Source organism: Trachurus trachurus, assembly GCF_905171665.1.
Source record: "Trachurus trachurus genome assembly, chromosome: 12".
Classification (NCBI taxonomy): domain Eukaryota; kingdom Metazoa; phylum Chordata; class Actinopteri; order Carangiformes; family Carangidae; genus Trachurus; species Trachurus trachurus.
This window is the reverse complement of record NC_139908.1, coordinates 15,700,443-15,759,626: the sequence shown is the minus strand read 5'-3', so window position 1 is coordinate 15,759,626 and position 59,184 is coordinate 15,700,443. Positions and strand designations below refer to the sequence as shown.

Here is a 59,184-nt window from a genome sequence, read left to right as displayed (position 1 = left end):
ATAGGCCTTTCCCACATTTCACAGCGAATCTGAATGACAGCTCCATTATCATCTCCAAAGGTACGAGCCATGGACTCATGAGCAACATCACAAAGCATCGTTTTTCCATTCAGAATCAACAGAGACACACAGCTGCAGCGGCTCCTGAAAACATCTGTCTTACCTTTCGTGCGATTTCTTGTTTCTATTTCCAAGGTGAACCGCAAAGGTTATCTCACACATGCACAGAGGGGGGAAGCATCAGTCTCCTTTATGTCTCCAACATCAGCCGACAACGCGACAGCACGATTACACACAGACGAGAGCGGGATCGATTCGTGGTCCCGGACCCGGAGACAGACCAGACCGACCCGGGCAGCAGGCTGCAAGACGCGCTGCGATCCGTCGGTACCGTGGCACGAGCGGACGTCTCGCGCCGCCGGGGCTGTCAGGACAGGAGACGGTCGGACTCTTGCATGTTGATGTTTGTACTACGGGCTACCTCATCCTACTTAATTATCGCTGGATATAGCGCGGCACAGTTGGACGGAGCAGCTGCGCACCGCTCGGTCAGCGAACCGCCTGCACCTCCTGCACACCGGCCGTACACGGACCCATCACGCGCGTCCACGGTGCCTCTCTCTCTGTGCACTCTGGGTAAAACATGTGAGCACCTGGGAGGAGGAGGATGAGGAGGAGGAGGAGGGGCGGGCAGAGCAGAGCAGAGCAGGAGAGGCTAAACAAAACCCTGCTGCCAGAGAGCAGCCGGCCAGAAATCTGTCCCATCAGTGACGCATTAATCTGGCATTAGTGCGTCACTGATGAGGAGCATTGATCAGCATGCCAATAATTAAATTTCACTTTGGCGAGGCTACCTTATGTGTGCTCTCTGTGCAGTCTTTTACAGCAGCTGGACTGTTATTAAGTCAAGCTACATTTTAGTAGTGACTGTGCCAGAAATATGTTGATTTTTATCCAAAGCCTCTCGTATAAAACGCACAGCAAGTTTGAAAGACTTCCTGTTATTATTTAAAGTAACTGTAGTTCATGAACTACCTATTAAGAACATAAATTATTCAGTGTATTGAGTTACAATGTCTATACATCTATTAGAGAATCTGCTGAGTTATTTCATTAAGTCAAAGTAGATTTTTGTAACCCGTGGTATAATGAATTTGCCTATTGTTAATGTGTATATATGTATTAGTGCCCCTTGAATTGTCTATATCTCTAATATATTCAATATAAATACATACAATAACAAAGTCTGGGTAAAAATGCTTTAACTTGAACAGGAGAAGCTTCTGAATGTAATGAGTCTGTAATCTCCACTCTCTCTTCATGATTTATCCATTAAAATAAAATGTGTTTTAATATTTACTATAACATTAAATCAAAGCATTAGATATAGGCAGAGCATAAGAAATGAATTCGTATTTATTTGATGTGTCTTTAATTCTCACACAGTCGGGCCTTCAACAGCAACGTCATAAATTTAGTTCCCAGATTCTCCATGGCTCTGACTGGGATTAATGCAGATGTGTAATCTCAGTGGAAGGCACTGATCCTAAGCGCCAGCTGTCCACCGAGAGCACATAGACACCCATAAGTCTCAGCTCAACATGTAAACCAGTACAAATACTACACATTAGTGTGCATTCACATTCACATAATGGATCAGATGGACGGATCAGATTCCCAACCTTTTCTCTAATAGCAAACCTAGGATAACAGCCAACATGTAAATATTTAGATGAAAAAAAGTGCATGATTTGGTCTCCTCTTGTGAGTGTGTTATGATTGTACAAATTAAAATCACACGTCAGTTACTAAATGTAGAGTCTAAACTCGCTTCTTGGTTTTGACCAGGCCTTTCTCCACCAGGCAGCGGTAGAACTCCTGGATGTATGTGTACACACACTTCCAGTCTGGCTCTTTCATCCGGACTAAATCATCAGCGTCCAGCAGAGGGGGGCAGCCTGCCAGCCTCCTGCACACAAAGAGTGAGTGTCACTGGAAAAAACGACCCGAGACAAACAAATGTCACAGAAAAGTATGCTGTCAAAACTGTAAAGGCAATTTACTACCCAGACAAGATACATCTGTATCGTCATATATGGAAAGAGAGCTCACTCTGCAGTGCTGAAAGCCAGCTGGAAGTTTTCCTTGTGCGCGTTGGGGTTGAGGATGGAGTACTCGAACGCATCAGGGAAGAACCGGTGCACCAGGGCGCAGAAGGCTATGCCGTCTTTCCAGCTGGAGGAGAAGTTCTGGATGTCCACCCCCTGTTTCATACCAGAGGAGAGGCGGTGTGGACGGAATAACGGCAAAGAATGAGACATAAGAGTCCGAGCTATGTATAGCTCCACAGGGGCAATAATTCACAGAGAAGGAGAGTCAGGGTGTGTTTACCTCATATGGCTCTGTTTTGGCCCGGCACCAGTCCAGAAGCATTTGTTTGACATTTTTAGCATTGGGTACTGCAGCAGGACTTTTCTGGGCTGAGGCTGCAGCAGGACTGGCCTGGCTGAGGAGAGGAAACAAAAGATACACTGGATATTCACAAAGTATGGCTGACATCATCTTTTCACTTGGCAAATATTATACATGCCAGAAGTTTGTTTTTTTTCCTTTCTTTTTTCATTCGGGTGGATGAGATTAGTAGATGAGCCACACGAGAAGACTTTGCTTTGCAGAAGTTGGGCAAATGCTGACATGCATCAGTAGAGATGCAGCAGGAAGATAAAAAGCTTTTCTCCAGTAAATGACTTTTTTTTTAACCATGTAGTTAAGAAACAGTGGGTGAGTTTTGCTAGCTGTGGCTATAAAGGACAAAAATTATCATAAGTGTGAATTGAATTAATCAATAAAATACTTAGTAAGAACAAACAGCTTAATTTTACAAAGTTTATTTTAAAAGAAAGGTCTTTATGTCACCAAAAGAAGCCTGTTTTTTTGGGAATGTCTGTTATTAAAAGTGACTCACCTGCCTGCTGGAGTGGAGGCTGATGGAGAGGACTGGCCTGTTGTTTCTGGATGCATGCAGAGGATCAGACTTGTATCAGTACAGTTTTCATTGTTCTTTTAAAACAGTAAACCAAGTAGGATATATTGACTGGCTCCACACTGTAAATCAGACTCACTGTTTGACGATGGCTGGTTCATGGATGCTCTGCCTACGCTAACAGTTACACTTGTGCCTCCTTTGCTCTGAACCTGCTGTTTCAGCTCCTGCTGCCTCGTGCCTCGGTCCTGCTCCCGTTTATCTGATGACAAGACCGTGGAGAGTTTAAGATCATCACTTATGGCTAACTCTTGGATCAGAGCACATAGTTTCTTAAGTGTTTACCTCTCTTCTTCTTGAGCAGGTCCCTCAGTGCAGCACGAATCTTTCGTCTCTCCTCAAAATCTGTTGCATCGTCCAGCTAAAAAAAAAAAAAAAAACCCAGGTTACAAAACATGGTTAAACAGACAAACAGCTCTGTATTTCAGTTTCCATTATTTTAGAAAAACGAATAATTCTTCCCATCCCATTCGCATGGAAAACGTCTCTTTTTGTCAACTGATGATGTAATTTCCCTCACATGATGGTGAGAGATGAGTCACTGACTCACCATCTTGTTGAGAACTTCTTCATCCTCAATAGCAGCCAGTTCTTCGCTGGTCACCGAAGCTGCTCCGCCGTCAGTCTTTGACTCCATGTCTGAGGAGTGATTCTGGTCGGATCGTGTGAGAACCCGGCCTTGGAAGACAGTCAGTAAACATGCATAAACAACATGAGAGTGGGGGACACATACAAAGATGATGGAAAAAGTGACCTTCACCTTTCTGATACGTCAACGGAACAACTTGGATTAAATAATCGAACGTTTATCACCAGTGGAAATGTTTGAATTGTGTAAACAGACCAGATAGTGCCTTGTTGTTTACACTAAATAATATGCAAACCTCACAAACACAGCATAAAGACCGCATCTGTTCTACTTGCAGTCTGCTGCTCACTAATTCAAATATAAACATTTGTTTGAGTCTTAACAGACACAAATCGAGCGGCCATGCAACGCCATGTGTTTGACTTACTGGAGTACCCCTCAGAGTATCTCAGCAACTGGCTGAGTGCTGCACAGAAGGGGCAAAAACACGTACAAATATAGTAATGTAGTGGAACGAGACCATTTCTAAAGGAATCTGATAACAGTGTGAAACTATGTGCTCAGACACAGGGATACAGGAAGCCGAGGTAAAGCTTCGTGACAGAAGGTCTGAAAAATAAGGTAATAAAATCTGAGAAATCTGAAATTGACATCAATGTTGGGTGGCTGTTGAGGTGTAGTGTCACTCACCTGTTTGTATTGATGTTGTCTTGTGACTGGTCTTTGGAGCTTCTCAGAAGTTTTCAGCGCTCTCCTCTGATCTCCTCAACTCCTCCTGTGGACTGGGCTCAGGCCTGACATCACACCTCTCTCCGCTGAGCTTCTTAAGCATTCATGTTTGGAGAGCAAGTGGAGGTTGCTTACAAGAACCACCCAAGATGGGAAAAGGAGGAGGAGGGAGAGGAGGAGGAGGAGGAAGAGGGAGAAAGGCTTCAGGTCTTTGTCCATCAGTCTCTGTCCCCCTTCAGTCCAGTCTCGCCTCCTCTTGTCGCTGCATCCTAAATATATGATGTCATGTGAAACTTTATTAGGTCTTACCTCAGCTAAACTCACTCACACTTTTTTTTTTTTGCTTGACCACTGTTAATTTGGAGAGGGCTGCAGACAAGTGGGAAGTGAAGGGGTTAACAAGGACAAATAAGTAGCACTGCCTTATTCAGGCAAAATACTGACCACTGAACCCTGTTTACAGAGGCAGAGGAATCTCTAAAATGGAGCACAGGGCACACACACACACAAACTAACACACACATCCATGCCATAACACAGGCAAAGAACTATGAACTTCAGTGGGAATTAGTTTGTATTTAACTCAGAACCTGAATCTAATGAATGAGAAAACAGACAAATTACTCCACCAAGTGGTGAAGGCTCCTAACTGCATTAAAATAAACGTGGTGTGGTTCGGTTCGGTTCAGTAAATCCTTTTTAACAGCAGATACACACTGCCTGTCCAAAAAAAAAAAAAGGTCAGCACCTGGATTTCACTAAGCTAATAGGTAAGAGCCTCTCATTGGATAATTACTGCATGGATGATTATGTTTCAGCTGGCAACAACTTATTTAACCCTAACTGAAGCAGTCTCATTTCTTAAAGACACATCCTGTGCTCGTGGAAAAGATGTTGATCTGTTTCAGAAGGGTCAAATTATTGACATGCATCAAGCAAATAAACATCTAAGCGGATAACTGAGACTACTAAACTGAGTTAAGAACTGTCCAACGCATTATTAAAAACTCGAAGAATAGTGGGGAACCATCATCTTCAAGGAAGAAATGTGGTCCAATGTACCGCCACAGAGTCCAGACCTTCACCCCATCACAGAATCTTTGAAAAATTAATGCAACTCTAGACGGAAATAAATGTTGTTACATTGCAGGGGCTTATCGAAACGATGCCACAGCAAATGCATGTCATACACAAAGCTAAAGGTGGTCTAACGAAATGTCAGTGTGACTTTATTTTTTGAACGGGCAGTGTATTTGACTTGTCATAGTGAGGAAAGGACCCTGAAACTGACACAAGTGATGGATGATGAATAATTATTTCATTTCACCATCACAGTGTATAGTACATTTCCTTATGTTAGTGACGGATTTCATGTGTGAACAGAACAGAACAGCTTTACAATGTAATTCCTGTACAGGACACTAACTTCTGTGTAGAGCTGACTTCAAACATGCAGGAGGTGTCACAGAGTGGAGTTACATAATCCGATGTAGGCAACAACTCTGACTCAGTGTGTGGTGGTTGGTTTTGTTATTTTATTTTTTTTATTGTACCAGTCAGTTTATTTTTATTCAAGCAATTGCAGAATATGTATATGAATCACCCATACATTTGCCTCTAAACAGAAGCACCTATATGGCTGCTGTTGGAAGTTATTACCAAACAATCTGACAAGAAATGACAAATCAAATCTCTTCTACAGTGTGTCCCAATAAGGCATGAGGCAATCGTTTTCATTCTTAAACCAGGAGAGTTTAAACCAGCCGCATATGACTAGAAAATACATAAATATAATAAAATAACTATTTACATCCAACTAGCTTTGCAAACAATCAAAACCAGTATGTACACAGGAACTATAGGCTTTGAAGGCAGCGTCTTCATACCCTGTCAGTGCAACTGTTGCTTTGCCCCGCACCCATAACATACTCAACATGATGTCCATGAGAACAAGCAGCTCAACCTGCCGAACTGACACAAGACTGCGAGGGGTTAACTGAGTACAAAAAAAAAAAAAAAAACTAATTAAAAAAAAAAAGGCCACTGGGGCCATTCTGACCATAAAATCTGTATTTTAAAATATGACAGGTGTTACAGATGACTTTACGGAAACGATAAAATTAGTCTTTCACACGCAGCAGTTTTAGTGTGGTCGTTGAAAAGCTGCTTGATCTCAGTCTATAAATGACTACGGTAACGACCGAACACAGGGGCATTATAGGTTGTGTTTAACAGTTGAGGTATACCGTAATGAAAAAGCAGTGAAACCATCTGCTGTACATAATATTTAAAACAGAGGTGACTATATTAAACCAACACCGCCAATTATCAAACTGAAAAATAAAATCATTTCATATCTTATTTCACTAATTTAAACTAACTCCAGCATCATTAAAAGTAGTTTAGATTATTATATTAATTTTCAATATGAAATGACACTCAGGAGAATATAATTTTATATAATGGCACTGATCTGTGATATATCAAAACATCTTTGTATAGTCCTGCTTGCAGTTATTCTTATGGCAACAAATGCAGAAGGTGACAGGTATCACAAATAAACCTTGTTGTATGGCTTTGTTGATGTGTCATAGTGTGGGAGGTCAAACTGCACGTGAGCATTGATCATATCTGATAGTACCAGTATTGTAATGTGACACAACTAAAAAGAACTTAGTAAACATTTGTCATAGCACACACGTAGGAGGAAGTGAAACAAAGAGACACCCACGTTGTTTTAACGCTTTCAGAGGGAGCAGCGGTTCGCACCTCTCTGCTTAATGCACCCGACTCTTCTCTACAGGGAGAGGTACAAGAGACACCACTGTTCAATATTACACATATGAATGTGCAAGACACTTGAGAACCAAAGTCTACAGCATCACAAAGCCAATGATTGCTATGCCCTTTCAAAAATAAATATTCTCTTCCACATAAATATTACAATGGGGATAAAATATGTTTTGTCACAAAGTAAAAGCATACTGACAAATACTGAGAGAAAACACAACACTGTCCAGCAGAGGTCAGCTTTTCTTTTCTTTTTTCTCTTTTTGTTTTTAAAGATGTGCTGCTAAACCAACTTTATAAAAACCTCACCCATAAAAAGGGAAAAATGAAACCCACATTGGTTGGGATTTAAGACACAACCTTAAAGGACAGCTCAGTCTCCTTTTTCATCTTCCTCCATAGGGAAAAGACAGCTAAAGCTGAGTGACACTCCTTAGAGAGCTCCTGAACCTAATTATCGAGGTACGCCGCGGTGAGTGTACTGTTGTAGAAGAAGATGGAAATAATTGGACTAATTCTACAGAGAGATCTTCCTCTCAAGCTGGTATGAGAACAAAATCTAGGCCTGAAGTGGGAAGCCACATCAAGGTTCATAGGGGGAGGGGGGGAGGACGAAACACAGAGCTCAGGCCTCTTATTAAAAATGTGCTTCAGTATAGGAAAAGAGGCGTCTCATTGCACAGAAATGTTGGCTTTGTTCGTCATTGTAACGTTGCCTCTGAATAAAGGCTTTAGCCCCACAACAACAGCAACAACTGCAGTGTCCTTAACAAGCTTCCTGCTTTACATACCAACAAAGAAAAATAAAAAAGCTGCCAAAATCCAGTCCCTTACCATGACTGGGCCAGGTAAATGTCAGGTAACAGTACCGTTAATGTATACTTTTAATACAAATAGTGCTCATTCAAATTTGAGGCGGAGCGCCTCCCTCCGCAGTCGACAAAAATTCACAACCGCCACCCCGAAACCGTCGATTAGAGCCCTCTACGAATGAGAACATTTTTCACAGTGGAGTAGTACGAGTGACAGTGTGAATACCTCATGAGGTATCAAACAGTTTAGTGTGCTCATGCATGCATATAACCCTATAGGCTATGGATGAGTGATTTACAGATGAAGGAGAGAATTTAACCATCGTCGCAAAACATAAAGGCAACCTTTTCCTCTCTACAGACATCAGTTCTGTGTGACCAGAGGAGAAATATATTGGCACAGTGAGGAAGTTAAAAAAAATTGCTAACACTTTATAATAAGTACACACTATTAAGCATTAGTTACACACTATTAAGCATTAATTAAGCATTAAATACTGAATTATTCATTTATAATGCATGAATACTCACATAATACACAGTTAAAAATGTTTTACTCATCATTGATAAGCACTAACTGTATTTATAAACTACATACTAATGAGTATTTGTGTGTTATAAATGAAGAATTCAGTATTTGTTCATGCTTAACTAATGCTTAATAGTGTGTACTGTACTTATTATAAAGTGTTACCAAAAAATTAAATAAAATGTAAAAAAAAAACAAAAAAACATTTGTCACATTGTCAGTGACGATGGCCTTATAAGGTCACACTCCCTCTGCTGCTCTTGACCACTTAATGACACAAGGACAGAGAACCAGAGCCAGGATTTCTAGCATTTTTTCCCCCCATCTACATTTTATTCTCTCCTTCATCCTCACATTTCAGTCTATCTTGTCTTCCTGTTTGCCGTCTGTTCTCTGCTGATGATATGTTGGTTCGGATGCACAAGCTTCGTCCGAGTCCTCTGCGCATGCGGTGTGAAAATCCACCCGGTCCGACCCTTTGGCTTTGGCCTTGCGTGCGTCCAGGTAGCTGACGATGAACTCCGAGTTCTGATAGATGAGCATGCCGGACAACGTCAGCACGGCGCCGGCGCAGCTGAGGGCGGAGAGTTCGCTGCCGAAGAGCAGCTGCGACAGGAGCAGGTTTCCGACCACGCTCAGGTTGCCGAGGATATGCAGGGTGACGGCCGAGGTGAGCGTGATCACGCAGCAGCTGGCCAGGTTGTACATGACCGAGCCCAGGCAGCTGAGCAAGATGAAGACCCACAGGTGGCGGTCGTAATGCAGCGGCGACTCCAGCACGGCCCAGTTCTCTAAGGCCAGAGCCGCCACGGCCAAGATGCAGAAGCTGGGAATGGACATCAGGTAGAGCAGGAACACAGAGTTGATTTTCTCCTCCTGGAGTAAGATGCCTGATTGAACAAAGACATGGAGACGTCAGTTACAAACATGACAGTACTGGTGGAGTCCTAGAGGGAAGAAGACAAAAGCAAGATCTCAATGTCTGGACATGTAGGAAGTGAAACTCCTATTAAATCAACGGCTGTTTTAGTGAGAGCTAAAGCAGCTCTGACTGTTCGGTTCGCACACTGTAAACACTTAATTGGCATCAAGAACCAAACCTGTGAGGACTGAGGCTGTGACCTTTAAGCAAACAGACATGCACAGCCAAGATGTGTCAGAGAAAAGTAAACCTGTTAACGAGACTGTTACGGCAACAGCAAATGAGAGAGAGGATGAAAATAGCTTGTTGAAACTTGAGACAACATTGTCTGGCTTGTTTGGATCCTGACAATAGACCTAAAGTTTTTATTCAGGATAAACAGTCAAAGTAAAACTGCAGCAAACTCCTTCTGCTGGACCTAGTTTTCAAAATCTGCTTCAAATGCAAAAGCAGGACAAAGACTTTCGCACCTGTGTGTTTATTTAGTAAAGCAAACACACACCGTCTAAACCCATCTGCAGTCTTGAGCGCTGAGAGTTTACTAACATTAGAGCATTTGAGTATTTCAAATGACGACCTTCTGGTCACAAGCTCGGCCATGTAACCATGAGGTGACCCCTCTGTACCAAGAGGTACAAACTAAGTGTGTAGCATTACATTCCTCTGAGCAAACCTGAATAGCTGCCTTTGTGTTATGTAACAAATGTAAAGACAGGGTTTCAAAAAAAAAAAAAAGTATAAACACATGACTTTCCTTCTGACAGCTGCAATGTCATGGAGACTAATGATGTTAATCCACTGCACAGACACCGACTTTAAAGCTATTCCTGCTACAGAAACTCCCCTGAAAGCACAGGACATTGGATAAATGAGGACCATATGGGATAAATGTAATTGTAATGAAAGCACTACACTGCCTCATACCTTCAGAATAAACTACTCACTGCTCTCCAAGGACAACAAACAGTGAAACAATAATTCTTAAATGGCAAAATATGAGTCAAAGTTTTTCTGGGGACATCGTGTTTTGTTTTTTTTAACGTGCAGCATTAGAGGAAACAACCTCTGCAGCCGCTCTGACCAGTTACTCAACAGCACGTCTGGGCCTCTCAGTTTGTTTTGGAATTTCTCGAATGCAGTTCAAAGAAAAATGGGTGGCAATTCTGAGAAACTGCAAATGCACATTGAATTCATTGGCTTGTGAAACGGTGACTCCAAAACTCCTTTGTTAATTTGAAGAAAAAACAAACAAAAAAAGTTCTGTTTCTCTGAATGTTTTTATTGGCTTACAATGAAGTGAAAGTTTCAGACACAGCAGATCAGCGTGTCCTCAAAACTCCACCTGCTCTAACTCATTCACACACATTGATGTTTGTATTGTGTTTCCTAGGAAACCAGAAAATACGCCACTGTGACATACCACGCTAATGTGCGGGTGTGTTACTGGACTAAAGAGTGAGTCACCCAGTCACTAAAACGTTCCAGGACGGACCGCAGACTGCTGCGGTGTCCCGGGGGGAAAAACACTGAAATACCCTCTGATGTCCGTGGAGTGAGGAGATCTCCAGTTTAAAAATACATGCAATTAACTGAGGGGTTGCTCTCTATGGCTGAAAAAACACACACAACATAACTAACGAGTCATTTAAAAGGAGTAAAAGGAGTACTACTCACTCTGCTGAATGGACTTGACACCCCTCAACATGGTTGCTGCGAACACAAAGAAGCAGCCGGTCTGATCGAACTGGACCTCTCCCATGATGCTGAAGGAGGCTCCCAGGCAGATGGGCATCATGGCCGTGTATTTGAGGATGTGATGCTGTTTGCCCAGGATGAGTGTGGAGATGGCCAGAGTGAAGAGCGGAGTGGTGGTGTAGATCATTTGTGCAAATGACAGCTGGACATAGTTCAGACCCATGTTCCCGAAGGCGATGCTGGCACAAAACGTCAGACTCAACAGGAACACCTTATATTTGGCGCCGGGGGTCAGATCCTGCTCTCCGGCCCCTCTGTGGCGGATCACCCGCAGTTTGATCAACCCATAGTCCACCACTATGGCTGTGAGCATGTGCAGAGCTGACAGTAGCAGAGGGTACCTGAAGTTGTAAACGGCAAATATCCATTTGTTGAGGCTGGAGATGGTGGTGCCCGTCACGAGCCAGACAATGACAGCGGACAGCAGATGGAGCATCTCTGCGGGTGGCCTCCTCCTCCTCCCGCTGCTGCTGCTGCTGCTGCTGCTGCTGCTGCTGCTGCTGCTGCTTCTCTCCTGGAGAGTCGCCTCGCATTTTGAGAAGCCATCGGCGTTGATCATGTTCGTATCATTGTCCTCTCTGCAAGGCAAACACATGTTGAATCCGTAGGCCAACAATAACAACAACAACCTCTCATCTCCAAATCACATTCATGACGACAACAACAACAACAACAGATCGATCATTTAACTGCGCGACACAGCTGTGTTTCCTCCTTCACTGCGGTGTGTGTGATCGCCCGGTCTTTGTTGTGTCAGTACACCAGCAAAAAAAAAAATTTCAGCACCGCCTATAGACACGTGTTTCTGTTTTGCATGACTGGCTGGTTGTGTAACGTGCCTTGCGCGCAGGGAAACATGACATTATGCAGGAGGAGCAGGAGGAAGACCGACCTTCCGAGGAAAAAGAGAGCAGAGGAGAGCAGAGGAGAGCTGTTCAGGGCGGGATGGGAAACACTAGGCGTCTTTGCTTCCCCACGACGGGGACGGAGGGGATTGGTTATCCTCGATATGCAGCAATGGACTGACGGTGACGACTCAGTCAGTGTGATGCACCAAAAACCACAGCAGGGTAGTAAACACCACGGGGGGAAAACTGCGGTACTGCATGTGCCTGTAACTAAATATTATAAATCTAATACAGCCAGCGTCGCAAACAGTTCACATGAGTTATGTTTTTTTTCCCTCCTCCACTCTCTCTGCTGTCTTTAAATAGCAGCTTACCTAATTGCCAGTCAGAGGAGATCTTGTGATTCCAGTTCCCAGTACTGGGTCAGAAGGAAAATCCTGACCACTCGCTGTGTTGTTCAAATAAACAGCAACAACAACAACAAGTCCGCTTGTTGCACCAAACGAACACAGAGCAGGACAGCGGTTCATTCAGTCAAGGATGATGAGCGGCGTTTCAATCAATCAACGACACTTCCCACAAAACAAACCCACCACCGGGGTCGGCAACAGTTAACACAATAATAGCAGAACAGTGCTTTTGTTTGATAAATCAAAAATAAAGCATGAACGGTGGGTTAAGTTAGCCGACCTCTGCAGAGGACCGAGCTGTCACTTGACACCAGTCGGCTGTCTCTTCTCTCTCTGCTCTCCAGGCTTCATGCTAACGTTAGCTGGTAGCAGCACTCATGCTGCGTTCAAGGCGACTCGGAACTCGGGATCTGCCGAGTTGAAAACTCCGATTTCCGACTTCAGAGCGTTCTTGTTGTGACGCCAGACAACTGATTCTCGGAGAAGTCGGGGTAGACTTTTCTTTTCTCCGACTTTCCCGAGTGCGAGCTCCGACATGAGGTGGGCTTCGTTGCACTTTTCTTTTCTTTTTTCAAGTGAGAGGTAGGAAAAATGCCGACGTTCTGAGTTGTCTCGAACGCAGCATGAGACTGCGCGGAGGGAGGCAGCGCCTGTTAGCTAACGTTGGGCTGTTAGCTTCAAAACAAGGCAGCGGCAGCAGCCGTTACCGTCGGTTACGTCACGGTGTGTTGTGGCTTTCATTAGTTACATAAACGACACCGACAACACGACTGACACGGGTCGGGTCTGACACGGTTCAAGAGCCTCGTCGTTTCCGTTGCTTTGATTATTATTATTTACCTTGTTCGTCGACGAGTACCTTGACAGCACCGGTAGCAGCATCCCCCAAATCTCCGTCGGTCGGTCGCGGAGCTGTCAGCCAGGCCGGAGCAGGCGCACTTCAGCACCATTGGCTGCTCCATTTAAAGGGCAGTGCCACTCATTCATGGGCGGCTTATTCACAGTGAATGGTGCAAACCGAGTGCAACTTCAAAAGTGTGCAGGATCTGAGGCGTTGGAGTCTGCAGCTGAACATAAAAGCGTGAAATGTCACAGAAAAAAACAAACACTGTGTGCCTATTATAATTGGCGGTGTAGCGCCCGGCGGGTTTCATTTGCAAAAATGCAAACCATTTCCTATAAAACATGCATAGGCTCGTTGTTCCACTTAGAGTAACAGTGCAATAAACAAGACTCGTCTCAGTGCTCAACTTCCCATTTTTTATTTATAAAAAGAGGAGATGCAGTTTGTTGATCACGATATTTCAGGGTAAACTTTATGTACACAATTAAGATTTCAGTGTGTTTACAGTATGTGTGACTGGCGGTGAGGGGGGAAATACAGAGGTAATAACTTTCTTTAATTCTACATTGAGGGAAAGTGATCAGAAAAACAACTAATTGATCTTTCTTTGAAACATCAGGAGAAGCACTGTACATTATCAATGGAGTGTGGAAAACTATTAGCCTATCTAGACTGTAATTATACTGTGTAGCAGATGAGTTGGCATTTAAGGCTGGACGTGGTAGGTCTAAATAGAGTACAGTCATGATTTAGAGTTTACAGAAGGTCTAGCCTGAAAGTCTAGTGAGTTGGCAAGCCTGTAATTTATTGTCAAATGAGAAGTTACCGGTGTCTGGTTTGTTATTCTCCACTCATGACAGCAGTTGGCATCCACCTAGGTGAAGAAACATATTGGCCTCAAGGCATCATGGCGGCAGATCTGTTTGTAGGGATGTTTTCTGTGCCATCTGTGTCTTGTGAGTTGAAAGATTTGAACAACACCGACTTGACAGTAAACAACAGGACGGTGACAGCTTTATGTTTTTATTTGAGCTCAAAAATGTAAAATTTTCGAGGCCATTGGGCACAAAAGGTGAGTTCACATCATGTTTCAGCAAGAGTCCACAAACAATTAGCTAGGTGAAGAGGCTTCTCACTACAGAAGTGCTTAAGCACTCTAAAACCATGCATAGCTATACTTTGCCATGGAAATCTTTGACTGTATGTACAGTAGCATGTATCGTTACCTGCAGGTAAACATTAGCATTGTGCTTTATACACCTTATTTGCATCATATTATATGTCTTGTACTGAATACAACTTGTATTGATAATTTAAATTCCCCAACATCAGATTAACTGGTATACAATCTTGACTTCATTTAAGATTATGTATACACAAATAGAGTTTAACTAGTGACCAAAATATGAGTGCTCAAGTAATGTGAAACAATAGTTCATTACAGTGATTATAAATTAGGTGGTTCTATTTCTATTATATTCTTGCTATATACAGGCCAAAACCAATCAGGCAGTTATACATGTGCATCATGCCCTATTACAATACACAGGAAGCTAAAAACTATGAATAAGCAGTTTATTATTGTTTATTGGGAGAATGCATATCTACTACTAATGTACATCCGAGCTTATTTGCACACAAAAACCTTAGCAAGTGTATTACTAAGCCTTTCCTCAGTTATTTTCTCTAGCTCTGAACAGATGTGTATGCATTAGATTTCTTCATGACCATGACTCAGCTCAGGAGCTAGTAGGGGGTACTGTATTTTTTGTGCTGCATAAAACACGCAGTCGTGTTATTGCTGACATGCCCAAACAAAGTAACACAACTGTTAAGATAGAAACAAGCCAGTTCAACTTGTTTGGGTTGAACTGGGTGGGGGCAAGTTTTTTGCTACTTACCAAATGCTAAACCCTGATATTCTTTCTGAGTAAGATACAATAAAATTCACCCTGAAGTCTAAGTGCCCTCAAAAAGAAAAAAAAATAGCCAGCAACACTGCTTTAATCTGTACAGGATCTTAGAGTTGGGATGCAATGGTTACAAGGGACTTACTACTTCATTACACAATTAAGGCTAAAATTACCATCAAGCACCAATATAATCCCTTGCTGAAGAAAATCCCCCAAGCTTGGTAGATTTATACTTCAGTGGTTACGTCTCGAGCTGTTTGAAGTGGTAGATTTACAGTCACACTTCTATAAAGTTTAGAGACGCAAGAGAGACACATTTTAAGGGTTGGTTCAAACAGATGCACCAGAGGCAGAATCGTCCCGACTTTTGGTCAATAATATGCACCAAGCTCCAAAGATTCTGAATCCTACATTTCCCATAATGCAACTCCAATGGTATCTTTACTTTGACCCTCAAAGCCTTTTTAAATTTTGCACCTTCAATTTGTAACAAAGAGTGTATGTTACAAATTTATACAAATCCAAGATGAGATTACTCGTCTCATCTTTTGCACTGATATTGTTTTTTTCTTAGACTAAATAAAGCTGCTCTTGGTCCAGTAAAGACATATCACAACTGTCTCAACAGGCTGTGTTGTCTTCACTACAAGTAAATTGGCTTTAATGTGTAAAATCAGAGGAGTGTCCCTTTAATGCAACCAGAAACATAATTTTAAGATCATGTGCAGCAAATTACCAATAAAACGTGTGTGTTTTCAGGTAGTTGTCCATCCAAAGAGAAAGACATCTACTTTGGTTTCCATGGCTGAGTAGCTGCTCCTTATAGGCCTGACTGATCCTTCAGCAAACAGTTTGTGTGTTTTCAAGAAACAGAATAGTCAAAATCCCACAAAATCGGAGGGGAAATGAAGTTCAGCTGCAGCCTTGGTGCGGCGGAGTAGCTCCTCCTGCTCTGGGCCTTTCAAAGCCAGTTGTCTCTGTCAGAGCCCGCCAACGTGTTGTTCCAGCTTTGAGGAAAAAAAGACATGTAGTGCCTGGACCAAATCATTCCTGGCACTCCTCCTTGCCCCCAAATTATCCTCGCATACACCCGGTGAAAGAAGTGTTTTTGCTCCAGAAACAATTTCTCAGAAGAGCATACGTCAATAATTTAGCCTCACACACGCTCTGCATGTTCTCTGATAGATTAGAGTTTGTCTGCTGAAGCGCACACACAGACTGAGGCCATGCATACTGACAACACAAGCTATGACAGAACAGAAGTGAGTAGATAGGTAACTGGGAACAGGAGCTTGATTTGTGCTTGAAATTCTGGAAGTGAGGGCGACTTCCACTTGTTGGCTCACACACACGCACACACGCACACGCACACGCACACACACACACACACACACACACACACACACACACACACACACACACACACACACACACACACACACACACACACACACACACACACCTGTCCATAACTCACAGAGTATCCATATATCAGGAGGGACCGCTCAGCCTGCCTGATGACGTGGAATCAGGAGAGATTTTGTCCTAGAAGATCTCAGGGGATTGACTCCAGTCATGTCTGTCTTTGGCTTCCCAGTAGCCGCCCCTGTAGACGTAAGTGCTTTCTCCTGTTTCATCTGTCCTCTTCTCAAACCACATCGGCTGGTAACCCTCGATATCTTGACCTAATGACACAGGATATTTGTTTGAATAAATTCCTATTTCGCAGAATACGACAATATGGAAATTAGGAATAATACGGATAAAGGTGATTAAATACTGTCAATGTTTCATCCCCCAAAAAAAGTTTGTAATTACAACCTTCGGTTTATCGACAGTTTTTGATATTTACTTCAAGAATACAGGCTCTGATTTTGATTCAAAGTGTGTGATTAATTGGGCGTTGTTTAGCTCGGTTGGTAGAGCAGGCGCCCCGTATCGAATCCCGACTCGGACGGCCCTTTGCTGCATGTCATTCTCCCTCTCTCTGCCTCCCCATTTCCTGTCTCTCTCTACTACTACTACTACTACTACTAACCCTACACTATCGATTAAAGGCAAAAAGCCCCCAAAATATACTTAAAAAAAAGTATATATATATATATGTATACACAGTATATAGTGTGTGATTATTATAACATTCAGATCATTGTAGATTTTGCGCATGGACCTCAAACACAGAATCTAATTTTGATCAACCCATCTCTCATACTGTTAATGTGGATAATTTTAATGCTATATAAAAAGGTAAATCTCCACTTCTCTTTCTTGATTTTGTTAGTTTCCTGGTCCTCACCCTCCTCCAGAGCCTGATTGGCTTGCGCCTCCTTTCTTTTCCTCTCCAGCCTCTGACGTTCCTCCAGTCTTTGCTTCTGGCCGTTTGCGTCATCCCACAGACCCGCCTCCATAAGCCGCTGGTCTGGCCGAAAACGACTGTCGGTGGGCGCAACACCCTCTTCTGGTTCATTCAGAGTCAGAGCCAGGGAGGAGAAAAAGTGCATGTTCTCTGCATTTTCTCTGGGGAGTGAAAGAAAGACAATACACTGAGACAAACGGTCACATAGAAAAACATGGCAGGAGAGATCACGAAAGATGAGGTAGAAATGTTTTATGTTTTAAGTAAGACAAACATACGGGAGAGGATATTTCTTCCACAAGAGTTTGGGTTGAAGAGTCTGATAAACTGTCTTTTGTTTGCCTTCAGATCCTCCACATCCTTGGCTGCTGTCCACTATTTTGGCGCTCTCCATCCTGTCATCCCAGGTTCCTGACAGGATGTAATGGGCCGTGCCCTCTCTGTCCTCCACCACTGCTGTCACCTAAAGACACCAGAGAAGATGACACACAGGAAGGGATCAGTTATTATGTGCATGTTCTGACCACAAGGTACAGACATATTCTCGGCCAGGTACGACTTCGCTTTTTGAACTTTAATTTGAATTTATTTAACAAGTCTCAACTTGTACTATAAAAAAGAAAACAAAAGTTGAAAGGCTAATATACATATTTTAGGGTCTTTCCACTCATTATCTGATGAGCTCAGCAGACGCTATGTCATAGACATTTTTTTAGAAATAAGATGCCTCTTGAAAGTGATCAATAGTGACAGTCAGGCATACAAGAACATATTAGGCAAGACAGATGATTGATGTGCAGTGTTGTAGATTTTTGACTCAGGCTTGTGCAGTTTTAGACATCCGCCTTCAGGCAAGTGTAAAACTCTAAACGCTATGAAATCTAAAGGAGATTATCCAACAAAGAAGAAAGCTCTCTGTTAAATAATGAAAAGATCCAACAGACGTACTTTACGTGGGACTTCTCTGGAGAAATAGCTGTAGGGAGAGAATTTGAGATGGCAGGTGTCCTTGGTAGTGTTGTTAACAATGTCAATATCCCCAGACTGCCAACAGCAACACATAGAGAGACAGGGAGAAAAACAGCTGTGACTTAAAGTGTACTATGATCTAAATGTCTTTCTTCTGAAACACAAACCATACTGACATACACACACACATTAATGAAAAGCTAATTCAATTTCTGAACAGTAATTTCCGTTCTGCAACCAAACTAGGTGTCTTTTGGAGTGAACTGTTTCTATTTTTGTTGTGTTTTTAAAAAATTAAAGGAGGGAAACAAACCTGATCAATCCAGAGTTTTCCTACAATAATGTTGTGCACTGTTGATGTCACTTTGCTCCACACATAGTGATTTCCACTTGAGTGAAACTGCAGGTGAATATTCCCTACAGTCAAGGTGAGGAAGACACAAACGTTACATAAATTATGACATTACATAAGTTTTATAATGATTTCAAAATGGCAAATTATTTGTGTTATCTGGTGTGAATATACACGGTGCATATTAATCTGCATACTAAACTAAAACATGAATTACAGTGGGGATTATAAGTATTTGATCCCCTGCTGACTTACTTTGTACGTTTGCTACCGTACATAGAAATGGACAGTCTATAGTTTTTATGGTAAGTTTATTTTAACAGAGAGACAGAATATCAACAAAAAAATCCAGAAATAATATAAAGATGATACATTAATTTACATTTGATCAGGTAAAATAAGGGCATAAGTCAGCAGGGGATCAAATATTATTTTCCCCACTGTATATCAAGAGTATTTGAAGCTCTTACCTAATGGCACAACTGAAATATATTTCCCACGAAACTTGCTATCAATAGTGATATGCTGCCACAGGGTCCATCCCCGCTGTGACGTGACATGGTGGGCAGCAGCTGGTGGGTGATGACTGACCTGTGAGCGAATGGTATCGGCTGGTGTCAGCAGTGGCAGTTTAGACATCCTAGTGTGTTTTTATTTTTGTTTTTCTCCCACATGGCCAATCTATGTGTGTGAAATGCACGTATAAGGATGTGTGTGTTTGTTTTTTTGTCCCACCTGCTCACAGATGGAGCGATAACCATACTCGTCCAGTCTGTCCAGCTCGTACGTCTCCCCCAGCAGAGGGTTGAAGGGCTTGGCTGTACGATGGACCGTGGTGGAGTAGGAGGAGACGGAAAAAGCAGCTACCAGGCACAGCTGCTCCAGGGACGAGTCGCAGCGCGCTGCCCGGTCCAGAAGCTCGCTGTACTCCATATCCTCGGTCAGACGCTGCAGCATCGACAACGGTTCATTGAAGTTTACCTGCAGTCACACACAGACACAAAGGGGGTTCATAAAAGTGGTCCGGATAACTCCACATGTAAAGTACCCATTTATTCAAATTACAATGTGATATATTAAAACAATTTGTATGTTTTTGATTTACAGGCATGGGTATCTTGGACAGATCTTTTCCAATACAGTTCTTCATGATGCTCCACAGATTAAGGGAGTAATTTGGTTTGTCAGGAATACGACTGCGTCTTGTTCTTCGTAGCTGTATGTGGTTTGTGCCTGAGGTATCCTGAGCAAACACAAAACACAAAACCTTAGTTTGTGTCAAAACTGAAACACATAAACAAAAGGACAAGGTGAATTGATCATTTCTGTGTATTTTTATACCAGTATCCTGGGGACCTACGTTCTCATTGTGAGTCCAGTCATTGGGCACTCCTCCACTCATCATACTCAGATTACTCCCTGAGCGCCTGAAAGAAAGCAGCATACATCAAACGCAGTTCAAAGCAGTCGTACTGCTGATTGATGTACTGTAGCACACAGCACTGGGGTTATTATAGACACAGTGTCTCACTTATGCTGTATGTTTCCACTAGCTGTCACAGTTATGAATGCAGGGGAGTCCTCCATGGCGTCGAAGAATTCTGCGTCATCATTTTCATCACTCGCGTCGCCCTCCTGAGACCGCTCCGCACCTACAGCAGCAAACAAGGGACAAACAGAGGGCTTAACTGTGTGACCTCCATCTATAAACAGCAGTATGTGCATCATACGTAATGCAGTGCTGCTGCACAAGGTATGGCCAGATGACAGAGTCACCGTATACAGCCACGGAAAAAATTAAGAGTCCTTTTTCTCAAATGTTTCTTAAAAAGCATCTCTACATGTACGGCACTCATTTCATTCCTTTTTATTTATTTATTTATTTATTTATTTATTTTAATACCAACATAAACATTCATAACTCATTCTACCCATTTTACCTGAACCACATCTGATTTCATAGGAAGATTATAAAAACCACTGCTGGGATTAAACATTATTAGACATTATTCCACAAAAAATGATTTATAAACGCTTCCTATGTTAAAATATTCATGTTGTGTTACTTAGAAATGAATATGAACATGTTTTCCTTCATTATTCATATTCAAGGTCTGAGAAGACTTCATATTTTTTGTTATTTCGAGCTAGTTGTCATTTTCTGCCAATAAATGACAATATTTCTATTTAAATTTTGGGAGAAATGTTGTCAGTAGTAACAATGTTCATTCTACTCAAATAGATATCTATAAATAGAAAAACCAGAGAAACTCATCATTTTAAAGTGGTCTCTTAATTTTTTCCAGAGCTGTATATACACAGAAAACAGAATAACCATGCAACCTTTCAACTGAGACTTGATTAACATTCTTTAAATGTTTGAGAGTAATGTAAAGCAGTAGATGTTTAGCCTATTTATAGCTCTGTAATGTTTGTTATGTAAGAAGCTTTACATTACATGCTATGGAACGTCACAGGCAGCTTACTATACAGATCACTTGTGCATTAACCTTTACCCCAGTGATCTACAGATGCTGCTGTCAAATAACTAAAACTAACACTAATTTAGTTGTCTTTTTTTTGGGGGTAATTTCGCTCATGTGACAATTTGGACAAAAACGAAACACTAACCTGTGATGATAAAGGCACTTAAAACTGAAATATAATATGAAAAGACTGAATGAGCTGCATTTCTGTGGCAGAAAAGCATCCCTACAACTGGCCAGAAGAGGGCCATATCCTTACTCTGTGAGATCACACTTTGCCTTTAAAGGGATAGTTCACTCAAAATTGAAATTTCACTCATTATCTACTCACCCTCATGTCGACTAAGGGTTGGTTTCAGTTTCAGAGTCCTCCGTGCCTTCTCGGAGTTACAGGGGGCTCGGCGCAGCACTGCACTGCCATATGACGGTAGCAAACAGGGCTCACTTTTGTCTGTAATGTCCCTCTTGTATTGAAGCCCCAACATGAGAAATTGTTCCGAAAAAAGTATAAATAAGTCTGTATTTTAAGCTTCTTTGGAGCGGAAGCTCCCAGTGTCTCAGTTCACTGCATTGCGAGATTCCGGCAGAGCAACACTGGGAGCCTCCGCTACAAATAAGCTTAAAACATATACTTATTTAATTTTTTTTCGGAACGATTTCTCATGTTGGGGCTTCAATACAAGAGGGACATTATAGACGGGCACTATGGAGGCATTTGGATGTTTTTTGGTGTGTCTTTTTGGACGAAGAAAAGTGAGCCCCGTTCTAAGAGAAGGCACGGAGGACTCTGAAACTTCTCTCAACCCTTAGTCGACATGAGGGTGAGTGGATAATGAGTGAAATTTCAATTTTGAGTGAACTATCCCTTTAAAGGGACAACGAGGAGTTTCTATTTGGTTATAAAAAAGTCTCACGTTAATGTGGATGAATCTACGCTACCCACACTTGTTAATGGCTCCATTTTTGATAAATATATCGTTTTGTCTCTATCGTTATTTTGTTATTTTAATTAATGGTGGAAATGCTGGGCAAGCCGACCAGCGTTTCCTTACTTTCGGTTTTGTGGACGCTCATGAGAATAACGCCGCCGTATTGCCGTTTATGGTCGGGACTACGACGGTAACTGAACCTCTTTGAACCTCTGACTTTAATTCTTGATGAATGAAAACATGAGTCTGTCTTGCGCCGGTCGAAGAATTCTACGGTGCGCGCGGAGGCTCATAAATGTAGTGTGAAAACGCTTCGCTTTTCCAAAACTCCTCGTTGTCCCTTTAACACTATACAGAGGAAGACGTCTGGAGTGTCTGGGAGACAAATGTGAAGTGTCTCACCTGTGTATGAGGTGGGATTCTCCCTCCAGGCCCTCTCTAAGCTGTTGTGCTGTTTGGCCAACTGTTCGATGGTCTCCTCCAGATGGTGACGCTGCTCTCTCTCATACTGCAGAGCCTTTTGCCACTTCCGGCTGTGGGATTCTGCTACGTCCAGAAAGTCACGACAAGCCTAGGGTGTGAGCACAACAAAGCAAAGGACGAGACCTCAAGCTGCATCCCCTCATTAAAACCCACATTTGCCGCTGATCATTCGAAGATATTCTGGCCGAAGCTTTCGGAGTGTGAACTCACATTGATCATAGCATTGGAGGTGATGCGGAACAGGGTGGCTCGCTCATTAACAGCTTTCACTTTGTCTGTGCTGTCGGCGGATCCACGCAGATCCTCGAGTTCGCTCAGGGAACGCTGGAGAGCGGCGCCGTGCTTTCCTATCAGCTCATTACAGGTGCTCAGGTCGTCTAGCTTGCTGGCCAGAGTCTTGAGCACCCCTTGGGTTAGGGCACGGTCCTCCTGAGGTACAGGGCCTTCATCTCCGGAGTCATCTTCACACAGAGACAGGAAAAAGTTATTATGATGTTTACATAATTTAGATATTTATGGTGGTGAAATGATAAACAGTAGTGAACCGAACACAGGAAGTGAATGTCACATCCAACAAACTAAAAAATACATTTTAAATACTCTAAAATTAGATTGAGATGAATTCAGAGAGTGTTAGTGGGGAACGGATGGAGGAAGATAATAACACTTCACACCCAGATCCTGCACACCCCTTCCTCTACAAGGCTGGAAAGCTGTGAATGAACACTGTTGCCTTGGAAACGTGATCCTGTGCAATCAGGAGGCTGGGTTATTTTTAGCAGGAGAGGGAGAAAAAAAGATGACGCACTACCCCTTTCCTCCTCTCTTTCCCTCTCTCTCCCCCTTATTGGCCTGAGCTGAGCCATCAGTCTCAAGGATTGTGGAAGGAGAACAGAGAGACTACCGGACCGCTGACCAGACACCGTTACATAAAAATGATTTATGGAGATCTCAAACATGACGTAGTTTATGTTCAATCCAATTTCACCCTGTTAGCTTCACAGTTTTTTTTAGATAAAGTTATACAAAACATTTTCTGTGTACTTGCTCCACTGCAAGATTAAAGTTAAATTAAAGTGAAATATTAAAATCAAAAATGCCCTTACCATTGTGTAAAATGGAAACGGCAGCAATCTTGTGTAACTAGAGTCAAATTCTTGGGATCTTAACTAGACTCTTAGATAAATTTGAGGCTTAAAATAGTGCTTGTCTGCATATTACGTATTTGTAAAAATAGACTTGCCAAAGGGCTCGAGACTTAATAGGGCAATAGGGCGTAAGAGGGCAAACTATGCTCTATTAAACCCTCTCAGTGTGAAACTACATCAGTTTATGAAGACGGTTGCCTTAAGTCACATAACAGCCCTTGTAACCCTCATTTACACCAGTACAAATATAGATCTTGTCTGGTTTCTTATTCCTGCCAAGACAAACAAACCATCTTTTACATGCAAAATAACTGCCTCCATCATATGTGAAGGAACTTTTCTAGGTCAGAATATTTTTTCATTATTTCTGCTAAAAGAAACAGATTGTATTTGTACTCTGCAAACTCCTGAGTGTGTTTACTGAATCTAGGCCAGTGACTGTCTACATTGCCTGTGAGAACCAAATCAGGGAGACCAACTACTACTACACACTATTAGAGGGGAAAAGAAATAAAAACAATCAGGGCAAACTGGATTAACAATGTCTCAGGAGAAGAAGATTAAAAACGAGGGTGAAAATCCTTCTGGCATCTGTAATAGTTTCGTGACCCATATACAGTAGAGAGAAAAGGGATCTCACTTGACTTAAATGCTAATGGTGCTAATGATGTTAAGACACTAGTTGATGTATTTCAGATGTGGGTCCATTTGCCACCCAACATGTTTTATAGATTTCATTTGCATTTCCCCCTTCAGCGATAGTACGCGTCCGTGGAATAATAATGTCCATGTAGCGGAAAGGCACATCAGTAAGTCCTGCGTACTACTGAGTTATTTTTCACACAAGACACTAGAGCGTCTGAGACAAATTGGTGACTCATCGTTGAATCATGAAAACACACCTACAGGTGATAGAGGGAGCACCGATATGGACACAGTGTGGGAAGAGAGAGCTACAGCTGAAAATCGGGGGATACACTGTAAGCGTCTGAAACACAGATGCAACAATCAACCATGCTGTACTGTTCGCCGTCTCCTCCTTGCAAACATTTAATTGGATTCACACTCACACAATTAACTCTCAACTCTAAATTTAATGTTTGCTTGAGATGTTTGACTTTTGTCACAATTTATGATGATAGCTTTTACAGAAAAGGTGCCTGAAGACTTCATCCTCTTAATTATTGCTGTTCTAATCCAATTAATTTACCCTGCTATTATTACTGTCACTAAACCCTATAGTATATGTTTGTGCTTGCACATGCATAAAAACACATCAGTTATTCTGCTTAAAACTGTGTGAAATAGTGAGCATTACCAATATTCCTTATAAGGAATAAGACAATAGATTAGTGGAATATTATGTCAAAAATTATGATTGATATAATTGCAAAAAAAAATGTATAGACAAAACACAAAGGGGCAGTGCTGTACACACAATTTCACAATGGTGGAAAACCTCAGGCTGTAATCACTACCAGTCCTTTGCTATACAATTGTAGACAAAGCATAAACACCTGGCACAACTGCCATAACCATCATACGCTACAGTAATACAGCCAGAGCAACAGAAAACAGTGATTTGCATTAAGCAGGTGCAAACCTCTAACTCATCAATAAACGGTATTTTCACACACGCCTCTTGTAGCAGCTCTATGTAACAACCCTGAGGAAAACAAGGATTTCAGTCGGTCACAAACAAACACGAGAAATGTGACACACTTGACTGAGACTGATTGTGAACTATTGTTCTGCTGCTCTGCATTGACTTAATGCTGCCATTTTGTTAACTTTCAAGCTTATTCAGCCGTGAGAGAAATGCAATAAATGCATTTACAGGCATTTGCACAGAATACAGTATTTGGTGACCCCAAAACTTAAAGAACTCCACAAACATACACACATGGCACACAATTACAAACACAGACGCATGCATGCAAACATGAAAGCAAACGTCTTTTACTATAAATCTGACTTTGGTCTCGGTTAAATAACAATAAACATGTTACTTACAAGGTGACACTCATAGAAAAGGCAGCACGCATGTCTCCCTATTGTCCACAGTGTATGTGGAAAAATATTTTCAATGAAAATCCTCACGCCCTCCCGCGCTCTCCCTCTCTCTCTCTCTCTCTCTCTCTCTCTCTCTCTCTCTCTCTCTCTCTCTCTCTCTCTTTATTTTTTATTTTTTTAACCCCTCCTGCAACCAGAACGGGAGGAGGAGCCTACAGGAAGGTCATTTCATTCAGCTCTTACTGTCGTCATACCGAAGGAGACAGGGAGGGAGAAGAGAGACAGAGTGGGAGGGAGGAGGTAGCTGCATGTGTGTTTGTGCACATTTGTGCAAAAAAGAGGGAGAAAGAGAGAGAGAGAGAGAGAGAGAGAGAGAGAGAGAGAGAGAGAGAGAGAGAGAGGGAGAGAGAGAGAGAGAGGGAGAGAGAGGGAGAGAGAGAGAGAGAAAAACCTCAATGCGCATCTTTGTTCTTTAAATGTCCACAAAGGGACGAGACAGCAGCACACAGAGGTCTCAAAGGACAGAATCAAGAACGAAACACATACATATTTATATTATATTACATTATTATTATTATTATATTTATATTATATTATTTATATTATTGTGCAGGATTCAATGGAAAAAAAGCCAACATTGTAAGAATGAGAGCTTAAGGAATAAGTCATTTTATATGACATGATTAAATCTAGATTTATGCATTAAAACATGTTGAACAACACTGCCCTCATGTGGTCTCTCATTGACAAAGTCTATACAGAAATGAAAAATAGATTTAGGTAAATGGGTCTTGGTTGCAGGAGCCTGCATTCAGGTTGCAGCTATAATTAGTTTGTCTACCCCAGTCTCTCTCAGGTGAGACATATTGTTCTTTTTAAGAGTATGTTCTGGGACATTTCTTGAAGGGAACAACAATTTTTAACCTATTGTTCCAAAAGATCATTTTTCATGCCATTTCTTGCTTTCAAAAGATTTTCCAGGATTTCTTTGTACAAAGATAATATTATAATGATATATTCAGGTCACACTGAATAGCCCATGAACTGTCAGTCTTACCTGAGTGATGCATCAGGAGAGTGGCGTTGGCCTTGGCCTGCTGCAGAGCTGACACCCAGCGCTGACACTCCCCCTCGGAGGTGGCTTTCAGGTGGTAGCTTCGGCCTCCACTGGTTAACACCATGTGGCAGGTGTCACCCACCTCGATATGTGCTGTGGCTAAGGGAATGGTTCCCCGGCAGGTGTGTGCCATCTCTGCATGTGTCCTGAGGGAAACCAGCATGAAGTTGTCAATACTAGTTTAAGACAGCAGAGAAAAAAGAGACAAACACTCCAGTCCCTTTGCTCAGGTTCATGTGCTCCATTCAACAAAAGCTACTGTATTTATAGCAAGTAAAATAACACCATAAATAATGAAGCCTGAATGATGATGCCTTTTCTCAAGCTTTGCACCATTTGTTGCTTATCTCACATACATTTGTACAAGAGATAACAGGTATATTCTAAATATCCAGTTATACATAACAAATAAGGCACAATGTGGTAGAAACATAAATTTGACCTTTAACTGTATATTTCATGACATAAAATGCATTAAGATACAAAGCTCTTCTTTCATAATTATAGAGTTTTGTTCTTCCTTTGTCATTTATTAGCTTGTGAAAACACATTGCTATCTCAAATTGAACTAGTTAGCTACCCTACAAAATACAAAAATGTGTTATTGTATGAAATCATCATGAAATGGGTCAAAATATTACAAGACACAGGATGTAGCTGTAAAGTGACATCATAATTAATAGCAATACATTATAAATCACAATTTCTCATCTCTATGACTCAGGTGGTTTTGCTGTTGCTTAATTGGCATCATCATCATCATCACTCGGGGCACTCCCTCATCCGACCGGAGAAAAAAGTTTAATTTAACACGTACAACATACACATTTTCACCACAACACCTCTGCCAACATAGATGTAATATGTATTCATGCATTTTTCATGTTATAAGTATAAATAGCGTCAAAACGGAGCTGAGTGAGCCCAGCCCCGGTAGCTACTCCTCCACAGTGTCCCGGAGAGTTACCGTCACCTGTAGTAGGACAGCAGGCCGTTACTGAGCACGAACCACCGCCGCTGGTAGCCCTTCAGGTAGTTGGTCCATTTAAAGAGCCAGCCCTTGCATGCGTCCAGACACGGCAGGTGGAGCCCCGGGAGAGTCGGGGAGGGCAAACTCTTCACCAGCTCGTTCATTTCCTCTTCTCCTAGCCCGGACGGACGGACGCAGAAGAGTCGCTGCAGTTTGAGTCGGAGTTGCCGCTGCCCGTCAACAGCTGCACGGTCCCGGTTTAGCTGCGCGCACCGACCGCACTGACTGACTGCACTGTAGCCTCTGCTCTGCTAAAGCTCCTGTTAGCTTGCTGCAGCTGTTTGCTGTGCCAGTGTCCCCCACCACCACCTCCTCCTTTAGCTCGGGTAGATAGTTTTAAAATAAATATCTAAAGCCTCTGTTCCGACTAGAAAATGAACAACAAACCACATTAATAATAACTGAGCGCTGGATGATGATGAGCCTGCACGTTGACTGCGTGTGATAATAAAAGAGAGGGGGTATCATGATGATGACGTCCTTACTGGATTGTAGCATATGGGTGCAGGTTTGTGTGTGTGTGTGTGTGTGTGTGTGTGTGTGTGTGTGTGTGTGTGTGTGTGTGTGTGTGTGTGTGTGTGTGTGTGTGTGTGTGTGTGTGTGTGTGTATGGCATATGGCATTTACTGCGATTTTCTGTATCGTTGCATTAAGAGTCTTACAGAGGAAAAACGCTGCCACCAGGGGAAGAAAATCATCCATTTCAGTAATTTCAATAATAGCCTACTGCAGTGACCAGTGGTGTTATGTACAAATTTAAAGTATAGGGTAATACTTTGTACTTTCTGCTCTACTAGATTTCAAAAATATTGTGCATTTCAAACAATTTGTTCAAAGTTTATGGTAATTTAATTAGGATGTCAGATGCACAAACCAAATCCTTATTATCATGAGCATGAGCCATTTTTAGTATGTAAAACTGGAGGAATTGAAAACCTCCCCCATCCCAGGCTATAAGAAGAAATACGTTTTCAAATTGAGCAAAAAAAAAAAAGGATTTGATGTTTGAATTTTTCAAAAGAAAAGCAGAGATTGAGGTTTGGATTTTAACACTTCTGAGATTAAAGTTGATGAAAACTTGATAAAGTGGCCAATGAATTTTAAAATCCAAAAGACTAATCATATGATTACATCATACATTTTAGAATAAAATCACAATGAAATCTTACCTTATTGATCATACAACATGTTCTAGCTTTGCATTTGCTTTGTTTACTGTAACAGCATCATGTATGCTTGTTGTTAGGTTGAAATATTTCCTGCCATCATTAAAATGTGGTTATTAGTAGGCCTACCATTTTGTTAATAGCTTACCACTTAAATAAATGAATGCAAGAGCTAATAAAATGGCATTGAACATAAATACTTTATTTGCTTGCATTTCTCCAAACCTTTATTCAACACATAAAAATGGTAAAATATTGGACTTTTGTACAGACAATAATTTAAATAAATACCATGATTAATTATCATTAACAAATGCAATATAAGCAACATCATCAAAGAAAGACCGAAGGCTTCTTCTGGACTTTTTCTGGAGGAGCCTATTTGATATTTTTCTATTGATTACAGGGGAGGTTACATTTAAATAAATGCATTAATAAGTAAAGAAGCAAACAGCTAACAATTGATTATTTTCATTTGGCATCATCACAGTCAGTAGTGAAAACTTTAAATTGTACAATCATTTCTGCAAAGTGCTTTGTGACAATATGCCTCACAAACAGGGGGGTAACTTTTTTTTTTTTTTCTTTTCTTAGATTTTGATACCTACAGCTTTTCTTTTATCACGTGGAGAATCAGCTTGAAAAACAAAAACAAAACCCAAAGGCATCCTCATATCATCTTTAGATACAAATCTCTATGGCACTACGTCAGGATGCTTGGTATGGTCTTCAGTACATTGTTGCTGTTGTTACATACTTACTTAAACTTTTACATTGCACTGTATAACTGTTCATTTTAAATACCGTGTTGCAAATAATACAAAACCAGTTTACACGGCACAATGCAAATCAAATTAAATTCATCCAACTGGTGTGACAAGTAGTGTTGAGCGATGTCAGTCTCACCCACAGAAATCAAAGAACAGAACAGGAACTTTTGAACCTCTGCGTATCCAGAGGTTTGCTGGGTACAGTAGTAAGGCAGTCAGCACAGCCGATAACATTTTAAAAATCGTCATGGTGAAAAACGTTGCTACAAGAGTGAGTTTCGATCCACTGTCTTGAAGGTTTGTTATCACAGTGTGAATTGTTTCAGCCTCCAGCATCCTTCCCATTTATAAAGTCTGCGTCCACTCATATCCAGCCCTTCAGAGTCCTTTGATTTTTTTTTTTTTTAAAGCAAACCATCTTGCTCAAAAACAGAGGGCAGAAGGGAGAAATCAAAGGGCACAAACTTGACACCGGTCCCGTGGTAGAATTTGTTCTGAAACTCCACCCTGAAATCAAGTGGAGAAGCAAGCAAGAGCATTTTAATGAAGGCAGAATAAATTATGAGGAGGATGAATGGAAATAGAAAAACCAAATGTAGCACAGTGGGTGATATTGAAAAAAATGTGAGTAATATCATGTTACAATAAAGAATCACTGATGCTCATGTAGCGGATGTGCACTCACTCCACCCATAAAAGACGTGCTAACCAACTCGCCAAGCGGTTGTCAACCTCTTGGCGAAGAGGTTAGCATCGTCGCCTCCGGTGCGGGAGGTCGTGGGATCGAACCCCACCTAGGGCAGGCCGTGAGAAACACAACGCAGAGGGCCAGATATGACATCGGCTACACTCATATTGGAGACTATTTTCTACTTATTTCCCTTTTATGAGTCAAACTTTCACTTTAATGCTGCCAAACAATATCTAGTCTTGTAACACTTTTTCTTTTTTAAGTTATTTACAGGACATTTTTCATTTATTTTACACCCAGGACTAAGCCTTTATGATACATGACCCCCCAGGTGAGCCACTGGGACGTCCCCATTTAAAAAATAATAATAAAAAAAAAAAAATATATATATATAGCTGAAAATTGTTACATCCAGTTAAGTTGGTACTGATGGGACTCACCAGTGGAGGCGGAGCGCGTGGAGGAACGCTGATAAGCCTTCCATGACCAGCAGGATGGACACGGTGAGCGTGGCGAAGAGGCCGAACACGGGAACCAAAAACAGTATCCCCATTCTAGTGGTGATCCTCAGGCCCAGACGCATCACCATGGTCCACAACACCTCAGACAGCTCTGCAAGCAATACAAACCAGGGCACATGAGGACACACAGCACAGAAAGATACACACAAATGAATTTAAAAAAAAGAAATGCAAAGTAGAAGCCAGTAGAGCAGGCAACCTTTTTGCGACTGTACTTACGGGCATGGGCCAAGCTGAGGGCCCAGAGACGCAGATAGGACGCAGTGTTGGAAATGCAGCCCAGGCAGTACTCTATGGTGTGAATGGCCTGGTGCAGCAGCACATCTGCAAAGTCAAACTGTAAAACGATACAAGCAAGACAAATTAATTCTGATTAGTGATTGGAATTTGAATTAGATTCATATTTTTTGTTGCCTCCTACATTTGTTGTTGCCCATTGTCACTAACCAATAAGCACAGCACATTTTACTAACCATTAGCTGTGCAAATAGCTCTCCCTTATGGAGGACCATACTGTAAGTATTTCTCATGGGATGTAACAGGTTCTCTGACTGGGTGGAAAGGCATCACTGAACATCTTAGTGTCACAGATGAGCCACAAGGAGAGGCGAAATGACTAAGCAAATCCATATGCTAACAGGAAAAACTAGAAATTTCCCTTGCAGAGATTTTGATCTTTTTGGATTTACAGTAAGTGTTCATTTCCACATCCAGAGGCAGAAATATGGATATATATATATATGGATATGGAGATATTGAAATAACTAAATAAAAAAATTTAAATAAATAAATAAAAGAAAATATTTTACAGTGGCTATTTGACATAAATATCTTCATATGTATGTATAGGTGATGATAATATATCTCCTTACAGACATACTGTATGGCTAGATAGATAGATAGATAGATAGATAGATAGATAGATAGATAGATAGATAGATAGATAGATAGATAGATAGATAGATAGATAGATAGATAGATAGATAGATAGATGTCATCTGATAGTATCTCAGGGAGTGATGGACAATATTTTTGTGACTTATTTGTGGAGATGAATAATAATAAGAAGAAGGAGGAACACAAAGGATAACAATATAGTGCCTTGGGGCTCCACTCCCTGGTTCTTCTGCTGCATACACCTCAAAATGTTACATACACCGTCCCCCTGGGGGGTTGCATACTGCAGCTTGAAGTATTTAACAGCAGCGTAACGGTGGATCTCTGACCTCTTTGGGGAGAACTTCTCTGCCGGTCACTTCATCAAGTCCTTCCTCTTCATCATCCTCGTAGGACGGTGCTGTGGAGTTATCATCCTCGCTCACACGCCTCACCCTCTCATACCCCTGCGGTGTGACAGTAGTGTTTCATAAATAATGACAAATGAGCCAAAACGTGGGAAACCAGCTCATAACGTTGTAACATCTTGGATTACACTCACCCTGCGTCTGCGCAGGCCTTTGCCTCCACGATACAGCCAGTACAGGTAAAGAGGTTTCCCCAGCAGCAGCACAGGAACTGACAGCAGAGCTATCACAACTAAGAAAATTTGCAGCCCAGTCTGTGGGATTAAAGGCAACAAACAAACACGTGGATTAACAAGGATCAAAAGCAGATGAACAGATGCGATTGTCAACACATACTTGTCCTGGGTAGAGAGGGGCGATATCCTTTCCCTGCATGACGAACATGTTGATAAAGTGGATGAGGATGCTGGGAGCCTGGCTGGAGTCTTGGGCGCCGAACGCCAGCCACTTGTAGAGAATCATGAACACCAGGTAGCCAAAGAGACAGAGCAGGAAGAGCAGCTCAGGAAGAAACAGCAAATAGACATTAAATTTCTGTCGGAAGTGCCTGAAAGGAGAGAATAAAGAAAGTGATGAGACGGTGATGATATTGACTGGACATCAGAGCCAAAGTCACACTGTACAGAATGACGGTTAGTGCATTGCTGTTTTATTTAGTGACATTAAGAATTATTTTTTAATATGATATGAAAGTATTGGTTTATTTTACAGGCCTTATAATTCAATATCGATGACTAACCAAGATTACTTCAACAAATTCAACAAAATATTTGTATAAGTGTTTATCTTGAATTCATATCTACACAAAGATACATGGATAAATAGGTGAAAGAATTTAATGCTACCAATTAATTCTGTGAAGCAAATGGAACAACTGAGGATAAAGAAATAATACTCTGCACTGAACTTCCTCATAGAGTATGTACAGCATGTCTGCAGTACAGCTTAAGGGATAAAGGTGGCAATATTACATCTTTTGTGTGACTTCATCACCACATCTGTGCATCTTCTTAACCACAAACTCATTAATTCCTAAATCTTAAAAAAAGAAACCGATTATAATTAAAGTTTCATTTTTTGAAAAGCTTAAATCATTGCGACACTGGGAATGTTTTTTTTTCTCTTTTTTCGTCAGCATGAGTAAAGAGACTATTTTAAGCTCTTGGATTTGGTGCACTTGTGTGTATTTCTGGCAGCAGGCTGGTGCATGTGGGACCGAGTCAAAATAAACACTGAGCAGTGCCCCTGCTCGTGGTAATGGAGGAACATGAAGTGCAACTGGGTAGCTCAATGATAACTTATAAGGAATAAGATATATCAGGAACTAAATGGCACACCAATATATCATTGTTTTTTTTGTTTTTTTTTGCAATTTCAAAGTTAAAGTGTTTAACAAAATCATTTAAGATTATTTTCCTCCAGCAGAAGCATCAATTCTGGTTAGGGTGTGTAGTTTTTCTGGCACTCTGTAATCGGTTGCTACAGTGCAAGTGTAAAATACAGAGTTGCAGTGCTCTATCAGCAGACACTGGCACTAATGAAAATACCTTTCAGCCAATCACAACGGACAGAGCACTGATATACATCTCTCTGCCAGGCGCTCCAAAATCCAATTTTACTCAAGCAGAGGCACTGTAAGGTTATTGACATGGACTTCTATCTGCAGTCACTCACAAGTGATTGAAGACACTCAGCACCACTCCGAAGCTCATGTGGATGACCCCGATAACGACCGACATCTTCATCTTGTAGGAGTTGAGGAAGGAGAGCCGGTTCACCGCCATGTTCCATATCTGATGCAATATTTAAAAAAGCATTTCAGTGAAAAACCAAACAAGTGTGAGTCAGTCATATTTTGACTGTTAAAGCCTGAGTGCATTTACTCACAGGATCGATGCCAAATGGATACGGTCCGCTGAAAACACCACTGACGTTCGGGTCTAGTGTGAGCAAAGCGGTTGTTTGAAGTGTTTCGTTTCTGCGTGTAAAAAAAAGAAAAAGAGGGATCAATTAGAGATATCAGAAGCAGTCATTAAAATGAAACAAGCAGCCCAGATAAACCTGTGGTTCTGTATCTGTATTTGTAATTGTAGTGACAATCAGTGATGAGAATAACGGCATTACTAATAGCGCTACTTTTTTCAGTAATGAGTAATCAAAAAAGTTACTGTTTCCCCCGTTTTTCCCCGACGATAAAATGAACAAAACAAAATAATACACCCGTTAAAGTGTACATTATATACACATTTATTTTCAGTCCATCAACTAATCGGAAAAAGACGTTTATCTGGAACTAACCAACTCACAGAGCCTGCCGGAGATAAACGGGAGGTTAGGGTTATGGTTAGGGGGTTAGGGGGGCAAGTCCCAGTAATTTGACATATTTGAGCATTTTATATGAAAAAAAAAAATGCAATAGATACTTTTCCTGGTAATTAGTTACTTTTATAATGTAGTAATTCAGACAACTCACGTCCACTGCTGATTCGTGAACATGGCCTTCACGCTCCAACTAGAGCCGAATATATTTAGAGACTTGGAGAAACAGTCGTTGTAAATCAGCCCGGTGTAGACGGAGAACAGCCCCATCATCAGGATGATGTAACGCCCGTTGAAAAATGTCGACCATATCTGGAAGCGACAAACACAAGTAATGAGCCAAAAAAAACAACAAAAAAAACACAAATTTACAATAATCAGACTCTGAGTTATGGATGAGAGGGAGACTCATTCCTACCTCATTACCGGAGCGTTTCTTCTTCTGCTTTTTTTCCGTCAGCACCATCCACAAGGCGAACAGACTCATTACCATCCCGTGCCCGAGGTCACCGAACATCACAGCGAACAGGAAGGGGAACGTGATGATGGTGTAGGGAGCTGCCGATGACAGAAACACACTCAGCGCACTTTTTAATCTGAGTCCCCCCACTCTGAGCCAACACTGCTGCTGCTAGACATACATTACTGTTCTTTACAAGACATAGTATGAGCTCTTACCTGGGCTTACCTCGCGATAATCCCCCACCCCATAAGCCTCCACAATGCTCTGAAAGCCCGATGTGAACTTGTTGGTTCTCAGGAGGGTTGGTGGCGTGTCGGTGCTGGGGATGCGGTTCACAAAGGACGGTACAGTGGCATCACCTTTTCTCTGATGATTAAAACGGCATAGATGTAAGGGTTTACCACAGCCAGGGATTATTTCAAAAGTGTTGACAGGAACTCTGAGTACATGCGTTTTTAAAATCCCTGTGAAACTGAAAACTGTAGTTCGATTCCTCCTCTCTTGCATTTTACAGTGTGTCCTGAAACTGCACTGTTGGTGGCACCATTATAATGACAGCTAATATTGCAATGTTGATTTCACTTTAAAGGGGAACTAGGCAAGTCCGGTCGCTTTTTCTCTGTTTTGTTTGTGAAGTCTCATCTGTCATAAATGAAAGATTACATTACAAGGGTTACATTGTCTTGGTGCCGCTGAGACGAGAGCTGGGACACCGGGGCGGAGGCGCTTATCTTGCAAGTTTGGTTTTCGGCCAAGAGTCGCTAGGTAGAAGGCAGAGAGCCTCCATTCTCCCCATAACAAGTCATTTAACATCACAATTACTCTGAAGCTGTTTAATAAATTAATAATTTAAACGTAATAAAGGTAAAACATCTTGCATAGTTCCTCTTTAAGGTGTTGATTTGCTTTTCATGTGAAATCCTTTTTTTCCAAACAATGACACAGTTCATCTGTAAGTGATGCTGTATATCCTCCCACTCACCGAGCCCTCTTCCAGCGCCCCCCGCAGGTTGGCCAGGTCGCTGACGGGACACCACACCTCAGCAATCAGACACTTGTTGGTGACGTCGAAGCTGCACAGGTTGAGGATGTGATAGATAGCCTTCATCTTCTTCACCTGCACCACCCAGGTGTAGGCCGACTCCGAGGCCTTCTGCAGAACCTGCCTCAAGTAGTCCTCGGTGCGGTGCAGCACCTGGAGGAGACGCGACAGAGAGTTAAACTCACTCATGTTGCACATTCCTCTTTTGATCAAAAGCCTTAAAGGGATACTTCACCCAAAATCGATAATTCTCCAATTTTCTACTCACCGTCATGCCAAGGAAGGGTTTGGAGAACTTTCGGAGTCATCAAAGCGCTTTTGGAGTTCCAGGGGGGGTCCGGCTAGCAACGTATTTTCATATAATGCTGCCGGATGGTGTTCACTTTTGAATCGTCCAAAACACACACTATGAAACTTCATTCAAATTCAAATGATTCAAAAGTGAGCATAATCCGCCGCCATTATATGAAAATCAGGAACGCCCCTGGAACTCCAAAAGTGTTTTGATAAAAGTTCCAAAAGTTCTCCAAACCCTTCCTTGGCATGACGGTGAGTAGAAAAGTAGTATTGAAGTAGTAGTAGTGGTAGTGAAGTATCCTTTTAATGATTAAATCTGTCAGTCCTACATTGTTGAGGTCTTGGATGCGCGTCCTTAAGCTGTCCAACACGTCTGCCCGCTCCTCGTCATTCTCAGGGTGTGGATAAAGATGACAGTGGTAACTGGGGACAACAAAGAAATATATGTATTAAAATAATGACAGAGAATACATCTGGATTGAAAGGTTACATTTGTATCATGATGCTGTTCTTACCAGTCGCAGATCTTTTGAACTTTTTGTCCGATCTGGTCTCCCCAGAAAGAGATGAGAAACACCACACTTTTGCTGATCTCACCCTGAAACAAAGATCAAACAAGTTGTTATTATTATACCCTTACAATAAGACACAAAGAGATGAAAAAAAGAATTACTTGGTGTACCATTTTAATACATTATGAATCAAAAGTTACTTTTAGGCTTTAAAAGCTTGGTTTCATTCATAAATGATTAAGCAATAACCACAGTTCCTGTTTGGTTTTCAAGCCATGGGGAATATTTTCATGATTTCTTATCTGCAAAATATGTAGAATGACTCACGGTGTCGAGATCAGCGAGGTTCTCGTCCACTTCTGCGTAGCTCAGGATGGTGTAACCTTTACACACTCTCCACAACATGCGCTCAAAGGCCTCGACCTTCACCCGCTGGATGAGGCCTGAAACAAACCTGTGGCACAGCAGAGATTACATCAGATTAGGTGTAGGGGGGGGTCACTTCGTAATGATAATGGCACCGTGCACATTTCCACATACTGCAGCTCACCCCAGCTTGGCTCCAAGTCTTTGCATACCAGTGCAACCCGTCACCGAGTCCGTCTCCATAGTGGGGAATTCTTCATACTGGGGACCAAGAGCCTCATGCTAATTATAAAAAGGAACATGTTTCATTCATGACAGCTCCTTATGTGGTTCTGCTCAAAGTCAAGGTAACGTTCACAGACAGATGAGGCGTTTTGTTGTTTATCAGCGTTGCTCTCTGCTGTACAAGAGGGCAGCCCAAGTGAGTCAGGTGCTGCTTGTAACACCTGCAGTGTGACTGTCTCGTTAATCTTAAGTCAGCCCTACTTCCACCTCTATCACCCTGGGAAAACAAGACACGTCAGCAACAAGAAAACAAGACACTGTCGGCAAGGCAAGGGGGGATGCTCCTTTACTGAGACGCAAACAGGGAGTTGACTGAAAAACTCTTTCTTCCTCTCTGCCATCAGACTCATAAACAGCTGATGGGAGTGTATAATCACTACCTCATGTAACAGCACCTTCAGTTTGCACATTATTTATCATTATTGCATGCATATTGCACATACAATACACTCTCTTCTACCGTTTACAACTGGTCTATGTTTAGCTTTTAGTTTTGCATTTTTGTATTATTCTCATATTACTGTTGCACTTTAATCGTCTTTCCATTTTTATACTTAGTTGTATATCTCTTATGCGGGCATTTGTGATGACACATGTTTCCTACTGTGCAAAATGACAAGAAACACTTGAATCTTGAAATTTGAATCTCGGTTGGTGTGTGCTATAACCAAGCAGCTGGACAGACGGATACTCACTCTGGAGCGGCTGTGTATGAAGGTCCGCGTGATCTTCAGCATGTGTGTGTACTCGGTGAGCTCCAGGAGGTTCCTCTGCAGTTTCTCTTTGTTCCTGGCCACCTCGCTGAGCTCCATCTCCAGCCTCTGGAGCTGCTCCTGCACATCAGAGGACAAGAGAAAATAGCTTCAAGGGAAAACTGTGTCACCTCTATTCAGCGCTGTGGCCATGACAGAGACAATTCTGCTGAAGAACTGAATTGATAAGCTGTCATAACATTAACACAAATGGATGAGTCAGTTATGTACAGTTATATTTAGCTAGGTTTGCTAGCATTAGTTAAAATCAGCCACTAAAAACGAATGCTCATACCACACCAAGTAAGATACATACTGATATGAGCAGCACTGTATTTTATTGATTAAGGTGACTGAGGAGGTTGTGCTTCAACTGTGGAGTTAATCAGTGGCGTGCGAGACCCAAAAGAATGAAAAATTCACAAAACATAAAAAAGCAGCACATCCCGAGTTCCAGGTTAAGGAGGAGGACAAAGTATTCAAAGTTGCCTTTGTTTAATGGTTCACATAACACAACTATTTAAAGCTGTACAGAAAAGAAAATTGAATTTGAGCCCACTCTGGGTCACAAAATTAGTGTAATAACTCATCTATCAGACGATGTAGGCCAAACTTTATGCAAAATTCTATTTTTGATTAAATCCGGGATGAGAGTGTGGTATTTTTTTTCCGCATTGGATAATGCAGGCGCACAGATTATACGTCAGCCTGCTCACGATTCATCAGCCACTGATATTGGATCCGTCATCCGTCAATCAAACGTCTGAGACACGCACACACACATGGAGCTCGGTCTGCCCAAGCTTTGAATATCCCGCCTGCTTGATAACGACCAATCAAATTTGTTTTCCTTACTCGGGTAAACTCGTGCGGTAAACAGGACAAATGGCCATTTCTGTACATCTTTAAGGATTCTGGATACTTTATATTGATGTTGTATGGATAGATACTATTTAATGATGAGTTTTACAATGGGTCACGTTACACTATTGGTCATGGTACACAATTTATTGATTTTGGATACTATTTTGGATGAAGTGTTTAAGTCCTCTCTGAAGACTCATTTATTTGACATGGCCTTCAAATCAGGTTGAGGTTGAAGTCCTATGCATGTATGTATGTATGTAAAAAAAAATGTGTTCACATTTTATGTTATTTTATCTTTTCTACCTGTACAGCACTTTGGCAACTTTGGTTATTTTAAATGGGCTTTATAAATAAAGTTTGACTTTGAAAATATGCATACCTCAAACTCTCTGGAGAAGGCCACAGGCTGAAACGTGTTTGTGTTTTGTGATGTGAGTCATTAAACAAAGGCAACTTTGAGTACTTTGTCCTCCTTAACCTGGAACTCGGGATGTGCTAGCACTTTTTTATGCTTACTGCATTTTATTACTAATGAATTCAACTGTTAATTTGTGAATTTGTGGTTTGGGAGCATCCCTCTTCTATGATGTACGTCACGTAATGATGTCATAATGCTACATGGTGAAACGAAAGTAAAAGTGTGACGTCAGGTAGTGCAGGACAATCAATTTGATCGCCTCTTTCATCGTCCATTACTGATGATTACACAGAGAGGCTAAATCCAGCAGAGTGGTAAATGCACCAGAGTCAGACAGGCAGCCAAAAACTAAACCAGGCTCTTGGCTGCTAAAGTGACTCTACTGTTGCTACAGAAATCACAGTCATGCAACCTCATGATCCCACTGCTCTGTTGGCAGTGGAGTCGGTACAAACCCCATGCTGTGCAGCCAAAGTTTGTTCAATCTCACAAAACTTTATAAGGAATTCAAGTGGGGAACCCAAGGTTTGATTTATGTCTGGCTGAATTCACACATCGGACATCCAGGATATTTTTCATATGGTGGACTAGAACAATGTTTATGTCATTTTTCCAACCATGAAACAGCTAGAATTTTTTTTTTAAGAAACTGGAAGTTAACATGAGTCAATGATGAACTTGGAGTAATATATCCAGGCTTCTCTGTGCTCCAGATTGATGCAACATCCAAATCAAGACCAGGTTGTGAGTGTACATGTAGATAAGCTCAATTATACACTATGGAAATTAACACTTTGGTAGTAAAATCTGGTTGAAGTAAAACTTACCATGATCTCCAGGACTTGTCTTGGGGGAGGAGCGAGCGGACTCTCATCCTCCTCTGGTACGGCTATATTAGCCTTCTGGATTTCCCTCAGAAGGAAGCCTGTCAACATAAAAGGCTGATGGTTTGTTTCACAGTAATTACCACTAGAGCGTCAGACCTGGCTGTGAAATCTTCACCTCCGAGGGGGAACCGTTTTACAAAACACGATCAGCCGCAAGCCGTTTGCTACCCTGATGATTAATTGCCTAGGTGTGTGTGCTCATGCTACTCCCATATGTTACCATCCCAGGTGCTATGCTCTCTTACCCAGAATCCTCTCCATCTCCTCGCATCTCTTGATTTCGCTGACGAAGCGTCGCTGGAATGAGCTGACACTCGGATTAAGCTGAAACCAGAGGAGCATCACAGGTCAGGTGGCTGCATTGAGTCAATAACAGGATCTATCACTGTTAAACAGCCTTGTTTATTAATGTTTAAATAAAGTTGAAAAATAAAGGACACTAACACCAAGTATGGAGTGTTTTTACTTCACATCTTAATATGTTATATGTGTCTTTAAAGTTCTGTAGAGGAAATTAATGTTAAAAGTCAGACAGATAGATAGATAGATAGATAGATAGATAGATAGATAGATAGATAGATAGATAGATAGATAGGGCCTATCTATATAACATAGGCCTATATAATACATGCATAATCAGAAAGAAAATAAGGGGTAGAGTATGATCTGTCTATTTATTCTAAGAGTGTGTCCATAATAAAACACAGAGTCGTTCAAGCTGCTGTTGGAGTTGCCACATTTAGATAAATGAGTGTGCCCATCATCATCATCATCAGCAGCATCATCATCATCATCAGCCTGTCTACTTACATCTCGAAACTCGACCAGCCCCAGCTCTCCCAGCTCACTGATGCAGTCATATTCAGAGCCGGACTGCAGGAACAATTGCGCCAAGCACATCTCCTCACTCCGAAACACCATCTTTATCTGCCGCCGCGTAAATCCGCCTGTTTAGCCTACTGAACCTGGACGACGAGACGCTCACTACACTGACGGGAAATAGGACATCACAATAATCAACGAGTCGCCACGTCGCTTTAAAAACCTCTTAACCAATTAACCTCCACCCTTCCTCCACTAGAGGATTAATTACTGCCCATTACAATTGACAATTTTTTTCTAGAGGGGAGAGTCTCCTCCATCCTGCGCCTTGGTGGTCGCGCCGCCGTCTCTCTCCTCCTGCTCCTCTCACCTCCTCGCAGCCCCCCGCCGGGTGTCTAGTGAATAAACGAGACGAAAACAAAGGCAGAAACCTCCCTAATGCACCTTTCGCATCGAGCTTTCGCAGCGCCAGGCGTCATCCTGTGGGCTCTTTTACCTTGAACACCTGTCATTACAGCCACCAAGACAAAAAATAATAAAGAAAAAAGAAAAACGACGCGACGCAGGCCGGACAGAGACAAGCAACAGGCGGACTAAAAGAGGTTAAACATCAAGCCGCCATGGAGACAAAAGCGGCTGACGGGACGGCAGCCTCGCGTTAAAACAAACAAAAAAAAGGAGCCACCGTCAGAAATAGGCTACGGCCTTTATGCGAAGCTACGTCGCCCGGCAATTGACACAGATTGCGTCTCCGGGTTGCCAGATATCGCCGCATCCTCTGAAATAATCGCTTTTCTTGATTCGAAGGAGGACAGGTGTTATAATAATGAAAGTATTGATTTAATTCGACGGAAAACAGCTAGGCAGGAGCAAACTAGGTTAAGTAACACATCTAATATCTGCGGGCTACGAGTGTCGACTCTTAACCAGCAGATACTTCAACATCTTACTATATCAACACCAGCTATTTGATGTAATGAAATATTTGTTTGACGCAATGAAACACTTAAATATTTGCGTTTAAAGGCTGTTCGTGACGAAGGCACGATAGTCACAATATCTACAGTGAAATTGAGTAAAATTACGTAAAAGAGCGTTTAAATTATTTTATTGTGATGTTTTCGGTTAATATTTATCTCGAAAACACTTGCCACCGGTAAAACTGAAGTTTATACCACATTTTCGCCTTCCTCTTCATCAAGTTGTAGCCGTAGCATCAAATTTGCTTGTTTACGAATCCATTGTCTCGCTTTTAATTGTTTGCCCACCATGGTAACACCAGTTTCCTTTAAAAGGGGGTCATCTCACATACCTGGCAACCAGTGCATCTTCTTGCACAGTCCATCGCTGAAAGCAGCCCGACCATCTCCTTGTACGAGAAATCCGCTATTTCAAATGTTTTGGTGTTAAAACCAAAACGCATTTAAGTGCGTTGGATTTTAAGTTAATTTTGATAGTATCACAAAAATATTCTGTAAAAAAAAAAATGTGTAAACGTAATAAACCTGTAAAACACATAGGATGGTATCTTTCAGATGACAAGGGCAACTCGCATTTAAGAGTACAGATAGTGGTAATAGGCCCACATGACTCATCACAATTTACTCAGGGTTTGGGAAATCGGGATAGTTTAATAAATTATTTCATCAGGTATTACACAAAGTCATGTTGATGCTCCACGTTCAGTCCAGGGTCAAAACCACTAATTCTACACATGTAGACAACAGAAGCTGGGGATCAAACCACTTGCTTATCCTCATTATCACTTCAACTGCAAAAATGATATATAAAATAATAAATCTTATTAATCTTATCTTATTCTTTTTTGTAACAGGTGCAGTTTTATTTATTTCAACGCATGTGATTGTTGTTGTTTTTTCCCTTTTTTCATTTATTAATTGTATATGAATTAAATGCACAATATATATAAAAAGTATAAAAAAATAAAATAAATAATAATAAAATTATGGGAAGTGAAGTAGACAAATTGCTGTGGAAAATGCATAGGATTCATGGCACAGGATTCGTGATGATTTTCAGTATCATCCAGTTTGTTTAGAGTTTGTAGACACACACATTTCCAGAAAACTATGAAAAATATAAATGATATTGTTATTTTAGTTCCTCAGACTCTGAACCAGCCTGTTGAGCTCCTGCGACAGAGCTGTGACTGTGTCCAGTATCCTCCGTTTGTCCTTCTCCTCTAACCGAGCTTCACATCTCTGAGAAAATTTGTCAGGATGCCACAGTGCTTGCTGCTTCAGGAGCATTTTACGAAACACCGCCACGTCCTTTCGGTCCACGCCGTGCAGCATCACATCCACCATCTCCTTTACTGTACCTTTCGGAGCCGGCCAGGGGATGTCGCTGTAGCTCAGCTTTGCACCGCCGTCTGAAGAGCCCCCATGGAAAGTAGCCGCACACTTCTCATCGTACCTGCGCTTCTTACCACGACGAGTCTCTTCCTCTTTACGTGCTGCTCGAGCCAGATACTCTTCATGTTCCTTCTGCAGTTTTTCATGTAGCTCCTTGTTGCTTTGCTCTTCCTTTTCTCTCTCTTGTTTACTTTTCTTCCTTTTCCATCCAGAGGAAGACGCTGCCAGTCTTTGAGCTTCGGCGTGCTTTTTATCAAAATATTCTCTCCTAATACGATCAGCCCAGTCCCCAAAATCCTCCTCGTCATCATCAACAGGAAGGAAATCATCAGCTGTGAATCAAACACAGCAGCAATGTTATCACCAAGTGGAGAAAATCATAATTAAAGCTCAAAGAAGTCAAAGAATGAATTTTAAATTTACCGTCATATACTCCAAATGTTTCAGAGAATTCGTCTTCACATTCACCAAACAGCTTCTCCATCCACTCCTTCTCAGGGTCAGTTTTAGTTGGACGACTCATGTTTTCTGCAGTCTGAGAAGAATAGAAGAAAAGCATTCCCTGAGTATTTACTGAACTTATGTTTTGTACTGATATAAACTCAAAAATTGACATTTTGAGATGTTACCTTGAAGTCTTGGAAACAATTATGTGACACATTTATCTTACATTTTATTGACCAAATAATTTAACAATTAGTCAACAACAAGAAAACAGTTGGCAGATTCATCCTAAATGAAAGTATTCATTAGTTACAGCCTATCTATACTGTACCTACTGGTGCACAGCTGATATAAAGTAGGTTTGACGTGACTTTAAAAAGACAAAGAAAATCAAATTACTTGTATAATCAGATACGACTTGGTCTGGGTTATACTCTGCATCATATGTGAGTGTTTCCTCAGATGTGGTGTAAATGTTATTTTGTTAAAGTTACTTGTAAAGTCATACCACCATAAATCAGACCAGAGAAAAGGGACCCACTGACAGACGGTAAATTGGCAACTGTTTGTTAGTCAATGAAGTGTTGAAAAGACAAGGTGGTGACTTCAAATCCATGACATGACATAATAAACATTTCAAAACCCAAATATATTCATTTTACTATCACACATGTCAGAAAAGCAGAAAAAAGCATATCACATTCCAACTGAAATTCATTGATGTTTGGCTTTTCTTCTTGAACAATAACAATTAGGCTAATAAAAACACATAACATAATCATAATATACGCTAATGAAGATTAACTAATTATTTTTAGCACTAATATCTGATATAACTGATGTTGTCTGAGGCCACTCACTGCTATAGACACGGTTTCTATAAAATTCAACTTAAAATGCAAACCACACTTGCTTTTGCTTTTTCCAGCCCGTTGCTGTGTCGCCTTTGTCTGTTTTTAACTGACTGTCTGATGGTTTCGTTGAGCTGCAGGGCCAAAACAACAGCTATTTGACGAGCAACTGTGTACATTTTCACTATGCACGGAGGTTATTAACTGGTAATAATGGCTGCTTCACATTACCTGTGTAGGTTTCATCCACTGCAGCAGGTCTTCAGGTGTGACTCCAGCACTGTTTGGTGTGGTCAAAGCCTCCGGGCAGCTCCTCTTCAGGGGAACAACCAGGTCGTTAAACGCTAAGAAAAAACACACACACATTAAAACAAAACAAAAACACTAACAACAAATACAGGTTAATGATTCAACACAAACTTCCCCGGCCTCTCTCACCTGTCTTCCCGTGTTTGAGGGCCCTGTTGACGGCTGTGTGCAGCGCGGTGTCTCCTCGGTGGTCCGTCTGGAGGACATCGGCTCCGTGCTGCAGCAGCAGCCGCAGGACGGCGTCGTCTCCCAGGCAGCAGGCCAGGTGCAGCGGGCTCCTCTGCCTCCGGCCCTGGGAGAAGTTCACATCCAGGTCCCGGTGTTTCTTCAGGTACGACTTCAGCTTCAGTAAACTACCTTCGTCCACGTATCTCCACACCCGCTTCTGTTTTTTAGAGGCCATAACTTCAGTTGAGGCCTTCGAGCTTCGCATGAGCTAAGATGCTAAGCTAATTCAGTCCGCCTTCTAAATAAGTCCGAGGTTAACCACGGCTCAGAGACTAAAGGTTCCGGGGACAGGATCGTCCCGGTGCTGCCACTAGGTGTCAGTGTTCAACACACTTGGCAGGATGATATGTTGGTTGGGAGGTCATGACTGTAAACTTCCAGTTATTTCAATGAAACCTTTAATAAAATGAAATCAAAAACTCATATAACATTTTTGTTCATTTTCTATTTTGAAACACGTGCTATAATTGCATACACTTTAGATTTATTTTTGCACAGTTAAAAATACACAAATAAAAGGAACAATCTGATAATTTACAGTGCTGGAAGAGGCGAAAACTCAAAGAGTTTATTAGATGCCTCCACCTATAGTTACCAATGAGATATAATTTTTAAAAAAAGAAAACAGAACATGCAAATGAACAATCAGAAATATATAAATAATAGCCTACTAATAAAAGAAAAAAATATCATAGGGAAATTACACAAAGAGATAAACAATTGAAATATATAAATAACAATAAAAAGAACAAAACGAATAAACAAAAAAAGTAGGAGAGATTACAATAAGAAAGTAAGTGTGTGTCTTGTCATTACTTCCATGATTTATGCCAGAGCAGTTACAGTGTAGAAATTAAATGAGGTTTCAGACATCCTTTGTAACCTTTTACAAATTAACTTTTTTTTTTTGCCAGAAAATTCAATTCTATTTTTATTTCGGTTTCATAAATAGCCTGATCATGCACATAGAATGGACTACGGACTAATATATCTTTAACAAATTAACAGCAAAACAGTCATGTGGTCCATGTTGTGTTATTTGCACCACCATCCGCAGAACATGATTATATGAACTGGCCCACAACAAAGCATACATACTGTGCAATACAGAGGGATGAGTCCAGAATTATATTTAAGTTAATTAATCCCATATTAATTGTCTATATGTTTGGACCCCCTCGAAAACGGGGGTTTATCCAAATAAAGAAATTTCAATCATATGCAGATTCTTGCAAAACAATACTAAAAAAAAAAAACAGTCTTGATTTGAACAGTTGGTCAGTTTACCACACACACACACACACACACACACACACACACACACACACACACACACACACACACACACACACACACACACACACACACACACACACACACACACACACACACACACACACACACATAGTCTGTGTGTGGCGGTTGCTTGTTGTTACAGAGTCCCTCAATATGTGGCTGCAATAACAGAGGACAGTTGTTCCAATCCAGGATGCTGCAAGATACAACGTGCACCTTATCTAAACAGTGACACACAGCATCTCTAGGTGATGTTCTTATGATAGTCGTTCCTTGTTATCACATGTGCTCTTTACCTGCGGTGCCTACATCGGTGCAGCTGAGCCTCTGAACTGGCTCGGTCCTGCTGCAGATGACAGTGCATCCATTTAGGCCTGAGAGAGGGAAGGATGCACAACAGAGAGGATAGAGGAGCGAATGAAGGGGAGCTTTGTGCCCTGTGAAGAGGATGATAAACCCTGAGTCTCACATAAACCGAGATCCGGAGTCTCCCAAAGCTTGGACACTTCCGCTCCTTTTTTGCCGTCGGAAACGACGTGTCCCCACTAACGATGGCTGTGCTCTGTGAACGCCTTTGAAATGTCTGCCATCTCAGGAGTGACAGAGAAAGAGTGAGAGGGTGAGGGAATGAGAGAAACATCTGATTTGTCACCTCAGGTGTTTGACTCACATGTTTGGCCCTTTTTTTATAAAGACATTTTTTTTAAACACAGAGAAGACCAGGTTTCATATCATTTGGGTGTTTCCTCACATGCGTGATGCAGATGAGTGTGTGAAGCCAGTATCCTTGTCCCCTGAGACCTCAGGTGGAGAATGCATGTCTTGCAGAAAGCCCTGAAAGACAGGATATCCCCGATCAGGAACCTCAACCTTGCTCAACCCCCTTTGCCTTTCCTGCATGGCCTGCTGACTTCTATCCTGTCCATGAGGTCTGTTATCCTCCTGGGACGATGCAAAGGGAGGAGTCCAGCAGGACCAGGCAGCAGGAAGCCGAGGGTCCTTCAAGACACTCCAGGGGTCAACACCTCATCCTACTGTGCTACGGTCAGACCAGGCTCAAAGTCCGGTCTGTCGGCGGTGTGGTCAGCCTCCATTGTTACGGCCAAAGGACAAACGTGCGCACACTTCCTCTGTCTATTTTCTGCACGACCTGGTTTATTGGGATCTGATTTATGACAGTGGGACTGGTATCTCCTACAAGCAGTAGGCCTGGCTGCAAGCCTGATTTAGAATAAAAGCATGGCCTATTTGTCATCCATTGATATGGCAATGAATGAGGCAAGGAGGACACCCCTATAGAAACTCTGGCTTCTTACGTTTGCCTTTAGTTTCTATTGATTTACATGTACATTACCTGCTGAACAAACTCTCTCAGTTAGTGTTGTTGAGTGTGTATTGAAGTTTTTATATTATTCAATCAGTTCTTTTTAAGAAATCAAAAACAAAACTGAATTAATAACTTAACCCAGTTGTATATCAGCAGTATATAAGCTGTGCTACACTTTGCATAGCCTAAATACTAAAAGGTTCCTGTGAGTGTTATATTACCATATGCAGTCGTGTGCAAAGATATAGGAACCCCCCCCCTCCCCTTGGGCAAATTCCACATAGTGTTGAATGTTGAAGTGAAAAGACCCCTGCAGCAACCATACATTAAAACGAACTTCTCTCCAAATGTCAGTGCACGGTTACTTTTTATCTTATGATAAAAATACAACACATTGAAGATCTACCCACAGATTTTCAGTGATGAAGGCAGCAGGCTGCGGGGACTGGGGACGCCAAAATCCTCAGCGTGTCCCTCAGCTCATGGTGGATTTGGAGTTAATTTGTTGACAGCTTTGAACCTTTCAGTTTCCCTTTCTTGGGTGACTACAGGACATTTGTACCCAGAATATGATGATATGTTGTTGAACGCATCCTTCCCTTTCTCTACATTGTTTCCTGTCCCGCGAGCTGCCACAGCTCTAATGTTGAACATATACACCCCCATTTACTCATTCATCAAATTCTATCAGCACTTTTCCAAAACACCTCTTGCTCATCCAGATGCTTTTCCAGACTCCAGATATTGCAGGTTTCCATCAGGTGACTCTTTTGTCTAGACCCTGTTTGCTCATCAAGGCTCCACAGAGGAGCTGTGCACCATCAGCTACACCTTCCTGCAGCTCCTTTGCTGCTATATGGTTTTTCCTTCTTTTTTTTTTGCCTTTCTGCCCAGAAGACAAACATTTTTCTCCATCTTGGTCTTCCAAATCTTGTGCTGACTTCCACGGTTTCCTAATCCCATTTCGGAGCGTGGAAATATCAAGCTGGAAGTGCTCTGAGATCCCTTTTTATATCCTCCCCTGTTTATAGTTGGCTTTATTTTAGATCCTCAGCCAGTTGCTTAGAGAGGAGCTCTTGGTCGCTACGTCTGAAGGTTCGAAGAGTCTGAGAATTTATCATCTTTGAAAGTGTCACCAGCTGACAGCTCCTCATGGCAAGCCTTGACCTGCCTTACAGATGTGTCAATTAAGGCCTGACAACTTAATGAAGCTCTGAGTGATTTGTGAAAAGAAGGTTTCCCAGACTTTAACATCTCTGGGACAAAGTTCATTGATCACATGATAGAGAAAGCGATTGTATAGGACTCTTAAAACGGCACAATTATAGTGTGGAGATAGTAAAACTTCATTACTTTTCACCACTGGTAAAATGATAGTAAATGTCAATAGCAACAATGTCGTGGTTATATAGAGATACATAGATATATAGAATCACCCATAGAATTTAAAATTTCATTGTTTTCGTATGTGGTAGAAAAAATAATGATATCGATGATGATTGACAGAGACAAAGTAAAGCAAATTTATTCAGTGGTTAATACAGACTGATACATCAAACTGTGGTGTTTACAAGATTATGGATTATGGTTATAAGTTTGTTGTTATGTGGTGCTTTAATTTTTTATTTTTCCTTAGGTGTATAATCTGACAATGCTCATTTAGGCTGGGGATGTTTTCTCGAAGCTGTTCTAGTAATTTGTCACGTCTTGGGAATGGAGAATGAGGATTGTTTGTACCCTGGGGACTCCCTGCGGCAAAGCTTCTCCCAGTGTAGACACAGTGAATTTTCACACTCTGTTATTACAGAGGAATGAAAACATTGGTGTAATCATTTCTGAACAGTCCTCTCAGACAAACATGCAGCCTATAGAGAACCAAACGTGCATAAATCTACTTTCCACCCGTGACTCCGTTTCCTGCCCTGGCAAAGTTCATGGCATGAAATCTTGGTAACACGATCGCATTAGCTTCATAAAACTTGAAAACGCATGAAAATAATCTATCCAGATTCCCTTTCACAGTGGACTTTGACTTTGATGCCGACAGGTGGAGGATAATGTGACAAGTCATCTTGTAAAAAATAGCAGACGTGTGGAATTTTAAAATGTACTGTACTGTATGCTGTTTCACCAATTCACTGACATTTCGTTGTGCAGACTCTTCAGTGCATGGATTGTTGGATATTGGAAACCTCTCTTCCAATTCCAATATTTTTGCTAATTGCAAAATGCAACTGAGTCCTTTTTGTTATGCACAACATTTCTGGCCTCAGTTTAGATCTTTTTAACAAAGACTTTGCTTCCACGTCTGTGCTTGTGCCCTGACTCAGATGAGATTAAACAGAGCTGAGACTGTGATGACGGAGGCACAGTGAATGTCGCACTCGCTGCAGCTGTTGTTTCTCTCTCTCCGTGCGATGGGGAAATTGTCAGATTTCACCTGTCAAAGGTTAAAGGTCGAGATTAAGCTTTTCTTTTATTCTGAAAAGTTCAGCTATGCCCCAAAATGCCACTGTAGATTTCTGTAATTGTAATTGATTTAGACTAAGCCCCTCTCCATCATAGGTATTACACAGGCACAGATAGTCGACTCCCTCTACAAATCAGTAACCAAGGATTAGTCCAATCCCTGTGTCTCCCTGCTGTTGCTTATTATATCCCGTAAAAAGCTCATTACAGTCTGAATTGGTTAATCACTGAATTCTGATTTAAAGCTCAACAACCTGTTGTAGTGTTGCTTTGCTAAAAACAACATATTTAACTACAACACAGTGAAGCACGATAGACTAATTGGACTGAAAGACCCTTTAAGCTGCATTCAGGACGTGCTGGTACAGAAAAAGACCCCTGAACTTGTGGTAATTAACACTTGGAAGACTTTTAACGTCTTGGGGACAAAGCCAAACGTCCTGTACTTGATCCAATTTGGAAACTTTTGTAGTCACTGATTGTTTGTGCGAGGGGATTGTAAGAGGAGAAGAAGCAGACACGCTGGGAGAAGGAAATAGAAGTCCAACATGCATTTCCTGCAAGACACATGCTTTGATTTCGACCCTGCAAAAAACAATGGCTGTTTCACCGACCCCCCCCTCAGCAATGCACCGACAGGAAGAAGCACATTCACTGGATGGGAGAAAATACATTCCAGTAAGACTTAAATAAGCTATGAGGAGTAACAGAGTGACACCAGAGAGAGGGTTTTTCTTTTCTTTTTTTGTTTTTTTATTAAAAAATCATAGACATGAATTCAAAATAATGTAAATTTACAAAAATGTATTTGTCAATTCATTGTCATTCTGACTCTAAACAGACACACAAACTCATTCCTTTACTCTCTCTCTCTCTCACACACACACACTCACGTACACACACACACCAGCAGACTGTCAAAGCAGTCACCTTTTAATTGGGCCCTCCACCAGCCTGAGACATTTGTCAGCTGCCATCTGTCCGTCTGTCTGTGTGGGACTTCAACCCCACACACACACACACACACACACACACACACACACACACACACACACACACACACACACACACACACACACACACACACACACACACATGATCCCTGTCTCTCCTTATAACTCTCTTATCAGACTCCAACACTTCTCACCGATTGGCACACCCTACCTAAACACAAGCACACAAACACACACACACACATACAGACTTTTTACACTGCTGGTTGTGGTGCAGATACTACAGATTGAGCTGGTGACCAATGTAGTCTGGTAGATATCACACCTCAAGTGCTTGCAAATGAAAACAAGAACAGCAGGGGCAAATGTAATGAGCAATACACTTCGCCAGGACGTGGAGACGTGGTTTCACAGTTCAAAGCTCAGTACTTGGCATGAAGTCCATAAGAGAACCAAGAGAAACACAGGAGTGTGTTTTTTGTGTCCTTCTTGAAATACATTCCACTTTTTAACGCTTGGTCCCTTGTGTTAAGTTCAGTTGTGCTTCCCTAGCTGCTTCTGAAAGTGAGGCTGGAGATGGAGTGAGGTCAGACGGACCTCAAAATCCTCCAGCCTGAGCGTCATCTTCAGACAGTTAGTCCACAGAGTCAGCGGGGGAGCAAAGGTGACAACCCGTACCCCTCCGAAACTGACTGAAACTGACCACCTGGGTGAGGAAGCACCCAGCACTGTAAAGTTCAGATTTACCTGCATTGTTCTGCACTGTTCACCTCTTCCCCAGCATGCATCTGGGCCCTCAGCCAGCGTCACACCTTGGTGGCCAGAGACTGGGCCTCCGTCTTCTGAGAGGACAGGGAGCTGGCGGGGCTGGCGTGCAAGGACTTCTTCAGGTTGAGCAGGCACAGGCACTGGGATCTGAAGCGCAGGTCGAAGAAGGCGTAGAGGAAGGGGTTGAGGCAGCTGTTGACGTAGGCCAGGCAGGTGGCGTACGGGTGAGCCAGCAGCAGGAAGCGCAGGAAGGCGCAGGTGTCGGGCAACAAGTCCAGGTAGGAGAGGGCGTCTGCGCTCTTCACCACGTGGAAGGGCATCCAGCAGGCGGCGAACACCACCACCAGAGTGGTGATGATCTTCAGCAGCCTCCTCTTGCGCTGGTCCTCTTTGCGGAGGGTGTTGAAGTGGCGGGTGACGGTGCAGCCGATGAAGCCGTAGCACACCATCATGGCCAGGAAAGGCAGGAGGAAGCCCAGCGCCGTGGAGGAGATGCTGAGGCCGGCGATCCACAGGCTCTCTTGGTTTTTGTTTGTCACCACCAGGCTGAAGTCCATGGCACAGGACGTCTGGTTGCTGGTAATGTCATACTTGGTGGTGCGGAAGACCAGAGTCGGAGCGGCGAGGAGACCGGACAGCAGCCAGATGGCTATCAGGGAGCCTCGGATGTGGCCACGAGTGCGCAGCTGGGTGCTGGACAGGGAGTGGACGATGGCCAGGTAGCGGTCGAAGCTCATGCAGGTGAGGCAGAAGACGCTGGCGTACATGTTGAGCAGGACCACGTAGCTGCTGATCTTGCACAGGGCCACTCCGAAGGGCCAGTGGTAGCCCATGGCTGTGTAGACGGCCCACAGAGGCAGAGTGACCACGAAGGTGAGGTCAGCCAGGGCCAGGTTGCCGATGTAGACGTCGGCAGCTCGCCGCTTCCCCTGGGCTCTCCACACGGTGAAGATGACCACCCCGTTTCCAGAGAGGCCCAGGATGAAGATGAGCATGTAGAGCACAGGGATGACGGAGTACGACGGCCTCCACTCAGAGTAGTCACACATGGTGGAGTTCTCTGTCTCGTAGTCATAGTAGTCGTCGTCGGGACTAATAGTTGGCTCCATTTCTATCCTTTTTCTTTCTGTTCTTTTTGGGATAATATAAGCTGTTGCAGATAGATCCACAGTGGTCGGCAGCTCTCTGAGGTCTGTTGCTGCATGTGAAATCTGCAGGTCCTTATATACCCCCCTCCTCCTCTCAGACTTGTACCCTCCTCCCCTCCCACTGCCCTCCCCCTCTGCGCTCTGAGGAACATGTCCTGTCACTGACTACACGCCCCTCCCTCCCTCCCTCCCTCCCTCCATTCACAGTATCTACTCCTGCATAGTGAAGTTACTTTCACACAAATGACTGACAATATTGAAACTGTACAACTTGATTTTTCATGGTTTCTGCTTCACTTTTCCTCCATAAAACATGAGTTGCAAAAAATTAAAAAAGAGACCAAATGAAACAAATTAAATAATTAAAAAAATTTATAAATATTTTTTCTAACTTATACCACAAATGTCATGAAATTGTAATGAACAGGGGTAATTAAAGTTTAGTTTTTTTTTAAATTTAAACTTTTTAAATTTTTTAGACTTGTTTGGACAGTAGACCATGAGTCACGTCTGGGCATGCAGGTTTCATTAGGAAATCAATTTCAATGTCAATTGAGAGTCGTTCTGGGACTGGAGCACCCTGCTGCAGCTGAACAGGCAACACCATTTACATTTGTATGTGTCTTGTTTTCATGTCTCTACATGCTCCAACACTGAGAACCACAAAATAAAGATAAAATAAAACTATGTTCAGTTTTTGAGGCTGGACAAACAAAAGTTTGACACCAGACCTTTAAATTAAAATCTGCACTAATACCATGAAATAATACAGACATAACTATTTACTAATTCACTTTTTAAGTCAAACTGGCAAGTTTAGATACTAAAAATGTAGGAGCTTTAGAGCTGTATTTTCTTAATGTATATTATAAGAAAATTATACACACAGTATAATAAAAAAAAAGTTAATTAAACATGCAATAAACAAAATAGCCAGCAAGTTAGATGCACAAAATTATAATGTATAAGGAGGAATTTTTTATGTGTTTGTGTAGCCTACATGTCCTGGCTATGGCTGTCCTGTAAAGAGGGTGCACAATGTAACACAGTAGGCTATGTATTTGTTAGTATTTGTGTTTGTGCATGCTTTTTTGTTGATGTACAGTATATTAAGAATACATATTACAAACTGCTTGCATGGTGTAAAACAAAGCATCCCCAACTGTCAGATCAAAGAGCCAATACAAACACATACCACAGACAAGACATCAAAAAGTCCATGTGGTGCAGATGCCAAATTTTTAAAAGATACCAAAAACATCAGGCTGAATTGTGGGGAAATTGGGAAAACTGGAAAGTGACTGAGTGATAGAGACATAAAATAACACAGAGTCTTAGGCTTAAATATGTAATCATTGACATCTAAGCTTCAATTTTGACTTACAACAAGCTGATATAATAAATATAAACGCTACAGAGAGACAGTGTGGTTTAGGATGACTTCTCTAACTTTAAAACTATTAAAGGGGAAACAAAAGAAAGGAGTGTATCTGTGTTAAAAGTTAAATAAGTGGCACTGTTCCTCCTGTCTTTCTCTCCTCTCTTGTCTCTGGGTGTATTTCTTGGCCCAGGTGGGACGGCTCACTCTCCAGCCTGCTCCGTCTCTCAGCAGAGTGGCAGCAGTGGCGCCGGGGCACCGACCTTTAGACACAACTTCTGTATCACTCAACAATCTTTTCCTCCTCCACTCCTCCATTCTCCTCCCCTCCCCACTCATCTCCTTCTTCCTCCGATTATAAAGACGAAGGACTGATTCCCGTCTCCTCTTGCTTTTATACCAACATCATTTACTCTCAGAGAATTGTTTGTTGTTGCCAATTATTGAGGCCTTTGATAACCAAAACTGATGCGATTGTGTTTGTCCGCCTCCACCCGAAGGCTCTGCCCTCTACACCCGCTCTGCTTGATTGTCCATCCACCTCTTTGTCCATCCGGCTCGGCTCTCTGCTGCAGGACGTCGGGCAGAACAGGAAAAAAGCCGAGTGGAGTGAATCAAAGCGAGCTTCCTCACTGCACTCTGCTGGGACTGGGGTCTGTTTTTAGCCGTGTACGTTGACAGGGATGTGAATATACAGACAAATAAAACAACAGGCCTTGATGAAAACATCAATCCACCCACTCACTTTTCCCAAAATCCCCTTGCCATGCAGCAAAAAAAGAAAAAACGTGACATGTCCTTTTCAAATACAAGAAACAACATTGTTATGCAAGTCTGGTGGTGATTCTTCAAGACTGTGCATCATAATTATACAAAAAATCTCACATTTCTTCCTATTTTTAACCTCTGAGTGACAGGTTCCAATTGGCCTGGGCTTGAACCTCGTTGCAGAGCATCCATCTCCTCACTCAGCATACCACAGAGCCTGTTTCCACAACACTCAGCCCCTGTTTGTCGTCTGACGTTGCCCACCTGTGTCTCAAACCGCTTGTTGTTGTTCTCATGTGTGGCCCTGTGCTGTAAACCACACACCACAGCAGACTCAGGGATGATTCCTTCTGTCTTACGCTCTGATTCATCCACACTAAGGCCCGTTTTCCTTCACTTGACTGTCATCCGTCAGCGATGTGTCAGACAGCCGATAGCACACCCGACCCGGGGGATAAGGATGAGTTCTTGCTTCTTATAGTAAACACAACAAAAACTGAAAGACACACACACACACATGATGCAGTGACAGTCTGTCTGCAGGGCTGCAGAGATCCCCTTTCATCTTTTATCACGACCTTGTGCGTTTGCGTGTTTATGAGCCTGCTTTTGGTGATACTGGCAGCGCATCAACAGCACAGGGTGTGTGTTCTTGTTTAGGTGTGTGTGAGAACCGGCGGGGGTCTTGACAGTCGTTTGATGTGTGTGTTAAGCTGTCGCAGTCAGACCACATGCGCAGCGCGGGCCCCTCTGTGCTCTAGACAGCTGGTTCCTCTGGGCTTTATTTTGCAATCTGACCAACTCCTGAGTCAGACTCGACTTCTTCTGACAATTTGTGACATCACACGTCTGAATCAAACAGCCACGGTGATGAACACACCCTCGGGCAAATACCCAGACATCAGCACCGGTGATATTGCCAATCGCATCAACCGTCTGATCGGAAACATTTAATTATCTGAAGTCCTGTCAGAAGTAACACTCGGGGCACAGCTGGAGAGCTTGAACATTTGGTTGTTGGTGCCGCCTGCTCCACTCCATTATCCCCCCTTTAGTCCTTTCAGGGGGACGACAAGGTGATTGACACCAGCTTGTTAGACACAAAGGCCACCAGGATGGGAGAGGTTTACGCCTTTTCTCACTGTCCCACTAAAGACTAATGTGTAAACTCAGGTTTCACAGCCATTTGCATGGAGGGAAATTGTTTTTTTCCACTTTAGAGAGTAGAGTTGTGAACGATATCACAAATGCAGATGGTCGTTACGTTAGGGCCAGTTGTCAGAATGTGCAAGAAAAAGTTATTGGTGTCCGTGGACAAACTTGTGTCACCTTCACATGCAGGTTAAATGTGAAATGTTGGGTTGGTGAACTCAGATCGGTGCCACGGATCTGATTCTGAGTGATAAAAGTAGAACAATATTCCTCATCAGCCTCTCTTGACCCCTCTTTGCACACGGGAGGTTGCACTATGTCTTTATGACATCATAGTCACTCGTGACTCCTCAGACCAGAGTAGCAGCAGCTATTCTGAACATGGCGCTGCCATGGGATGTCTAATTTCGATCTTCTGCTTATAGGTCAGTTGACCGGTAGACTCTGTTGATATAAATCTTCCTGCTTTCAACATGTTTTTGTCCTTCGAGCCAGGAGCGGCCAAAGAGAAATATTTATCAAATATGAATGAGGGGACAGGAGAGGGAAATCCCAAATAGTTTTTTTGACGAAAAGGTATAAATAGCTCACACTGGCACTCAAGGTCACCAGTGAAAATGTAAGCATCATCAGAGCGAGTAGGGGCGCCTCCTTGTCTCCAATGCAGGACAGATGAAGAGAGTGTAAATCAGAGGGAACAAAAGGGAGAGCTTCATTTATCATGTGAAGGAGCAGTGAGGTAACACTGGACAACACACAATAAAGTTTGTTTATTTGTAGGATGATGGGTGGAAGGTGCAGCTACAAAGGATGTAGTAGGCTATAAGCTTTAAGAGAGATAAAGTAGCACCACAACAATTTACAAAGATATTGAAGTAGCCTACTGTAAACATGACTGGTCTTATATTGCTCATTGTTATTATTTAATTAATCAAATATAAGTGTAAATGAACCTTTTTGCAGCACCAGAATAGTTATATTATAAATGTGACACTTTTTATTTTCTTCTTCTGTGGATTTGTTGTGGATTTCCTGCAAAATATTGTGTACAATGAGCTAGCTAATAGTTTAAAGGAATATTTGACATTATAAAAAAATGATTACGTCTCTGCTCCGCCGATCTAAAAGCAGCTTGCACTGACAATTAAAGGTAATGAACCTACTCCTAAAACTGTAGGGATTATGGCAATAGGCGAATTTGCCAAAATGTTGAAATATCCCTTTAACAAAAAACCTGCTAAACATCAATAGCCCTAGCATGACCATTGTTAACACGTTAGCAGCCGTGCTAGCATGAGTAGTAGCATGACTTCATTGACACAAACTGAGTGAAATGAGCAAACTGAAGTCAAACTACAATAATGTTACATTTGCAAAATGACAGAAAAATCTCAAAGTTAGCAATCTCAATTCAAGCGAGTAAAAAAGCAACTTTCAACATCAGTTTTCAAACGCATCGTACGCTGCTGGTCACACCAAGAGAGTCTGTGACTGGAAAACCCCTGAACGTGCTGAACTGTGCAATATATTGCTAATCAGGTGTTTGTGCGTTAGCTACTACGTTTCTGTCGGTCTTTGAAGCTGTAACAAGTCTAGATGCAACTTGAAGATAATGTTGAGGTCAGGTCTTGCGGTGTCCTATTTATGCCTTTTCCCATGATCAAGACAAAATTACTTACTACTAGCCTAATTATAATCAAATGACAACCTCACAAATAACCCTAATTTGAAAAGACACTGTTGGACTTTTGCCAATGTTGCCATGGCCGTACTGTTTTGAAAACATGGTGTGCTTGGTTGATTTTTAAAGCAACATCTTATACTTGACTGATCAACCCAGAAATGCTTTGAAACAGTGATAAGGTAGAGCTTCCCTGCAGTTACAACATAACAAAAATAAAAAATGCTGATAAAAGCAGATACGTCTTCTACGATAATAACCTCTCTTCTGCTGCTTTCCTTCTTGTGATATTATTGATATTATTCACCAATGAAACAGTGATGGTCAAGGAACAAGGTGCAATGTCGTACAAAAACTGTGTATTACTCTAAATGCACTGCAGGATTTAGAAAGTGTTTGAGTCTTTCATCCCTTACATGTAACATGAACTGTCTTATAGATTTTTATGGCTGTCCAAACTTCACAGAGTTCTGAAACACAAGCCTCCAG

The 59,184-nt window shown here is 42.0% G+C and overlaps 5 protein-coding genes across 7 annotated transcripts; all 5 read right to left on the bottom strand.

Moving 5' to 3' along the window:
• Nucleotides 1-8,609: 8,609 nt before the first annotated feature.
• On the bottom strand, nucleotides 8,610-13,389 carry slc35e4 (solute carrier family 35 member E4; the record flags this gene model as incomplete). 3 transcript variants are annotated; one of them, XM_083983007.1, is made up of 3 exons in its annotated part: nucleotides 8,610-9,382; nucleotides 11,089-11,747; nucleotides 13,268-13,389. In XM_083983007.1, 3 exons carry the CDS (start codon nucleotides 13,387-13,389, stop codon nucleotides 8,850-8,852), a joined length of 1,314 nt encoding a protein of 437 aa, XP_083839133.1. In that variant the 3' UTR covers nucleotides 8,610-8,849. The 3 variants fall into 3 exon arrangements, with proteins under 3 accessions (XP_083839133.1, XP_083839134.1, XP_083839135.1); XM_083983008.1 differs by lacking the exon at nucleotides 13,268-13,389 and adding an exon at nucleotides 12,392-12,745; XM_083983009.1 differs by lacking the exon at nucleotides 13,268-13,389 and adding an exon at nucleotides 12,062-12,191.
• A 3,309-nt stretch (nucleotides 13,390-16,698) lies between these two features.
• osbp2a (oxysterol binding protein 2a) lies at nucleotides 16,699-28,171 on the bottom strand (the record flags this gene model as incomplete). The annotated part of the gene is made up of 14 exons (XM_083983423.1): nucleotides 16,699-16,869; nucleotides 17,481-17,701; nucleotides 17,819-18,003; nucleotides 18,489-18,584; nucleotides 18,823-18,926; nucleotides 19,332-19,452; nucleotides 19,597-19,842; nucleotides 19,967-20,104; nucleotides 20,222-20,288; nucleotides 20,393-20,513; nucleotides 22,679-22,847; nucleotides 22,970-23,220; nucleotides 26,978-27,183; nucleotides 28,011-28,171. 14 exons carry the CDS (start codon nucleotides 28,169-28,171, stop codon nucleotides 16,730-16,732), a joined length of 2,226 nt encoding a protein of 741 aa, XP_083839549.1. The 3' UTR covers nucleotides 16,699-16,729.
• A 2,235-nt stretch (nucleotides 28,172-30,406) lies between these two features.
• On the bottom strand, nucleotides 30,407-41,647 carry atp6v0a2a (ATPase H+ transporting V0 subunit a2a; the record flags this gene model as incomplete). Its single annotated transcript, XM_083983529.1, has 20 exons — nucleotides 30,407-30,509; nucleotides 31,134-31,305; nucleotides 31,434-31,551; nucleotides 32,441-32,557; nucleotides 32,653-32,772; nucleotides 32,855-33,065; nucleotides 34,193-34,311; nucleotides 34,406-34,496; nucleotides 34,992-35,149; nucleotides 35,256-35,395; nucleotides 35,516-35,666; nucleotides 36,283-36,495; nucleotides 36,969-37,062; nucleotides 37,155-37,237; nucleotides 37,479-37,605; nucleotides 37,702-37,799; nucleotides 38,498-38,635; nucleotides 40,667-40,764; nucleotides 40,972-41,050; nucleotides 41,537-41,647. 20 exons carry the CDS (start codon nucleotides 41,645-41,647, stop codon nucleotides 30,407-30,409), a joined length of 2,541 nt encoding a protein of 846 aa, XP_083839655.1.
• A 1,617-nt stretch (nucleotides 41,648-43,264) lies between these two features.
• Nucleotides 43,265-45,974, bottom strand: nfkbil1 (nuclear factor of kappa light polypeptide gene enhancer in B-cells inhibitor-like 1). The gene is made up of 4 exons (XM_083983292.1): nucleotides 45,657-45,974; nucleotides 45,450-45,562; nucleotides 44,347-44,458; nucleotides 43,265-44,255 (listed from the first exon to the last, which is right to left on the bottom strand). Exons 1-4 carry the CDS (start codon nucleotides 45,958-45,960, stop codon nucleotides 43,666-43,668), a joined length of 1,119 nt encoding a protein of 372 aa, XP_083839418.1. The 5' UTR covers nucleotides 45,961-45,974; the 3' UTR covers nucleotides 43,265-43,665.
• Nucleotides 45,975-52,007: 6,033 nt separating this feature from the next.
• On the bottom strand, nucleotides 52,008-53,746 carry LOC310994235 (apelin receptor B). The gene has a single exon (XM_083982844.1). It carries the CDS (start codon nucleotides 53,675-53,677, stop codon nucleotides 52,607-52,609), a length of 1,071 nt encoding a protein of 356 aa, XP_083838970.1. The 5' UTR covers nucleotides 53,678-53,746; the 3' UTR covers nucleotides 52,008-52,606.
• Nucleotides 53,747-59,184: the final 5,438 nt, after the last annotated feature.

Coding starts and splice junctions, on each gene's coding strand:
- nfkbil1 (XM_083983292.1), bottom strand. CDS start 45,960: ATGCGAAGCTCGAAGGCCTCAACTGAAGTTATGGCCTCTAAAAAACAG. Junction 45,563..45,656: donor CCTCAAACACGGGAAGACAG/GTGAGAGAGGCC, acceptor GTTTTTTCTTAG/CGTTTAACGACCTGGTTGTT. Junction 44,459..45,449: donor AGTGGATGAAACCTACACAG/GTAATGTGAAGC, acceptor TATTCTTCTCAG/ACTGCAGAAAACATGAGTCG.
- LOC310994235 (XM_083982844.1), bottom strand. CDS start 53,677: ATGGAGCCAACTATTAGTCCCGACGACGACTACTATGACTACGAGACA.